Below are 63,342 nucleotides of genomic sequence, written 5' to 3' on the forward strand. Positions count from 1 at the left end.
TTCTCCTTCACCCGTTCACTCAGTCGCTACGGTAGGTATCATCATCATGGTGACTTCTGCTGACCCTTTAATTAAGGCTGTGTAAGCCATCTTTGGAAGCTTCAAGTAGTTGTCTTGACCCAGCTGGAAATCTACCATTACTTTGGGCACCCGTTCTGTAGAGCCTGGTAGGGAGGGGTGGCAAGAACAGATGGTTTCCACAAAGGCTCCTGGGCTCTTGGAGGAGAGTGGAGTAAGAGGGTGGGTAATGGCCATGGCCTGTTGGGGCCTAAGGGTCATATCTCTCCTCTGCCCTAGAGAGCTTGCTCCGTGCTGCCAGCAGCCCGGATAGCCTGCGTTCCCGAGCACCTATGCTTACACCTGACCAGGAGGCAGGCACCAAGCTGTGGCATCTGGTGAAGAACCATGATCATGCTGATCACCGAGAGGGAGACCGTGGCAACAAGATGGTCTCAGAAATATATCTGACAAGGCTGCTGGCCACCAAGGTGTGGGCCTGCCCCAGGCTCCCTTGGTATCTGCATAGACACCCTCTAGCCCAGTCTTAGCCATGAGATGAGCTGGTCTTACCAGGCAGGGACCACACTCTCAGGGCCTTTGCAGTAGGACCTCTAGGCCTGAGGTCAAGAGCAGTTCCATTTTAGGAAGGCTGGCCCTTCAGGAAAGTACTTTACTGAGCTTTTCTTCCCCTGTCTGTCAGATTTGGGGAACTCCTTGACATAGTGGCCTTACTGTCACTCATAGGGCACATTGCAGAAGTTTGTGGATGACCTATTTGAAACTGTGTTCAGTACGGCCCATCGGGGTTCGGCTTTACCCTTGGCTATCAAGTACATGTTTGACTTCCTGGATGAACAGGCCGACCAGCGCCAGATCAGTGACCCTGATGTGCGCCACACCTGGAAAAGCAACTGGTACTTATTAGTTCCTGGATACTGCTGGCCCTTTTGAGGATGGGTGGGAGGAAGAGACTAGTGACTTAGCCAAGGCCCAAGGCCCATGGAGGCAGGTTGACTGGCAGCTGAATAGCCTATCAGACAGTGGCTTGGCCTGGAACTAAATATGAGTATATAGAAGATGGGTACTGCTGGATTGTGTGGATGGAAAATGCTAGTCTAGCACTGGAATTGGCCATTTTCTCCAAGGTCCTGCACAAGGTAGAGATACTGATGACTTGGCATAGGTGGTGGAGACAGTGAAAACTTCAGGGGTGGAGATTGAGGACAGAAAGCCTGAGTCAAGCAGAAAGTTAAAGAAAAAATCATTTTCCTAAATGTGTCCTTGCTCTTACCTCAGGAGTAGTTATGAGCTGGCCAGACAGGAACAAGGTGTAAAGGAAGGTAGTGGGGGGAAAGGGGCCCATACAGCTACTGGGGAGTTTTGACTGTATATCCCTCTGTTCAGCTTACCTCTGCGTTTCTGGGTGAATGTGATCAAGAACCCGCAGTTTGTGTTTGACATCCACAAGAATAGCATCACGGATGCCTGTTTGTCAGTGGTGGCCCAGACCTTCATGGACTCCTGTTCTACATCAGAGCACCGTCTGGGCAAGGACTCCCCTTCCAACAAGCTGCTCTACGCCAAGGATATCCCTAATTACAAGAGCTGGGTAGAGAGGTGGGCCCTGGGAAACTGCTGTGTGTGCCTGGTGGCTGGCTGGAACTGCCTGCCTAAACAGCCTGTCTGAGGCTGGCCAAACACTGATAACACATGAGTTTTGGCTTTTGTGACATGTGCATGATTGACTCACCCAGGGTTTCTTCAGGTACTACCGAGATATCGCAAAGATGGCATCAATCAGTGACCAGGACATGGATGCCTACCTAGTGGAACAATCCCGCCTCCATGCCAATGACTTCAATGTTCTAAGTGCACTCAGTGAGCTCTACTTCTATGTCACCAAGTATCGTCAGGAGGTATGTTGATGCAACTTACAGATCCCCAGTTGGCATGGTTCTGATGATGCAATTAGGGGCAAAGGCAGGGAGGTTGATGGATTGAGGACTGCCAAGGATTTGAGCAAGATGGAACACAGAATCCATCTTGTATCTTGTCCACATTTCATTCCTTGCCTAGGAAAGGAATAGGAATAATTTCCCTAGATGCTGGGATTTAAGGAATACAGGAGAGAAACCACTAGCTGGAGTATAGAATTACCACTGGATAAAAGTTAAAAGGCTGGAGAATCAGAAGGGGTAGGCAAAGAGTTATGGGGTGGGGCCAGAGATAGGTGCATCCAGTTATTAGCAAGGCCTGTGACTTTTGTGGTTGGAGATGTCAGCAGACAGAGGAACACAACAGGGTGTGGAGACCTGGATTCATGTTCTGAGTAGCTGGATGTTGGCCACAAGCTGGAATCAAGGATGACTGCAGGAGTTCTTCAGCCTAAGTAGCTGACAGGATGAAGTTCACCACCATAAACTTAGTAATACTACAAACCGCAGGAAAGACTGTGGATGGAACAGCCTTGTGGGGCCCAGGGAACAAAGTCAAGAATCTTCAGAACCACTCAAGTCGCAGAAATAGCTAACGCCCCGAGGGAACATAGAGCATCATGGGATGGGTAGCAGGATGGAATCAAAGTTGATTGGGTCACACTGGGAAGGTTGAGCCCAGAAACTATTCTCTTGCTAACTAGACTTAAAATGACAAGTATGCAAGGCATAGGAGTCGATAGATTCAGGGGAAGTCTTGGAAGGAAGTACACTTTTGGAAACCATCAATGGAATTTAAAGCCTTGAGGCAGGGCTATGGGGAAAATGGCTCAGTTGATTGAGTACCTGGTATGAAAGCATGAGGACATGAATTTGGATTTAGAGCACCCTTGTATAAATATTGGGTGTGGTGGCATATGTCTATAATCCCAGCACTGGGGAGTGGAGATAGACAAATCCTCATAGCTCCTTGGTCAGTCAGTCTAGCCAATCAATGAATTTTTTTTTTTTTTTTTAGTTTTTCGAGACAGGGTTTCTCTGTAGCTTTGGAGCCTGTCCTGGAACTAGCTCTTGTAGACCAGGCTGGCCTCGAACTCACAGAGATCCGCCTGCCTCTGCCTCCCGAGTGCTGGGATTAAAGGCGTGCGCCACCACTGCCCGGCTCAATGAATGCTTATGTTCCATGAAAGACCATATCTCAAAAAATAAGGTGGATGGGCTGGAGAGATGGCAAAGCAGTTAAGAGCACTTTCTGTTCTTCCAGAGAATCCAAGTCCTAACAGAGCTTCAGTACTAGCACCCATATGGCAACTCACAGTCTCCTAGCTCCAGTTTCAGGGAATCCGGTCTCCTCTGACTTCTGTGGTCACCACATGTGATATACATACATACATGCAAGCAAAACACTCACACGTTTTTAAATAGGTGGAGAATGATAAAGATAAACCAGGTATTGACCTCTTGGACTTCACATCCATGCATATGTACACAGACAAGTAGAGATGTGCATGGACAGACATGGTGACACATACCTATAGTCCCTGCTAAGTGGAGGCAGAGTCAGGCAGATTGCTGTGTTTCAAGGGTAACCTGGTCTACAAAGTGAGTTGCAGGACAGTCAGAGATACATAGTAAGATACTGCCTCAAAAAAAAAGGAGCTCACCAAGGGAGATCAAGGGCTATAGAGGGAGATCTGGCCAAGCACAGCACTCTGATCCCCTCACAGGTCAAAGAGGAAAGAGGGAACTAGCAGAGGACTGGGAGGAACCCAGAGGTGGCTGGTAGAGTCAGCTCTGTATCCTGAGCCAGGCCCCTGCATGGATCAGGGAGGATGGAATGACCAGATTTGCCAAGGAGATGTTGGAGTTTGGGTTAGGCAGAAAAAGGAATTCATAACAGCAGGTATGGCTCACTTTCCAAAAGGTTACACGTGAGCCATGATAGGAGAGAAATCTCTGGAATTGGGAGTGGTATTAGGAGTCAAGGAAAAGTCGGTGGTTTTCCTGAGAAATTAGAGGTTTAGAGCTTGAGCTTGGCACAGGAACTGAAGCCTGTGGGAGGGAAGCACCCATCTAGGAAGCAAAGACTTTGTGCAGAAGTGGTGCCTGCCTTGGAGTTTGCTCCAGTGGATCCTCATCTCCTAGATCCTTACCTCACTGGACCGAGATGCCTCTTGTCGGAAGCACAAGCTTCGACAGAAGCTGGAGCAGATCATCAGCCTGGTGTCCAGCAGCAGCTGAGTGGGGAGATGGTGAGGAGGGGGCTTCCCACTTCTGAGCCATTCTCTGAGGCAGGGGAGTGGCTGGCTCTAGCATGAGTCTCTAGAGATAAGATTCGGATCTGGTGTTGTTGGGGAGGTTACCAGGCCAAGTTGCCTCCATCACACCTGGGCCCCCTTCATTAGTGCCTTGCTTTGGGCCCTGCAGGGGGAGGGGGTGATAGGACCAAGCTCCCCACTACCAGCAGCAGCAATACCCCCACCCTCTTGCCTTGTGTTCCTATGTCAAGAGAGCCCTTGCCCTCCTAGCTCTGTACACCCTACCCACCTATTTATTAACCTAACCCCACCTTAATTTCCATATGTAAATATACATGTCCCATGGGATATTGCCAGCCTCACAGACTGCCTCCTTGGTTGATCTGGGCCTTGCTTCCTGTCCTGGTTCCTTTGTGACATTGCTAGCCTTGGCTCAGCCTCTGGCATCTCACCTTTGCCGTGTCAGGCCCCACTTGTCCTAACAGAGCTTCGGTACCAGCAGCATTTGGGGTTGGATGATACATCTTGAAGCTGCCCTCAAATTGGCTGGGCCTGGCCAGCCATTGTCCCTCTACAGATGTTTCAGGAGTCAGACCACATTTTCATGGGGCCTGTTGTCTCTGAGAAAACTATAACCAGGTTGTGCTTGGGCCTGATGTGGGCCTGGGCCTCTGGGACATTCCTTGTGTCCCTACTGCCAAATTTCCTCAGTGTTGTAGGCACTTGCCCTGAACCTCTTCAGCCTCAACTGCCCCATCATGTGCCCACCCCTAAGGGGCCAAGGTGGCAGTGCCTTACTATTTTGTGTCTCCTGCCTCCTCTGAGGAATCTGACCCTATCTGATGGTTCCTGACCCCTAGTCCACTCTTCTTTTGTTGCATGAGTTTTCCTTTGTTGTTGTAATTTTTCCTAATTAAATGTTGGGAAATGGGGTCAGTGCTCATCTTTGTCTTTGGGGCAAGTGGGTAGACCTGCTGGGCTATGGATGAGCCAGACTGTGGGAGGAAATATAACTCTTTATAGTATTTCTGATGATTTGAGGAAGATCATAGCAATGGATAGTTCATTAGGCAATCCTGGTGGCTCCTACTTCAAGACTGAATAAATCTGCTTCCTTTTCCTTGCATTCACTGTTTCTACTCAGATTTGCCTATTTCCCTGCTTCTACCCTGCCCTTTTAGCACAGTATTAGTTGGAGTTGAAGACAGAGAGATGCTGCAAATAAGAGATATGTCCCCTCGTGTTACAAAAATTCTTTAGTGGGGGCTAGAGAGATGGCGGGGTAGTTAAGAGCATGGGTTGCTTTTCCACGGGATCCAGCTTCAAGTCTCAGCACCCACATAGTGGTTCACAACCATTTGTAACTCCAGTTCCAGGAAATCTGATGCCCTCTTCTGGCCTCTTCAAGCACCAGGCATGCACATGATATACATGCAGGCAAAACATGCACACATAAAACATAAAATCAAACTAATTTAAAAGAAAAACTTTCAATGACTTCACTTGTATCCAAAATTCTGAAGATATGGCAACTCATTAGATTATAATTGCGATGGATCTACCTGTATGTAAATTACCCCATCACTTATTAGATGATGCATATGTGGTGAAGATTTTGTACAATAGAAAAAGGATAGCTTGGGACTGAGGAAATGGTTCAGTGTCACACAAACTTGAGGACTGGAGTTAAGATGGTAATTACAGCACTCAGAAAGCAGAAATGAGGGTAGGTATCCTGGGACAAGCTGGATAGCCTTGCTAGTCATATAGACAAGCTCTGGGTTCAACTGAAAAACCTTGCCTTATAGAATAAGGTGGAGAGTGATAGAAAAAACTCAACATCAACCCCAGGCCTCCACACATGCAACAGGTGTTCCATAGATACTGGATCGTGCATATACATACACATGAGAAAAATCAAATAAAAGCTGGGAGGTGGTGGTTCACGCCTTTAATCCCAGCACTTGGGAAACAGAGGCAGGCCTGGTCTACAGAGTGAGTTCCAGGACAGCTAGGACTGTTACACAGAGAAACCCTGTCTTTGAAAACCAAAATAAATAAATAAATCAGGGTAGCTTGCTCCTAATAGTTTGGAGGTGGCAGCAGGAATTCAAGCACAGCCTCAGCTATACACTAAACTCTAGGCCAGCATGGGCCATATGAACTATCAAAAAACAATATGAAAACCACACCTGGCTTATGGGATTCTTTTTTTTTTCCGCTAAAGGGTTAAAGTCTTGTTTTGCAGCTGAAGTTGCCTCATAAGAACTGTACAAGATCAAGGTAGCCAACAGTATAATATTAAGGGGAAGCAGTTCATGAGCTCCCACCTATAACTGGGGAGCTACTAATAGTGTATGGCTTCTAGGGGAGGGAAAATCAGTTTTCTTTAAGGGTGTGGTTTTTTATAGATCAACCATGCTCCAGTGAATGGTCCCACACCCAGAAATACATGGGCAGCACAAATTGGACTTGATGGTTATATTTAAAAAGAGGACACAGTTGGGGAGGGGGTTAAAGAAGCAGTGATGAATCTGGGAGGAGTTAAGGGAGGGGTGGGGGTAAATGATTACAATACATTGTATGAAATTCTCAAAGAATCAATTAAAAATATTGTAAGTGCCTTGTTTGGGAGACTGAAGAGATGGCCCAGCCACTAAGGGTACACACTGTTGTTTTTCCAGAGGACTTGAGTTTAGTTCCTGGCATCCACAGCAGTGAACTCAGCTGCAGCTCCAGAGGATCTGATGCCTTCTTCTGGTCTCCAGGGGCACATGCACTCACATGCATGAACTCAAACTTAGCACACACACACACAATTATTTTTTAAATTAAATCTTGTATCTTAAACATGGTGTCTTCAGCAATAGGGACTTACATTCATCTCTCCAGTTCCTGTCTCTAAAATAAAGATTAAGAAAAAGAAATAAAGCCGGGCGATGGTGGCGCACGCCTTTAATCCCAGCACTCGGGAGGCAGAGGTAGGCGGATCTCTGTGAGTTCGAGACCAGCCTGGTCTAGAGAGCTAGTTCCAGGACAGGCTCCAAAGCCACAGAGAAACCCTGTCTCGAAAAACCAAAAAAAAAAAAAAAAAGAAAAAGAAATAAAGTCGGGCGGTGGTGGCGCACGCCTTTAATCCCAGCACTCGGGAGGCAGAGGCAGGCGGATCTTGTGAGTTCGAGACCAGCCTGGTCTACAAGAGCTAGTTCCAGGACAGGCTCCAAAACCACAGAGAAACCCTGTCTCGAAAAAACCAAAAAAAAGAAAAGAAAAGAAATAAGAGAGAACACTAATACCAGAGCCCATCAGATCAATAACTGACACCAAGTTTAACAGATGAGACTCCGAATAGGAACTTGGAATGGCTTTTGAATTCAGGGCAGAATAGTGAAGAAAAGGCAAGCAGAGGGACAGAAGCCTAGATGCACCCAGTGGGTTCTAGTTGAATATTACACAGGACACAGTAGCACAGATGTGTGAGGAAAGAGACTGAGACCTGGGAAAATGATCTGCCCCTGTCTTAACTGCCTAGCACTGAAAACAAGACAGGGACTAGTAGCTCCCTCCTCTTTTGTGAGGCAGGGTCAGGGTCAGAAGAGTCATGCCTTAGTAGTGATGAAAACCTACTTCTATACACAGAAAGATTCTGCTCCATGCAGCACACCCTCAAAGTAACATACAAAGACTCAGTTGCTTTCCAAGGGATACAAAAAAGCGGAAAAACTCAACTCAGATAGAAGGAAATAGTCATTCAGAGTAGAAAGGAAGAGGCACAACTGCCTTTATTCTAAGAAACATGATAACCTATAATGAAAATCTCATGGCATCTACAGATGAACCACTAGGCTGAATGTAGCCAAGTTGCAAGACATATGTTTTATAGGGGTTAATGTGTATCCCCAAATGCCAGTTGTCAGGCACTTTTCCTTGATAGGTGGAGAGGCTACAAAACCTAAGCTCTGTTTCTGGGTTATTTATTCTTACATAAACAAAGTTTTTTTTGGGGGGGAGAGTATATTGGTATTTGGTTTAGGAGGGGGAATATCAGCAGTGCTAAGGATTTGGGAAAACAGTATCTGGTGAGTAGAGACTCATTTTCAATTCACTGGGGTATGTCAAGAACATTCAAAGAAATCTTACTGATAGCTCAAAAATTAACCAAGAATAATGATTTGTTCAAACTTTTTTTTGGAGGATGCAGTTCTTTATTGGAATATTTTCAATTGTGTTTGTAAACATTAACACTAGGGGAAAACAAAGTCTTTTTCCATTCTTCCAACTTCAAAGGTGAAAAAGAACAAAGGTAAAAAAGAACAAAGATCATGTCTGGAAACTTAGGCAGGGGTTAAAGATCACTACATCATTCATCTCAGGCTAGACTAGAACTAGAGAGTCCCCTGCCTCTGCCTCCAGAATGTGGGATTACTGATGTGTACTACATTTATTCTAGTTCAACATGTGAGTCACCCTTATAACCTGGTACCCAAATTTTTTTGTTTGTTTGTTTTTCAAGACAGGTTTTTCTCTGTAGTTCTTGCTGTCCTGAAACTTGCTCTGTAAACCAGGCTGGCCTCAAACTCAAGAGATTCTCCTGCCTTTGCCTCCCAAGTGCTAGGATTAAAGGCGTGTACTACCACTGCCCATGAATGAATGAAATGAATTTTTAAGTATTCAACAATTATATTAAATTGCATCATATATGTGCCTTTTCTACAATGCTTAAAATTGTTTTTATGTGCTGGGTAGTGGTGTTTCACATCTTTAATCCCAGCACTAAGGAGGCAGAGGCAGGCAGATCTCTGTGAGTTTGAGGCCAGCCTGGTCTACAAGAGCTAGTTCCAGGACAGGCTCTAAAGCAACAGAGAAACCCTGTCTCGAAAAACAAAACAAAACAAAACAAAAAGCAGCTATGGAGTTTGAGGCCAGCCTAAGCTATGAGACCCTGTCTCAAAAAATAAAAACAACAAATTGACTAGAAAGGGAAAATTCACTTTAGGTGAAAAAATACTTAGGAAGAACTACAATGCTAAACTTGGAAAAAGTTTGCGTTCTATTATTGCTATTCACTTAAAATTATATTTATTTAGTGTGTGTGTGTGTGTGTGTGTGTGTGTGTATGCACATGTGCAAGCTCTCCCCAAAGTCAGAGGACAACTTTTAGGAGTTGGTCCTTTCCTGTTACTTTGTGGTATTCAGGACTTAAATTCATGTTTTCATGTGAGTGATTTAAAAAACTTTTCATTTTATGTGTATAGGCGTTTTGCCTGCTTGTATGTCTGTATACCACATGAATAAAGTGACCACAGAGGCCAGAAGGGATCATTGGATGCTTTGGGACTGGACATAAACAGTTTGAGTCCATGTGCATGCTGCAGATCAAACGGAGGATCTCTGGAAGAAAAGCCAGTGTTCTTAATATTGAGCCATCTTTACAGTCTCAATAAAAATAAATCTTAAAGCCAGGTGGTGGAGGTACACACTTTTAATCCCAGCAAAGGCAGAAAGAGCTCTGTGCATCTGTGTGTAGGCCACCCTGGTCTACAGAGCAAGTCCCAGGACTGCCACTGCTACATAATGATAGTCTGTTTTAAAAAAGTAATTTTTGACAATTTCATATATGTTTATAAAGTATTTTAAGTACATTATATTATCCCCTATTATCCTCTCATCCTCATCGAACCCTTTCTTCCTAACAACTACATCTCTGTTTTTATGTCTGTCTTTAGTGCCCTACTAAGTTTAATTAGGGTTGCTTGCATAGTCATGGGTGTTGGGTTATTTACAGGAGTATGAGCAATTTAACAGTGGTTACACTACTGAAGAAAAACAACTCAGTTTCCCCAGCAGCCATTAACTGCCAATATCTCCTCAGAAGAGGGGCCTCATGATATTGCAATACATTTATTATACTGATAAAATTCTTATACCAAAAGTTTCCCAAAGTGGAGGCACTAGTGAGCCTTGCATGAGAGGGTGCATGTAGTTTTAATTTTCCTTTATTTCTGAAATTGTCTTCATCTACTTTCAGTGTTGGGATTGAATTAAGGACCACATACTTTAGGTGAATATTCCTATCTTGTACTAACAAATACCTGAATTCCAGAGTCTCTCCTCTGACACAAGGAAAAAGTCAAAGAAAATCTAGAGGCTGAAAATAAACTCAAATACAGATTAGAAGCACAGCTTTATTTTCTTCAGCAACAAACATTTAAGCACCAGACTAAACAAGTGGCCGCTAAGTACCTGAAGACCAAGTCAGGCAAAAAATATTAGGCCTCACATTTAAGTAGCAGCTACTGTTTTTGGAATCTCTTGCTTGTACTGCTTAGGAGGGACCAGACATAAGGTCAAACCTGAGCGCCTTCTCCTAGCCAGGCTTAACGAGAAACTGGGGGCCCAAAGCGCTGTATGGTGTTCACCACTAGGGAAAGCTGGTCAAGAAAGTTCATGATGGAAATTCGGAGGAGGCGAGAGTCTTCCGAGATCCAGTGTCTAAGAGGAAAAATAATATTGTTATTAAGTTCAAAATCATAATTCCTATCTTTCCTTTTTTTTTTGGAAAGAGAGAATCTCACAATGTAGCTCTGACTGGTGTGGAATTCATAGAAATCTGCCTCTGCTTCCTTCCCTTTCTTGATCTCCCCTCATATCTTGCAGATAAAGACTGGTCCAGTGCACCAATCCTCTCCTTAGAAATCACCCTAGTGTGCCATCTCTAAAGAAGTGCAGTCTTGGGTGAAGAACAGCCCAGTCACCTACCCAGAGTGCCAGACTATTTCAGCACTTACACTTCCAGCACGCAGCCGCTCACTTTAAGCTCCTTCCCCAACAGTCCTTGGTGCGGTTCGGCATCAGGAGCTAGGGACCCACAGGCGATTTCTGCCTCCAAAGAGGTCGGGAAAGGCACTGTAAGAGCACTGATGGAGAGTCAGGAAAGGCACAATCTTGAATCAATTTTGCCTCCTTGCACCTCTAAAAACATCTCATCCGGTTTAAGCTCCCCAGACTACATCTTTCACATTACTTGAGCAATTCCTGCTCATTTCCCTCCACCCTTTGTTCTCTTCTCATGCCCAGACCGCCCATGGTTAACATACCTCAATCACACCCCCGCCCCGACTACCCCTTTCCCAGCCTCAAGCATCCAGAAGGTGGCCCAGTTGTCTCTGTCGGTAGGATACAATCTGTGATGTCGGATCCCCGGCCTTTGGGTTAAAGGCATGGTGCTTTTGCTCGAACCGGAGACTTCCGGTGCTCGTGCAACAGGGTGAGCTCCACTGGGAATAACTGCCACTGTGCCTGCATCGCCAGGACAGCAGCAGCTAGTCAGTGAATCCGCGCCATGTGCAGTGTGGCCTAACCCTCTTTGTGCTCCCTGCATGTCTACGGCTGCTCCACTTTCCAACCCATCCTGCGCCACCGCTGCAACCCAGAGCCCGCCTTATCCTCCGGAAGCTCCGCCCTCGTTCAGGCCGCCAATCCCCACTTGCACCTGCGCGAATGGCCGGGCGATAAAGTTGCTGAATTGGGTCAGTCCCACCTGGAGACTTCTGCCCGGATCTCTAGGATGTTGATCTGGTCTGCGTCTGCCTCCAAAGTGCCCTACCACGCCTAGCTTTCCTTTCAGTTTCTTTTTTTTTTAATTTATTTATTTATTAAAGATTTCTGTCTCTTCCCCGCCACCGCCTCCCATTTCCCTCCCCCTCCCCCCAATTAAGTCCCCCCCCCAGCCCGAAAAGCAATCAGGGTTCCCTGTCCTGTGGGAAGTCCAAGGAACCCCCACCTCCATCCAGGTCTAGTAAGTTGAGCATCCAAACTGCCTAGGCTCCCACAAAGCCAGTGCGTGCAGTAGGATCCTTTCAGTTTCTTAAAAGCGATCTAAGGAGTTGCACAGTGGTAGCACACGCCTTTAGTCCTAGCCCTGAGAGGCAGTAAGGGGTGGATCTCTGTGAATTTGAGGCCAGCCTAGTCTACAGAGCAAATTCCGGGACAGCCAGGATTACACAGAGAAACCCTATCTCGAAAAACCAATAAAAAAGAAAGAAAGAAAGGAAGGAAGGAAGGAAGGAAGGGAAAGAAGAAAAAAAGGATCTAAGGTGATATTTACCCAAACCAAAACAAAGCAATCAAAAATAGCAATAAAATGCTATAAACCAAAAAAATTGGCCTAGTGGGATGTTGCCTGCCTGAAATTCCAGCATTTAGGATAGCAGCTCTCATCCTGAGTGAGGTAACCCAGACACAGATAGACAGATAAACAAACATGGTCTACACACACTCGTAAGTGGATAAAATAAAATAAAATAAAATAAAGGATAACCAGCCTGCAGGCCACAACCCCAGAGACGACAGGAAACAACGAGAACCGTAAGAGAGACATACATGGATTCCCCCCTGGAAGGGGATGTAGACAAGATCTCTTTGGTAGTGGCAGCGGGGGTGGGAGGTGGGGCGTGGGGAGGTGGGGGGTGTAATAGGGGAGTAGTGAGGTGAGAAGGGGAGCAGGGAGGAGAACATGAATGATCAGAAAGATTGAGTTGGGTGAAGGACACAGAGGGAGAGCAAGGAAAGAGATACATTGAAAGAAGGAGCCATTATGGGGTTAGTGAGAAATCAGGCACTAGGAAAATTCCCAGGAATTCACAAGGATGTTAAAACTTAAAACTTGGTTTTGTCTTCTATGGATTAGGATTATACTCTAGGTCTCAGGACCACAGCTAAAAACTAGAGACTAAAATATTCCTTCTAATCTTCTTGCCTCTACTAATATTGATAAGATGTAACTGATTGGGTAAGCTGTATGTCCAAATTTAACTTATACAACTACTACAACAACAACAAACCCCCAAAACGAAAACCAAAAGAAAACAAAAAGCAAGACAGATAAAACAATTCTGAACAATAAACAAACAAAAACAAAAAAAAAAACTTCTGGAGGTCGCACCATTCCTAATTTCAAGTTGTACTACAAAGCTACAGTATTAAAAGCAGCATGGTATTGGCATGAAAACAGACATATTGGTTAGTGGAATTGAATTGAAGACTCATATAAATCCACATACCTATGGACACCTCTTTTTTGATAAAGAAGCCAGAAATACACACTGGAAAACAAGACAGCATTTTCAACAAATGGTGCTGGTCAAACTGAATGTCTGCATGTAGAAGAATGATAACAGAAACTGAAAAGCTTCTGTAAGGCAAAAGATATCATCATTCGGACAAAGCAGCAGCCTACAGAATGGAAAAAGACTTTTGCCAACTCCACATTCAATAGAGAACTAATATCTAAAATACATAAATAATTAAAGAAACTTGATAACAAAAATCAAATAATATAATTTAAAAATGGGGTATAGGTCTAAACAGAGAATTCTCAATAGAGGAAACTCAAATGGCTGAGAAACACTTAAATGATAAATGCTAAAATATATGAAGGTGATCCTAATAATGAGGGTCTCCAAATAATGAGGGAGATGCAGTCCCAACTGGCCATCTCTTGTCACCAAATGACACTTCTAGTACCACAACTGGGTTACATCCAATTGTGTTGTTGGTCAAGGGGTTCCATGGAAACCCCCAAACAACCCAGGTTGTTGCCAAGATAATAGATTGCTTTCCTCAAAGTAATAGTAAAGTCCCATTGCTCAAGACAAGACCACAGAACTTATTGAACATGGATAGGACAAGCTGGTGCCTACATAGAACCTTCACCCCTATGTTCTAGTGTATTTGGTACAGGAAGGTACTCTACAGGCTCTCAAAAAGAGAAACAGGCCTTTAATGGCATGGTGGCACACGCCTTTAATCCCAACACTCAGGAGGCAGAGGCAGATGGATCTCTGTGAGTTCGAGGTTAACTTTGTCTACAAGAGCTAGTTCCAGGTAAGGCTCCAAAGCCACAGAGAAACCCTGTCTCGAAAAACCAAAGAGAGCCGGGCGGTGGTGGTGCATGCCTTTAATCCCAGCACTCGGGAGGCAAAGGCAGGCGGATCTCTGTGAGTTCGAGACCAGCCTGGTCTACAGAGCTAGTTCCAGGACAGGCTCCAAAACCACAGAGAAACCCTGTCTCGAAAAACCAAAAAAAAAAAAAAAAAAAAGAAAAAAAAAGAAAAACCAAAGAGAGAGAGAGAAACAAAACAACAACCCAGTCACAAACTCTTTTTTTTTTCACATTAAAACTCTTTTTTTTTTTTTTTTTGGTTTTTCGAGACAGGGTTTCTCTGTGGCTTTGGAGCCTGTCCTGGAACTAGCTCTGTAGACCAGGCTGGTCTCGAACTCACAGAGATCCGCCTGCCTCTGCCTCCCGAGTGCTGGGATTAAAGGCGTGCGCCATCATCGCCCGGCTATCTTGTTATATTTTATTTTGTTATGTTTTGTTGTTATCTTTTAGAAGTCTGTTCTTTTCTAATGAGAGATAGAAGGGGGTAGAAGGAAAGGGGAAAGTGTAATCAGGATAAATTATGTGAGAAAATAATCTATTTTCTTCTTCTTTCTTTATTTTTGTGACAGAGTTTCTTTGTTTAGCTTTGGAGCCTGTCCTGGAACTCGCTCTGTAGACCAGGCTGGCCTTGAACTCACAGACATCTGCCTGCCTCTGTCTCCCAAGTGCTGGGATTAAAGGTGTGCGCCACCACTGCCTGGCAAGAATGTATTTTAAATGAAAGGGGGAAAATTAAAAAGAAATTTTAAAAATGAAGATGCTATGATGAAATCAATTACTTTGTAGGGTAACCTAAAAGATTATTTAATTTTTATTTTTTGTTTTTGTTTTTGAGATGGAGTCTCTCAATATATTCTTAGCCGTCCTGGAACTATGTGACCAAATTGGCCTCAAACTCACAGAGAACCACCTATCTCTGCCTCCTGAGTGCTGTGAGTAAAGGCATGCACCATCATGCCTGGCTTTTAACATTTAAAGGGGAGAAAAGCTGAGGATATGTTTTATTGGTTAAATTCTTTCCTAGAATGTACAAGGCTCTGGGATCAATCTGTATTACCCCAAAAATACAAAAATAAGCAGATAAACCAAAACTGGACATGATAGCACTTCTGTGATTCAAGTACTTGAGAAGCTGAAGCAGGAGGATTGCCATGAGTTTGAGGCTAGATTGGGGTATATAGAGAGTACTTGGTAGTCTTCCTGTCTCATGAAACAAGGAAGTAAAAGACAAAAAAGAAAAGAAAAGAAAAAAGCATAGCAGGAATTTAACACACATGCAGGTACACATAATTACTGTGGTAAAATTTTCAGGAAGGCTAAACCAGAAACTACTTAAAATGCTTTTCTATAGGGAATTGAGATAGCTGCTCTCCAGGCTTGTGCAGCAAAGGCTTTTACCTGCTGAGTCACCTTACTGTCTCTTTTACATTTTTTACAAGACAGGATTTCTTTGTGTACCTTTGGAGCCTGTCCTGGAACTCGCTCTATAGACCAGGTTGGCCTCAATCTCAGAGATCCACCTGCTCTGCCTCCTGAGTGCTGGAATTAAAGGTGTGCATCACCATCACCTGGCCCCCTTTTCCATGTTTTAAATATTTTTTTGTAAAGAATCAATTGTTGGTCAATTGGTCTCTGTGTCCTGAACTGAAATGACCTTAGAGTTACTTGAGTAGCTGGGACTACAGGTATGCACCACCACATCCAGCTAAGTCAGTGCCCTTTATATATAATTCTACTACCATACTCTCTTGTGCACAAAGATAACTGGCTTCCTTCTTAGCATATTTAATGTGGATAATGGTCTGGATGAGGTGAGTGTGAAGTTATTTTGGGTATATGTTAAGATAGACTTTATCTGGTAGAACAAATGAGTAAATATATCGATGCTGTCAGAAGCTAGAATTTTCACTGCGGAATGAGGAAGGTGTGAAAGAACTGTGACACAAAACTATGGCTGAAGGTTTCAGCGTGAACTTGTGATTTCTTCTTCTTCTTCTTTTTTTTCTCTGTAGCTTTGGAGCTTGTCCCGGAACTAGCTTTTGTAGACCAGGCTGGCCTCGAACTCACAAAGATCTGCCTGCTTCTGCCTCCCAAGTGCTGGGATTAAAGGCATGGGCCACCACCGCCAGACTCGAACTTGTGATTTCTTAATATATATGGATATATATATATATATATATATATATATATATATTAGTTTTTTGAGACAGAGTTTCTCTGTAGCTTTGGAGCCTGTCCTGGCACTAGCTCTTGTAGACCAAGCTGGCCTCGAACTCACAGAGATCCGCCTGCCTCTGCCTCCCGAGTGCTGGGATTAAAGGCGAGAGCCACCACCGCCTGGCGCGGGTATTTATATTTCTAAGGCTTGTCTATTATAGGAGTCTAGAAATAGTGACCACATCTTTCACACAGATCTTAGTTTCTAAATACCATTCAATAAACAGAGAAACAAATAAATACCATTCTCTAGTAAAAGGCTGATCCTTAGTCAAGGGCAAGAAAGTTTATAAGGTGGGCCTAGAGTATATTGAGTTGCTAGAATAAAGTTATTGTAACAGGAAGGAGGCATGAGGGAATGTCCCAAACTTTCATGGCTCTTTTCTGAAAGGTTCAGTTGGATGAAGGATGCTCAGACTGTTCTAAAATGTGGTTGTTTACCTGTAGAAGAATGAAAATAGATCCATATCTATCACCGTGCACAAAACTCAAGTCCAAATGGATTAAAGGCCTCAATATCAATCCGAACACACTGAACCTGATAGAAGAGAAAGTGGGACGTACTCTACAACACATGGGCACAGGAGACCACTTCCTACGTATAACCCCAGCAGCACAGACATTAAGGGCCTCGTTGAATAAATGGGACCTCCTGAGACTGAGAAGCTTCTGTAAAGCAAAGGACACTGTCACTAAGACAGAAAGGCAACCCACTGACTGGGAGAAGATCTTCACCAACCCCACAATTGACAAAGGTCTGATCTCCAAAATATATAAAGAACTCAAGAAACTAGACCGTAAAAGGTTAATCAACCCAATTATAAAATGGGGCACTGAGCTGAACAGAGAATTCTCAACAGAAGAACTTCAAATGGCCAAAAGACACTTAAGGTCATGCTCAACTTCCTTAGCGATCAGGGAAATGCAAATCAAGACAACTTTAAGATACCATCTTACACCTGTCAGAATGGCTAAATATCAAAAACACCAATGATAGCCTTTGCTGGAGAGGTTGTGGAGAAAGGGGTACACTCATCCATTGCTGGTGGGAATGCAAACTTGTGCAACCACTTTGGAAAGCAGTGTGGCGGTTTCTTAGGAAATTCGGGATCAACCTACCCCTGGACCCAGCAATACCACTCTTGGGAATATAACCAAGAGAGGCCTTATCATACAACAAAAGTATATGCTCTACTATGTTCATAGCAGCATTGTTTGTAATAGCCAGAACCTGGTAACAACCTAGATGCCCTTCAATGGAAGAATAGATGAAGAAAGTATGGAATATATACATATTAGAGTACTACTCAGCAGTAAAAAACAAAGACTTCTTGAATTTTGCATGCAAATGGATGGAAATAGAAAACACTATCCTGAGTGAGGTAAGCCAGACCCAAAAAGAGGAACATGGGATGTACTCACACATATTTGGTTTTTAGCCATAAACAAAGGACATTGAGCCTATAATTATTGATCCTAGAGAAGCTAAATAAGGAGAGCCCAAAGACAAACATATAGGCATCCTCCTGAATATTAACCTTCATCAGGCAATGAAAGGAGACAGAGACAGAGACCCACATTGGAGCACCGGACAGAAATCTCAAGGTCCAAATCAGGAGCAGAAGGAGAGAGAGCACGAGCAAGGAACTCGGGACCGCGAGGGGTGCACCCACACACTGAGAGAATGGGGATGTTCTATCGGGAACTCACCAAGGCCAGCTGGCCTGGGTCTGAAAAAGCGTGGGATAAAACTGGACTCGCTGAACATAGCAGACAATGAGGACTACTGAGAACTCAAGATCAATGGCAGTGGGTTTTTGATCCCACTGCACGTACTGGCTTTGTGGGAGCCTAGGCAGTTTGGATGCTCACCTTACTAGACCTGGATGGAGGTGGGTGGTCCTTGGACTTCCCACAGGGCAGGGAACCCTGATTGCTCTTTGGGCTGAGGAGGGAGGCGGACTTGATTGGGGGAGGGGGAGGGAAATGGGAGGCGGTGGCGGGGAAGAGACAGAAATCTTTAATAAATAAATAAATTAAAAAAAAAAACCAGAAACACAAACTCAAAAAAAAAGGAAACAGCAAAAAAAATAAAATAAAAAAATATAAAATGTGATTGTTTGGCAGCTCTTCTTGTGTTACTTTGCCATGTTCATATAGACATGAAAGAAATCACAAGTTCACACCAAAAACTGTCTCATTAATTAATCTATCCCCTGTGAATATCCAATTCAATGAGGCTCACCATAAAAGCTGAGCTCCTGGGTCTGCCACTCCTGCTGGCCCACCAAATATCTCATCCCAGCTCTCTGAACATTTCTGTCTTTGGGAGACCATCTGAGCCGGGACCTTCATTTCTGCTGCTATCTCTGGTGTGATAGTGATCACATCTCATACCTAGGACCAGGGCCCCAATCTGAGAGTCAGGAAGGATTCTCAGGAACTTGTATTGAGCAGGGAGCAGGGAGCGGATTATTGCCACTTGGGTGTACGTGTGCGGCTCAGCAGGGCACAGAGCCTATGGCTAATGTTTTAATCCCTGATGAGGGCCCCAAGAATTTAGAGTCTGCTGGTACATGGAGGGCCATACCAAATTCAGGGCAAAGAGAAGGTCTGCATCCTGCAGTCACTCTATTTTCACCAAGTTCCCAGCCTCCTCTTATGGCCCCCTTCCTATTGCCTATTCAAGCAGCATTTGTCATCTCTTGTCTTCCCTCCTCTTATCTGACATCCTTGCCCTGACAGAACTCCCCAAGGCTTAACACTGAATGAAAAAAGAAATAAAAGGAAAAGGAAAGGAAATGAACATGACTGCTCCTAGGTGCGGTGGAGGAGAAAGTGTATTGCAGACATGTGGGAGAGCATAGCCAGAGGCAGGAACATCCGGGGGAGTCCAGAGTGGACATGACCCTGACCCATGTGAGGATAGTGTGGAGTGGAAAGGGACCAAGAAGCCAGGAAGGTAAGGGCCAGACAAAAAGGTCAGGCAACCAAAATGGTTGGATTATTTATAGAAGAGCAGCCCAGCCTCCTGGGCTGGAGATGTTGAGCATAGGGGATGGGGAATGCCAGCCAGGAGGATCCTGGAATAGGTAGGGACTGAGAGATATGGGAGAACCTGGTGGCTGTGTCTGCTTTGATATGTTCAGTAGGCATCTCAGCCATTTGTTCTGGATTTGAGACCTAACAAACATTACCTATTTGTCTCCATTCCTTTGTACACACATCTTGTGGAATGAGAGGTTCCTGAGGACTCCTTGGCCTGTCATACAGTGGCAATAACCTACATATTAAGAACTCCAGAGAGAGGCTCCATCTTGTCCCTGTAGTGGCAGCACCGATGGTCTCTCTCTTCTGGAGGCCTGCCCTTGACTTGCACTTGTGACCACTTCCTGTCAATCAATACCTTTACTTTGGGCTCCCTTCTAAACTCCTCTGGTTAGTGAAGCTGGCTCCTTGAATTTGAGACCTCTCCTTTCTTCCTTAGCTCCTTTCTCAGGTCAGCCACCTCAGTCATCCTTCCAGTATCTTAAGATTCTCCGTGTAAAGAAAATTCCTGGCTATAGCAGTATGCTTACATGAGCCCAAAGAATAAAGCTAGACCTGGGTTCAAGTTATTGCTCATCTACTTCCTACATTTGGCAGTCAGAAGAGAATGAAACAGGAAGTGCTCTGCATAGAAATACAATAGTTGACTATCGAAAGGAGTCTTCCTACTTTTCTGGATCAGCTTTTTCATTATAGGGCCCCGAGGGCTCTTCACTTATCTCTATGTCCAATCTTATCTCCTGTCCCTGACTTCCCACATATAGCCATCCCAGCCTTCCAAGGCAATCAGTTGTCAATTGGACCCCTTCCTACACTTGTGAATTTTCTGTTTCAGGCATAGCCTGATTCCCGAAGAACCTATATTTTCTTGCTCTATAGGTAGCTACACAGAAAAACCTGCCAATTGTACTCATCTAAACACCACTGTCTCACTGTCTCATCTCTGGCTAAGGTGACCATTTTAAAGACTTCCAGTGCTCTGAATTGAGGAACACTGGCTCAAGAGACTCATGAACACGTCCATGGTTTGTTTCTACCTTTAGAAACTTGAAGAGTCTTTGGATGCAAGTCTCAGAAAACACTCCTTGTCTTGAGTCCTCATCCCTTCCTCCTTTACTATCTCCAAGGGAGTCAAGCTCTTTCTGGTTTAGTTATTTCTTGTAGTGGACAGTTGCCATCTGCATCCACCAGAATGAGGGACAGCTGGTACAACTCACATGTGCCCAGAAAAGTAGACCAAGACCGGCTGAGTAGCTGTTAACAGATAATCAACAGCTCCTTTTCCCATATGCCCAGCCCAAGTAATTACACAGGATTCAGTTCTGACCAATAAGAGACAGCATTTATTTGCTGGGGCATCTGAGACAGAAGCTATGCTACAGAGAGAAAGTGCTCCTCACTGGCAGAGAATGAAGGGTTTCGATGAAGCTGCAGGCAGCCACCCTTTGATCCTTGGAAATAGTGGTAAGGATGAAGTAGATCCTGGAGAATTCAGAGGGAGGCAGGAAAAAAGCTGGTGAAATTGTTCATCCACTGCCAGCACTCCTGGGCTTTTTCAGTTTTATAAGCCAACATGTTTCCTGTGTTGTTAAATCAATTATTGGAAACCAAAAGCAGCCTAGTTTATTAATAGAGTTCATTTTGGTGAAAAGTCTCACCTTTAGTGTTATTTAATTTTCCAAACACGTTCCCTGACTCAAAGTGAACAAGGACATTGGTAAGCTTATTATCTGAGCTGCCAGTCCATACATGTGCTCACAAGCAGGTCCCTGGTGTGATATCCCAAGTCTTAGGGAGGACCAGGATCTGTCAGCTGCTCATCCCCTCAGGCCTCACTTTAGTTTATCATTCCATTATGGGGACTCAAGATTTGTCCCAGGAGGCCCTTGGGCAAGAAAGGCAAGTGTAGCCCCGACAACATTCAGAGTGGCTTCCTTGGCAAGAGTGGAGGGGCAGGAGTCGTGTCCTGAAGGTGGCTATCTTCCAGCCTCAACTGCTCCCAAGGGGTCCTCCTCAAAGGAGCTAGTACTTACATGACCTTTAGCACCCAAGCATAGGTACACTGAAAAGAAGAATCACTGTCTTCAGCTTACATCTCTATTTCCTCCTCAGCACCCTGAGTTTCTTCTTAAGCAATGAAGGTGTGCAAAGTAAAAGCCCCTGTACACAGGTGGCAGAGGAAGCATCCGTCTCATGTTGTGAGTGAGCGCTGGGTGAGGAGACCAAGGCAGAGTCCTAGTTGTGACAATGCCTTGCTGAGTCACCTGCTGTCCCTCATGGATGAGACCCACTTCCAGGAGGAGCCAAGCAGATAGGGTGGCCCCAAGAAGAGCTATGTCACGGAGGCCCAGGATACTCCATCTGTGGCCCATGCTTGGCTTCAGTTTGCTTACTGAACACAAGGTGGAACTGCAGGTGATGAGAGCAGAGACTCCCACCATGAGCTGGCAAAGGGGGAAGGAAACTTATTCAGGTCAGATGAGTGGCCATCATTGAACAGATTCAATGGTTGGGGACCAAAGTGGCATGGAAACTTGACTCAAGTCATACACTGGAGCTGGGGTATCTTTCTGATCCTCCAGCCCCTGTGTCATACATCAAGAGCACACTGGCTGCTGCTGCAGAGGGGCCCTGGATGGCTACCACTTGGCTTCCTATGGAGATTTGCCAAGGGCTATGCCAGATACACTAGAGGGCAAATGACAGGGACTAGCGGCTTCCTGAGGGAGTTGAGGGTGTATGCTGAGTGGGCTAAATGGGAATGGTAAGGCCCATCCCTCAAAACAGCACACTCTTTCTCCTACAGAGGCACTTCTAAGACTGGCTAGACTTGGACTCTGGCTGTCCCAAGCCATTGCTAGGTGTCTCTACAGTGCAACCTCAACTGTCCTGTGGGAGGCAGAAGAGAATTCAGGCCAAGTACTTTGAGTAGTGCCTAGCACCTAGCAAGAGCTGGGTACATACCAGCTATTATTATCACTATGAGCCAAACTGCGACATGAGAACACATTTAATGCAACATGCAGCTGTGGCCTGACCTAGAATTTCTCCCCCCAATCCCAGAATGCTATTTGGAGAACCCTTTTTCCATAGCCTCAGTTACTTCAGGGTGTAGAAAGCGGCTGGCCAAACGTTCGATGTCATCCAGTGTTAGGCGGCTCAGGGACCTGTCATAATCCTGAGGAGAGAAGAGCAGGTGGGTTCAGGGAGTGCCAGTTGCAAGGAGTATGCTAGAACAGGAGGGGCTGGGGCTAGAAGCATTAAGATTGGAGGTCCAGCATTACTCTCCTCACCCTCTGTAGTTGTTCCAGGACCCTGCTGGCATCTGCTACACTGAAGTGACCGGCCAGGACTTTGGAGATCAGCTGCCAGAGGGGTAGGGGTGGGGAGTCGACCAGTCTGTGGGCAGACCCTTCTTCTAGTAGCACCTTCTCCAAAGGTTTAACGACTAGGTTGAGCTGAGAATTGGGCCCGATGTTGTAATCTGACAGTCGTTTCTCATCTGCCAAAGAGAGATTGGTGGGGTTCCTTCCTCACTGCTGTGGGGGTGGCCAGAGAGCAATCTTGCCACAGCCAGCCAGAGTGAAGCACTGCAGCATCTGGCTATGGGGTGGTGGGGTGGTGGTGGCTCAATTACTTTTCTGAGGTCCAATGGCAGCCAGTGCCCTAATTCATTACACTGGCATGTACATCCCGTCCCCCCTGTTTCCAACTTCCTGCGGCGGTCCCTGGATGGTTTCTTTCCCTAGTTACCTGCTAGGGCCTTGCCCTTGAACAGCAGACGTTGCTGGCGCACAGGGACGTTCAGCTTATCCGAGACCAGGTGCTTCAGTGTAGACACTAGCTCGTCCTCCGGCACCTGACCGGGCCGAGGTGGAGAGGCAAGGGTTTAGCCCGAATTCCCTGGGTGACGAAGCCCTTGTGCCCCCTCCTGGGGTCAGCTCTCCCGACCTCCCCCGCCCGCCATTGGCCCCCAGCGGCAAGAGTATGTGAGTGCAGCAGCCTGCAGGGGTGACCTTACCTGTAGGCTGCACTCCCGGCCCTGGAGCGCCTTCACGGTCAGCTGCATGGTGTCCACAGCCGCGTCCACTAGGGCCAATGCAAACCCCAACGGTTCCCTGCCGTGCGCGCGCCGCTGCCCCGGGCGCGCGCAGGAACCGCCCGCCGGAAGCCGTGAAAGGGGCGCGCCCGCCGCGTGGCTCCCGCCCATGTTCTTCAGTCCCGCCTCCGGGCCTTCGCGCCTGCCAGAGCCTGGGGTAGAGTCTGCCTCCCTGCCCCCCACCTCGGCCTACAAGCCTTCAGTGGCTTTGGTGCGGGGAAGTGGGGGTATCCCGCCCCCTAGGACCGAAGCGAGGAACCTGTGGGGTCAGGCTTGCTTCACTTGGAAGCTGTAAGTAGAAGGACCAGGATATCAGCTTCTGGCAAGGCCTGACCTGCGCTAATTCCTACGCTGCTGGTGGACCAAATCAGTGCAGACTAGTGATGTCTCTCAGATACAGAAATGATCCAGTCCTACCTGCCATAGCCCGAGGCTTTCTACTTCTTCCTTTTTAGTCTGGCTGTAAAAATATCCTGACTGAGGCCCTGAAGTATTGAACCCAGGCCTTTTATCTCCTCACTCATTATAGAACAGAGAGGTCTGCCCCGTTGGGGAGAGCTGATAGAGAAAAGCTTTTGTAGGTCTGGGGATACAGCTCAAAGGTATAACACTTGCCTACCATGTGCAAAACAGGGAGCCAGGAGAGAGTAGGCTCTGCAGGATCACCAAGCCTGTTCACCATTCTGGCCCATACCAGCCCAGACACACTTCCTATCCCCATTCATAGGCTCCAAGGGACAAAGACTGTAATGGACCCAAGCTTGCTTTTGTCTTTTATTGAAATATATTTCTAACTCAGCATTGGCCTCTTTGGCACTGAAAGCTGAAAAAAAAGTAACAAAAAATAAGCCTGGATTTGTATGAATGCATAGTGCATGAGAACTTAAAGGCCTTTGGTACACAAGAACTGTGGGGAGAGTGGATGGAGTATGGGGACTGGGGTTAGAAAACTTCAGCCAGGGTCCTCAGGGAACAGGAAACAAGCTGCTGTAGATGAACTGGCCAATAACCAAAGCCAGCATCTCGGAGGTACCACTCAGTGCCACAATGAAGGGGGCCTGAGAAGCATAGTCTGCTTGAAGGCGGCGAAGAGACAGCTGCAGCATGGCTAAGGCTAGCAGGCTGTTTTGCACCCCTACCTCAATGCTGACTGTCCGCCTCTGGGCCACCGGCAGCTTCAGGCACATGGCCAGGCTGTAGCCCACCAAGAGGCCAACCAGAGGCACTGTGAAGCCCACCAGTACAATGGGTAACCTGACTCCCACTAAGATGAAGACCCCCATGTGGTAGGCCAGGAACAGGCCACCTAGGAGAAGTACAAAGCTGAAGGGCTTGATGACCTGTAGCAGCAGCTCTGAGAACTTGGGGAGCTTAGACTTGATCACCACACCTGCTGCTATGGGGATGGCGATGAACAGCAGAGTCCCCAGTATCTTGGAGATGGGCACGTGGAGTGTTTCATGGATGCTGAGAAGACGGCTGTAGAGAGCTGATGAGAGTGGCAGGAAACCCGTAGCAGCTACTGTTGAGATGAAAGTCATGGAGATGGCCAGGGTGACATCTCCTCCAAGGAGGAGACTGAAAAGATAGCTCCCCCCACCGCCAGGTGATGAGCAGGTAATGATGAGGCCCAGAGCCAAGGCCTTGGGTAGCATGAAGACTTTGGCCATCAGGAAAGCATAGAAGGGCATGACCAGAAACTGGCCCAAGAGACCCAACAGCATGGGTTGGGGGCTCTGTAGAAGCTCCTTCAAAACTTCAAGTTCCACTTTACACCCAAATGAACACTTGTTGACAAAGATAAGAGGCAGGAGCAGGTACAGAATTGGGTTCTCTGAGAAGTGGCCCAAGTTGGGGTTGAGGGTAGAAGGGATATCTTCAGCAGGTGACACCCTGATGCAGAAATCTTTTCGTTCTTCAATCAGCAAGGGTGGGGCCTCATGGAAGTCCATGAGCTGGAGGTGGAGTGGGGCCAGCCCAGCCAGACCTGAGTGGATGCTCACCACAAAGCCACCCCCACTGCCCCAGGTTATGGCACTCACATTCTTGATGGTTAGTACCTCTGTGTCCAGGGATATAACCCTCAGTGTGGGGCTGACTCCTGTCCCATTGGCCTGTCCCGAGTATTGGCTAGAGATCACAATGATACCCTCACTCTTTTCAGGGAACTCAAACTCTGTCACTGAGCCATCCCCAATGCTCAAATAGTGACCACCGGTCAGTGGCACAGTGTGGCCCAGAGCAGTGCTGAGGTTGGCACTGGCCATCACTTGGGCCCCCCATGGCAGGCTGATGAGCAGCAGGGTAGCTCTGAGCATACCTAGGAGACTTGTACAACCACCCTGTCCCAGGCTAGGCAACTGTTGGGAGCTACCTCTGCTTCTCCTGACCACCATGGCTCTTCTCAAAGGATCGTGGCTCCTTTTGTCTTAGAGGAACACCATTGCTTGTGCTATTGGAATATCCTGAGAAGGGTCCATGGGAAGGTCCTGGTCCTGTGTGGTCTTCTTTGATATCACGGCTTCCTCTGAAAAGAGAAGGGGCAAAAAAATGGCATATGAGAGGAGAAACTGCAAGCTCAGGAGCATGGGGCTCTCAGAGAACCTTTTACTTCTAGTTTGGGGATAGTACTGATCCTTGCAACCATTTCCTCCAGTACAGCTGCCTCAAGCTTCTCATTCAAGAGAGGTCACCCACATATAGGAAAGCCCACTCAGTCTGCCAATTCTCTGGACTTGCTTACTACGGTGACCTCTCTAAACATCTAAGCATCTCTAAAAAGAGATATTCTAGTACTGAGGGTTTTAGGAGAGCAATCTCTACCCCTGCCACCACTAGTCTACTCCACACTATCAAGATGCCCTAATAGCACTGTAGGAATGAACGAAACTGCTTCCTAAAGGGGCTAGGTATTGTGGCTCACTGCTGTCATCCTAGCACTTGGGAAGTGGAGGCAAGACAATCAGTTCAAGATCACCCTTCAGTTACATAGCCAGTTCCACGGCAGCTTGGAGGACTTGATACTCCGTTTCCAAACAAAGCAAATCAAATAAAAAAAAATAGCTTCCTGGGGAAGACAAGGAGACTAGTCAGAGAACAAAATGTGCCAATGGGAGATGGTGGCGCACACCTTTAATCCCAGCACTCAGGAGGCAGAGGCAGGCAGATCTCTGTAAATTTGAGGCCAGTCTAGACTACAACCGAGTCTCAGGAATACACAGAGAAACCCTGTCTTCAAAAATGAAGAAAAAAAGAGTGCTGATGGGAACATTGCCTTGTACCAGATCCAGGTTCTAAAACAGAATAGGGGAATCTGAATGCCATTTGCCAGCTACAGAGTGGTGACAAAGTGACATGGGCAGTATGTGACTTACTGAACCAGTGTCTGCAGGGGGTGATGTTTGCTACTGACATGGAGTTGGGTAAACCATTGTTGTGGCTACATGTCCTGTCCTACCTACCCTCCTATACTAATGAGATCGGAGTCTTTGTGAGAAGCACATCCCTACTTCTCAAGGAAGTTACAGTAGTACTGGGTTAGATATTCACAAGGTAACCTCTTGTTAAAGCTCCCCAGATTCAGAATTTGAACTCTCATAGTTCCTTCTATATCCGAAAACCTCTGCTCAGAGACTTCTGGCATACATTCCCCTTCCAGGGTCTCTATATGTAGTCCTGGTTGGCCTGCAATTCACTATGTACACAAGGCTGGCCTTAAACACACAGAGATCTGCTTGTCTCTGTCTCTAAGTGCTGGAATTAAAAGGAGTAGGTTACCACATTCAGCCCTACCAGAGACTTTTTGTTGTTGAGAAAGGGCCTCAGCTGGCTTGGAATTAATTCACCATGTAGAGTGGGCTGGAAGTCAAAGATCTACCTGCCTCTGCCTCCCAAAATGATGTATGCTAGGAATATGTCTTATTACCATTGATTAATAAACTACTTTGGCCTATGGCAGGGCAGAATATAGCCAGGCTGGGAGAATATAGAGAGTATAGTTTCTATGTGATTATTTGGGTCTGAGTGGCTGGGAAAAGAAAAGAGCAGTCTCTGATTTCACCCAAATGTTGGGATAAAAGTGTGAGCCACCTACTAGAAATTTAAACTTACAGTGGAACCTGAGTATTTCTAAAGGTGGAGTAACTTGGGGTGAAAGGAGGGGTCTGCCTCTTTCCATGTCTCAACTAGATAGTTATCACCCTAGTATTACCTGCTAGAACTGGGGCAACTAGATGGCAGTGGACACAGCAGGTTTTACATTATGGCTTGCCAGGTGCCTTTAAGTTCTCTGGATCCTGATCAGTCTCTGGCCCCAGACCTCCATCTATATGGCCTTTGCTGAGTATGGATCACTTACCCTGGGGACCCTGGTTCAGCCCTTTGTCTTACCGATGAAGAGGGAGGCAAAAAACCAGAGTAGGGTAACAAGTCAAGTGGAGAGGAAAAGATGTACGCATCAGAGTGGTGTGAACCAGTTAAGGGAGAGGTTAAGGGCCATCCACCCATACCCCATCCTTCCAGTAGGAATGGTGGACCTGAGTCACTGCAAGAGGGATTTGGCCCCTATCCTAGACCTCTGCTGATGGAGGGGATGGATGAGTTACGGTAAATACACTCCAAAGCTGAGGAAGCAATCCTGTCGGGAAGCTTTTCCCACAGCAGCCAAGTGTTGGGGGTTAGGATATCTGGCAGTGATGACCAGGCCTCCTCCGCACCTGGGAGTCCGAGGGTTGTCAGGTGGTTGGAGAAGTTTGGAAGGGCTCACAACCCCTCAGTCAGTCTTGGGTTCAGGAGAGCCTTCACGGCACTCCGGCGCCCGCAAGGCCTCACGCTGGGCCTGGCCCGAGCGGGTGATCATGGACTGAGGTCGGAGCCATAAGCCACCTCCCGTCATCCCCTTCCCGGTAGAAGTCTCTCACCTGCTTCCGCAGCCACAGAGCTCCGCACAAGCGGCGTCTGGGCCAGCAGACGCGGGCGAGCTCGTCCCGCCCGGACCTCGTCCCGCCCGGACCTCGTCCCGCCCCCACAGGCTCCGCCCCACAGAGGCTCCACCCGCGTGCTAGGACTCCGCCCTCTTACAGAGGCCCTCACCTCCGGAAGGCGCAGGTCGGGTTCCCACAGGATGTGACGTTTCTGGGAGCGACGAACAGGCCCTACCACGTGAGACCTGACTTCCTGAGTCCGCGCTGCTCGGCGTGCCGTGAAATAGTTACATTGTGTAGTTACGTTCTGGGGGGGGGGGAGAAGTGGGTGGTGTGGTAAGGTGTAGAAAGGATGTCAGAAGATAGTAAACAAATATTGAATTAAAGGTGATGTGGGGGTTGAAGCAATGGCACGGTGGTTAGGAGCACTTACAACTTTTGATTCTCCATCACCCACTTAGCTCACAACCACCTGTAACTACAGTTCCGGGGGATTTGATACCCTCTTCTGGCCTCTGCCCATCAATCATGCAGGTAAACAAAATTCATACACATATAAAAATAAAATCTTAAAAAAAAAGTGATTTGTATACAGGTGGTTCTGTTAACTGCCGTCCCAGCAAGAGCAGTACATGCGCTTAACCATTGAATCATCTCTCTCCAGCTGCCAGATAAATGTATATTTAATACTATTATTATCATTATGGTTTCTTTTTTTTTTTTGTTTTTCGAGACAGGGTTTCTCTGTGGTTTTGGAGCCTGTCCTGGAACTAGCTCTTGTAGACCAGGCTGGCCTCGAACTCACAGAGATCCGCCTGCCTCTGCCTCCCGAGTGCTGGGATTAAAGGCGTGCGCCACCACCGCCCGGCTTCATTATGGTTTCTGAGAAAGGGTTTTTCTGTGTAATCCTGGCTGTCATGAAACACTGTAGGTCAGGTTGGCCTCAAACTCACAGAGAGATTCACCTGCCTCTGCTTCCCAAGTGCTTCTTTATTTTGTACGCTTCTGTTTTCCAAGAGTACAAAATAAACTTTATTTTATTATTATTATTATTACTATTTTTTTTAAAGTGAGACTTGCCAGGTGCGGTGATGCATGCCTTTAATCCCATCACTTGGGAGGCAGAGGCAGGCGATCTCTGTGAGTTTGAAGCCAGCCTGATGTATAGTGTTCCATGACAGCCAGGATTACACAGAAAAACCCTGTCTCAAAAACCATAATAATAATAATAGTATTAAATATACATTTATCTTGCAGCTAGAGAGAAATGGTTAAGAGCATGTACTGTTCTTGAAGAGGACTTCAGTTTGGTTCCAGTACCCACACGTGGCATGTAACTCCAGCTGCAGGAAATCTGATACCCTCGTCTGGACTTTGAAATCACCTGCAATCATGTGCACATACCCCTACAAAGACACACACATATAATTTAAAAATAGTAAATCTGATACCATAAATACATTTAAATTCTATTCTCAGTTACATTTATTTAATGGATAGTTTTAGATTCAGAAATCTCTCTTCATAGATGTTTGATCTTGGTGCAAAGCTTTGGTCTCTAAGCTTGTACATAAAGCCTCATTCCATCAATAATATGATTTTTCCATTGTAGAGTGTATTCTGAAGTTCTTGTGAAGAAAACAACCCAGTTTGTGGGGATAGTATACGTCTTTAATACCAGCACTCAAGGGGGACAGAGGCAGGCAGATCTCTGTGAGTTCGAGGCTAGCCTGGTCTACTGAGTGAGTTTTAGCACAGCCAAGGCCACACAAAGAAACCCTGTCTCAGGGGAATAAAAGGAAAACTGAACCCAACTCATAACTCTATGAAAGCCAGCCTCTCTGTCAAAGGTACTTTAGTGTATGGACAAGTTGAGCAAACCTTTCTTAGCTCACTTGATGCTACCATCTGAAGAATTTTTTTCTGATAAAAAAAGCAATAAGCTAACTGCCACTTGTATGCAGTTCCATAGAATCACTGCTGGGGCAGCCATGTTTAGACTTTAAGAAAAATAGACTTGATTTACTTCATTTTTATTGTATAAAAACCATTATACACAGAGAAACCCTGTCTCTAAACAACAAAACAACAACAAACATCAACAACAAAAACCCTTATGTGGTGGTCATAGCTGGAGCATAGGTCCTCTGTACAGAGACTCTTGTGCAGTTCACAAGATGGTCAGTGAATTCCTGATAAGGAGACTTGGTGAACATAGTCTCTTTCTAGAGGGTAGGGTCAGGTAGCTGTAGGTTATGGAGATGGCATCAAAGGTGCCTTTGGCAAAGTTGCCCAGGGTGTCAGTGCAGTTCCTGGCTGATGTGTAGCAGTCATCAATACTGGCCATCAGCAACAGCTTCTTGGGCACAGAAGCAGAGACTATACCAGTGCCTCTGGGTGAAGGGATGAGATGCACCAACACAGAGCCAAGCAGCCTGTCAACCAAACCTTGCATGTAAGAGTGTGGGGCTTGCCAATCTTATTCCCCCAGTAGCTTTTCTGCACAAGGACAATGGAAAGCTTGGCCAAGATAATGGCCCCTCGGATGGCAGTGGCTACCTCTTGGAGATCTTACCACCAAGACCAACATAACCATTGTAGTCCATAATAGTGACACAAGCCTTGAAACTGATCCACTGGCTAGCCAGAGTCTTTCTGCACTGGGATGACCTTTATTTTATTTTTCCTCTATTGATCTCCACTCTTTTTTCTCTTCTGTTTCTTTTTTATTTATTTATTTTATTTTTTTTTAAATTTATTTATTATGTATACATATTCTGTCTGCGTGTATGTCTGCAGGCCAGAAGAGGGCACCAGACCTCATTACAGATGGTTGTGAGCCACCATGTGGTTGCTGGGAATTGAACTCAGGACCTTTGGAAGAGCAGGCAATGCTCTTAACCACTGAGCCATCTCTCCAGCCCTCTTTTTTATTTATTTATTAAAGATTTCTGCCTCCTCCCCACCACCGCCTCCCATTTGGGATGACCTTTAGACCTTCATCCTTTAGGGATGCACCCAAGAAAAAGTCAATAATCTCAGATTACTTAATGGGGCAGGGAGAACAGGTAGATTTATCTCTTCCATGGTCTTGATCTTCATATCCTTGACCAGAAGGTCCAGCTTACTGATGGGGAAACACTCTTCATCTTTGGCTTTACCTTCACAAGTGCTGACCACGGCCATCGCCTCAACCATGACCATGGTGCCTAAAACCACTGCCAAATACTCTATGGAAGCCAATGTAGCTTCCTAAACCTGGAGCCCTACGTCCCTGGGCACTCTTACTGCACCAGTGTCATCTGCCATTTGGTATTTTCCCTAAAAAGAAGCAGCTAGACTAATTTATTTATTTGTTTGTTTGTTTATGAGACAGAATCTCAGAGCTGACCTCAAATTCCTAAGATAGCTGAGATGACCTTGAACTTTGAATCTTTCTGCTTGCATCATCACAACACCAAAACCAATTTATATGGTTCTGAGAATCAAATTCAGTGCCTTGTTCATGCCAACTGACCTACATCCACAGCTATGAAAATGATGGTAAAACAATTTTGAAGTGTATCTTTAAAAATATTTTTATGTATGTTTGTGTGTGCGCTTGCATAAGTTTATGTGTACCATGTGTGCGCAGGAATGCTTGGAGGTCAGAGGGAGTTGGATCTCCTAGAATTTGAGTTATTTGTTTTCAGCTGCCACAGGGATGCTGGGAACTGAAACCAGGTCCTCTGGAAGAGCAGTAGGCACTCTTACTATTTCTACAGTCCCATATTGTGTGTTTTATAAAATTTAAATTAGTATATATATATATATATATATATATTACATACAAGTATGTATATATGTTAGGGGGTAAACATGCTCTATCTAAGGCAGCGATTCTCAACCTGTAGGTTGCAAACCCTTTGGGGGTCAAATGACCCTTTCACAGGGGTCACCTAAGATCATCTGCATATCAGATATTTATTTACATAACAGCAACAAAAATACAGTTATGAAGTAGCAATAACTATGGTTGAGAGTCGCCATGACATGAGGAATTGTATTAAGAGGTTGCATGCCTTGAATTCCAGCACTTGGGAGACAGAGACAGGTGGATCTCTTTGAGTTCTAAGCCAGCCTGCTCTACGGAGTGAGATCCAGGACAGTCAGGGCTACACAGAGAAACACTGTCTCAGAAAAAAAAGAGGTTGCAGCATTAGGAAGATTGAGAACCACTACTCTAAGAGTTTGATATGTGAATGATTACAAACAGTTGCAGCTGGGAATGGGCGCTCACACTTGTAATTCTAGCACGGACAGAGGGGCTGAGGTATGGAGGATCAGCTTGAGGTCAGCTTAAAAAATAGTGAGCTAGGCCATTATGGTTGTAGAGTGAGACCTTGTCTCAAAAAACTGGAGGCTAGTGAGATGGTTCAGTGGGTAGGAGCACTTTCTATATAGTCAGGACATAAATTTGAATCCCAGTACTCTTGTAAAAATCCAAATTGCTGCATGTGCTTTTAATCCCAGTGTTGCTGTGGGTGGAGACAGATGGGTTCCAGGAGCTTGCTGGCCAGCCAGCTTAGCTAAAACAGTAAACTTTAGATTCAGTGAGAGGCCTGAATCTGAATATGAAAATGTCTTAAAGGAATAATGCAGAGACCTCATGTTCCCCCTACCTTTCTCGCCTTAATATGGCATGCACACATGGGCATGTAACACACACACACACACACACACACACACACACACACACACACACGGCACATGGCTGAGGTACCTATTTAACACATCAAAGCATAAGTGGCTCACAGGTTCTCTCTGCATCTCCCAGTCCCTGCCTGTTACAGGGCCCTCCTGGCTGGCATAAACCAACCCCTACCCTGAACTTCTCCAGCCTAGGGGGCTAGGCTGCTCTTCACTATATAATCCAACCATTTTGGTTGCCAGTTCTCTTTGCACATAAGGGCCTCCTAGCTGCTGCACCTGGTCCCTTCCCCTTTCTCTTCCCCTCCCCCTCTCTCCACATGGCACAATTCAGTCTGGACATCTGGACTCTCCCAGATGTCCCTGTTCCTACTTCTGAGATACCAAATATACACACAGTGGTGTGCTTACTGATCCTCTGAGGATAAACAACCTAGCATTAGGGCTTCAAAAATATGACTGCTCCTAAGTATGGTAGAGGATAAGCTTTATTATTTTTTTAATCTCTCTCTCTCTCTCTCTCTCTCTCTCTCTCTCTCTCTCTCACACACACACACACACACAAATAAAAAAAAAACAAAATAAAACTAATATTTTGAAGCCTTAATGCTAGGTTGTTTATCCTCAGAGGATCAGTAAGCACACCACTGTGTGTATATTTGGTATCTCAGAATGTTGATACTGTCTGTCTCAAGTGGGTTTGAGAGGTACTGCTGGAAGAAGTCAGTTTAAAGTCAGGACATGTGAGAGGGATGGGTTTGTCATACTCTTGGGCTGAAGATCCAGTTTGGAAAGGGCAATGTGTCCATCTGAAGAATAAGTAAGTAGGCCACAGAGAGAGATGGATCAGCTGAAAGAAGTCGGGACAGAAATTTTAAGAGTTGTGTCCTTGGTGGAAATCATGTTGTTGAGTGGAACTCACTTGGGCCTGGCCACCTGAAAGCCACCAATTACTGCTATGTGCTGGAATCAGGGGAGAAAATTTGGTAAGAAGACTGGTCAGAAGATTTCTCCTTGTTATCATTAGCCATTTCAGCCTTCTCTGAAAAGCCAGAGGGAGTGTTGGGAAGTCTAACATGAAGAATTTGGCAGCCTTGTTTGCAGGAAAGGGGGCAGAGAGGCAAGAAAATATTTGAAATTTGCTATGGGAATTAATAATTTACCTCAGAAGAGAATAAGGAAGAGCTATTTATATTAGATAAAAACATCAAGTTCCAAAAGAGAAGTCATCTGGATCAGAGAAAAAACAATAGTAAGAGTTGGGACAAGCCGGGCGGTGGTGGCGCACGCCTTTAATCTCAGCACTCGGGAGGCAGAGGCAGGCGGATCTCTGTGAGTTCGAGACCAGCCTGGTCTACAAGAGCTAGTTCCAGGACAGGCTCCAAAACCACAGGGAAACCCTGTCTCGAAAAAACCAAAAAAAAAAAAAAAAAAAGAGTTGGGACAACATCAGATGGGAGACCTTCTGAAATGTGCAACAGGACCACAGTAGTGACCCTGAGAGGCAGCTTATATTCCATTCTCCAGTCAGATAAGGAAGGCATCTACACAGATATGTGCAAGGTGCATCCAATACTTGTATGAAATATAATAACAACAGTTGTTTTGTTCAGCTAGATTAGCTTGCAACACCTTGTTTTATCTGCATCAACTGTCCCACCAACACTCTTGGAACACATGGGAGACCCTAATACAGACTTCTAGGGTAGGTACATGCTCTGATGTACATAGCCAGTTAGGTTGGTGGTAGGACAAACCTATAACCCAATCTCAACTAAGGAGAGTTAGCCTTCAAAGTTGTCCTGAAACTTTTGGGAGTAATTTACACAGTGCTCCCCACTATCAGCTTCCTAGCCTGTATTGGGTCAAATGGGAGATAAGTTGTGTTGCCCTATCTGTGGCTCTCTTCCTATTGTGCAGCAGTGACTGCTGAACACAGGCACTTAGTTAATATTTATAAAACAACTGGACAGAGTTGATAAAACGCTTGCAAGCATGAGGACCTAAATTCAATCTACAAAACATGGTGGTAATGCTTGTAATTCCAATGCTGGGGAGGTAAAGACAGAAGGATCCCTGTGGCTCATTGGCAAGCCAGTCTAGCTTACTTGGTGAGTTGCAGGCCAATGAGAGACTGTCTTAAAAAACAAGGTGGAGACCAGTGGGGTGGCTCAGTGAATAAAGTCACTAAGCCTGATGACCTGAGCTTGATCCCTGGGAGGACCCACATGGTGGAAGGACAGAACTCATTTTCACAAGTTGTTCTCTTGCCAATAAATACCTTCACACACGGTGACAGACACACAGACTCACAGATAAACACATACAAACAAAAAGACAATTGTCCAATTGTCTGGGAGGCACAGGAAAGTCTCTGTCCTACCAGCATCATAGTAAGCACATTCAGTGAGATTCTGCTCCACCTGGGAGTAAGCTGCTAACCTAGGGAGCCCACTCATCTGGTTCCTAACCTCTAGGTGACCTTTATCTTTTTTGTAATTGACATTATTGACCAGACTTCCTAGTGTTGTGTGAGCCATGTAAGTTAGTTGCTTAAAACTATTTTTTTAATTTCTTTTTTTTTGGAGATGAGGTTTCTCTGTATCTTTGGCTGTCCTGGAACTCCCTCTGTAGACCAGGCTGGTCTTGAACCTACAGAGAGCCACCTGCCTCTGCCTCCTCAGCATTGGGATTAAAGGCGAGCACCTACACTGCTCAGCTTTAAAACTAAAATCTTGAATGAATAAGCTGAAACTTTCTTGATCTCCGCTGGAAGCCTTTTAAGTGTAGCTGAGGCAATACTGGCTACATTGTGGAAGCAAGTGAAAGGTGTACTGGATTTATATTATTCTCTATTCTTTGAGATTTTTGAAACTTTCCATAATAGAAGATTCAAGAGACAAATATTTTGGTGTGGGGGCGGTACTGGGGAGGCGGATATAGGTGGATAAATGGAGCTTACTGGCTAGTCTGCCATACCTAATTCTGAGTTCCAGGCCACTTGAACAAACCAACAAATAAAAGCAGTGGAATGTGGTGGCACATGCCTTTCATCCCAGGACTTGGGGGACAGAAACAAGCAGATCATTGTGAGATCATTGCCAGGGCCACATAGTGAGACCCTTCTCAAAACAACAAAACAAGTAACTAATGCTGGGCCTGGTGGCTTCTGCTTTCAATCTCAACAGAGAAACAGAGACAGAGACAGAGTTTGGTACAGACTTAGGGGCTGGGTGTTAACTGTTATCATCACTATATCTGAGATAAGGAGCTGAGCCCTGCTGACTTTCTTGCTTGCCCCCTTTAGTCTTGGATACACAACTCTCTCTTTCCTGGCATGCCTCTCCTCCTTGGCACTCCACACTTCTAAACTAGCATATGTCTGCTACTGAATACTTCCATTCCTTTTCCTTTATCTCTCTTCACATTTACTTATTTAGTGTATGTGCATGTATGTGCCTATACATGGTTGAGGACAACTTGCAGGAGTTGGTTCTCTCCTTCTACCATGGGTTCTGGGGATCATCAGATTTGGCAGCAAGTGCCTTTATCTAATTGAGTTCCTCCAGCCCCCACCCCCTTTTTGGATACAGCACCTCATACATGTAACCCAGGCTGTCCTGGAATTTGCTAAGTAGCCATGGTTTAATTTTAACTTTTGAACCTCCTACCGCATTCCAGTTCCTAAGTTTTAGAATAGATGCATACTACTATACCCAGCCCTACTCTCCTTTCTTAAGGCCTGTCTGCTCTTACCATTTTTCTTGAGACACAGTACTTAACACTGATGGGCTGAAGGCTTGGAAAGCAGGTTGCCACAGTAGGACTTCTAAGTTTGTCACCTCTGGCATGGCCACCTCAGGGATTCCTTATGGGCTCCTCAAATTACTATGCCTTGATGTCTCCCATCTAGGAAGTCTAAGTTGTGTTTTCTCCATTTTGGAACCAGGTTGCTTCTGCACTCCTGGAGTTGATATTTTAGTGCCTGTACCAGTTTTAATTCCCATCTGTCTCCCTATAGGCTCACACTGGGCTAGTGAGAGTTGGTGAGTTTCCTTGGTTTCCAGAGTACAGAACCATCTCTCTAATCAAGGCAATGGGTGATGCCATTCTGCCTCCTATTTGAGTCACTTCTGAGCTGCAGGGCCTGTTGACAAAGGCTGTCTGTTCAAGCTCCAAGAGCAATATGTTGGTTGATCCTCTGGGACTCATCTGTCCCCTCCATACACAAAGGACAACACCATCTTTGACTCTCTACTGAGGACAACATCTGAATGCATTTTATTCCACTGAAATTGATTAGTTTATTAACAAACAGGTTGCTTAGAAGGTGAGCTCTCTGACAATCTGCATATTACCATATACTTTATGAGGAACTTTGATTGGACTCCAGCTACTTGGGCACCAAAGGCCAGTCCTCCATTCAGGTTTGATCTGATTAAACTCTGATATGGCTTACTTAAAAAGGATCACACTGAAAACAGGGTTGGATGGCAGGGCAGTGACTCTGGGAGGGAGATGTTCTGGAAGATGTCCTAACCTACCCATTGGCTGCTCCAGTGAAAGGAGCAAGCACTGAAGACCCTTGCCTCTGGGGGCACTCAAGAAATAGAAGATGACACAGGAGAGGCAGAGGAAGGGGCTGGGTGGAACTGACTGTGGGATCAGCTTTAGGAAAACAAGGACACAGCTACCTAAGCTCCGTGACAAAGTGAAATGCCCCAGCCCTGCAGCTCTCATCACCTTGAAGTCACATTCGAACCCTGATGTGTTGGGGCAGGGGAGCCTCATGCCTGGGCATGGGGCAAGGCCTCCACCCTATACTGGTGCCATGCTGCCTCCTTCAGTCTGGTCCCAGGGCTCTGCTGTGCTAGCCCGCCATGCTCCTTCGAGGGATACAGCCTTCCATCTCCAGGGCTTCTGGCCAGCCCTCTTATTTGTTGGTGTGCTTACTGTTCTTCACATGCTGTAGGGGTTAACAGGAAGTTATGATCTAGCCCTCAGGGGCCAATCACCAGGGTACTCTTCAATCTTGTGCCCTTCCCTTCATGCAGGGAAAATGGGATGGCTGCAGTGGTTTATTCTCTCACAAGTGAACTGGGGATGGACCATGGGCCTGATATACACCAGGACTGTGAGCCTTGTGGACTGGAGGAAGTCCATGTGGCCCTGGCTTCAGGGAAATGCTGGAAGCTGCTGCTGAGTTTGGGGTGAAGGGTCTTGGAGGGCATGAGCTTGAAGTTTTTTTTTTGTCTTTTGTTTCTGTCAGCCACAGCTATGGAGAAATTTGTATTTGTTGAGAGCAGGACTTGGGGGCCTACCTAAGACTTTTTGCTGCGAATCTTCTTAGGTAACGATGATACCAGGGACCCTCCCCTCTTTAGCAGCCCCTAGCACAACATATGACTGGTGTAGCCTAAGAGGGAACCCATGGAAGACTGAGAAAGAAGGGTGTAGTATAAATTGGGAAACCAGGTTGTGACAAAGCTAGGATGGTAATGAACATCTTTTTTTTTCCTTTAAATCTGAGACAGTATTTCATGTACCTCATGCTGGCCTCAAATTCATATATGACCAAGGATAATCTTGAACTTCTGATTTTTTTTGCATTTACACAGTGCTGGTATTACAGGTGTGTCCCCATGCCCAGTTTTATACAATGCTAAGTACTGAATGCAGGGCCTCATGTATGCTGTTCAAACACCTACCATAAATGAGCTATATCCCTGAACTAAGCATCCTGAAAATGTCTGTGAAAAAGATTTCTTAGTTATATTCAATGGGCATTCTGACTTTTAAAGACTCTTTAGGTTGAAATATATATTCAGGGAAGCTTTGGTGTAAAGAGAAGGGGTGGCAAGGTTACCAGGGATAGGGGGCAGAAGTGCCAGGTTATCTGCTGTACCTGCTCAAAGGGGCTCTTGTTTTGTACACCTTTGGCTCCCACAAACACCCAGCTGTCACGGAAGGCTAGCTCCTTGGCGTTCCTGCTGCCCAGTTCAGAAAAAAGTTTCCTGGTCTCTTCATTCATCCTGTCACACAGTAAGAAGAAAGAAGAAATATGAACTTGGGATTGTAACTGCACTGGGACAACACTGAAGCTAAACTTGATAGTTACTTACTTGGTAGCTGGATCATCATAGGATGCCACAAACACTAGGGTACCTTCATGCAATGGCCGGATGAACTTCAAGAGATCATTGACATCTGTTGGTGATGGGCCCACAGGCAATGGAACTTTAGGTTCCACTGAGCAGCCCTTCCCTACCAAACAATATTCTTCTAATGAGGAAAACAATGTAGGGACTGGGCAAGGGCTATTCCACCTTAAGGGCTACCAGTATGAGCACAGACAAACTGGTAAAGAAGCTACGGCCATCTGGTCATAAAACATAGACTCCAGACAGAGATCCCCTATCTCCTATATTTTGTGAACCCAAAGCTATAAGAACACAAAGATACAGAGGGCAGGGCTTTAGGGAGAAAATATATAATAGGATGCTGTGGTGGCTACTCACCTCCAGCCCACATGTCGAAGGCTCTGGCTTCCAGGAGCTCACCACTGACCCCTGTTGCAAGAAGAGGAAGACCTGCTAAGCAAACTGTCTGGGACATGCTACCTTAATGCTTCAGCTCCTCGCCCAGGCTCAAACATGGAAGGTGGTAGCTCTTCCAGAAGCTTCAAACATGCCCTGTCATCCTTTCATTCACAGAGCTACAGCCCATGGAGCCTCTGGCATGAGGCGCTATGCATCCACCACTACTGGTTATTCACTGGGTAACTTCCTTTGTAGAGCTTTTGGGTGGCATAGATTTTTTTCCCCACAAGCCTCCCTGGGAGTACCCAGAAGCCACCTGCACCTGCATAGGGAGTGATGGAGTGGAGGGGGCAACCATAGCATGAATCTGCTTCTATGGTCTGAACGCTGACCCTACAACATGGGGGACTTACCATTCACCAGGGCAATGTTCAGCCCACGGCCCACATTGTCCTTGACGCTGCTCATGAGCCTAGCAGGGGGGCAGAAGATCTCTTGTGGTCATATCAGATATCTCTTCCTCATATAGCCCTTAGCCCTTGGCCCTTGCAGACTTGGCCTCAAGTTCCCCTCCCACTTCCCAGCCCATATGCTCACATCTTGTCCTCGAGGCAGATCTTGGGCCCGATGACATTGGCAGCCCCGCTGACTATGCGAAAGGCCAGGTGCTCCTCAGGACATGGCTGGGGCAGGCCGCACTTGTACTTCCTGGCCCTTGGTTCTGAGTAATGATAGCAGATGTGACCCATGTGCCTGGCCCTGGTATCACCTAAGATCTGAGGGTGGAGGTCAGGACAAGCCATAGGGCTGAAGGAGCAGTCATAGTGCATGGAACTGGGGAAGGAGGTGGGTGGGGCTCATACCCAACGCTGGGGATGCTTTCAAGTAGTAAGTTGGCAAGGGTGTAGGGACACCAAGAATAAGACCAGTAGCTTTTTTGCTACTGATAGGAAAAGTGAATGGGGGTTGAGAGTTGGCTTGGAACCCTTATACAACCAGAAAAAAGCAGAGGTCCAGAAAGTCAGGGTGGAAGTTCCATGGATGAGGTACACAGTCAGACCAAAGTAGATGAACTGAGGTAGGTGGGTGGAGCATGGGGGCTCTGCTAGCTTCTGGATTTCTTCAGGATGAGGGTGGGGATGATCTCTATAATGGCTTGAATTATGACCCTATAAAATATTCTGGAGTCTGAATTTCTAGTTACTCAGAATGTTGTCTTGCTTGGAAACAGTCTTTAAGACAAGTAAGTTATGTTCAAGTCATACTGGATTATGTTGAGCCCTTAATGCAGTGTGCCTGGTGTCCTTAGAAGAGATAAAACCAAACAGAAGGAAATGCTGTGAGATAGTACAGGCAAAAGTCAGAGTGACGCAGCTACAAGATGAGGTACATAGAAGGCTTCTAGGATCTGCAGAGGCACAGAAAGACCCTTACCTGGAGCTTTTAGTGGGAGCACAGCACTCCTGATACTTTCATTCCTACTCTTGGCTTCCAGAATTGTAACAAAGTAAATTTGGTTTGTTTAAGGCACTACTTTTCTTAGGGAAGCTTCAGGAAGCTAATATACGTTTTGGTGCCAGGAATTGGGGGGTTTATATAAACAAATAACACAAATACCTAAGAATGTGGAAATGAATTTGCCACTGGGTTGAGTGGACAAAGGATGAAGAGTTTTGAGGTATATAATAGAAAGAGTCTATACTGCTTTAAAAAAAGAAAACAACCTGCTAATAGGAATACAGAGTGAAGCCAGATATGCTACTGCATATCTTTAATCCCACCACTGGGAAAGCTGAGGTAGGAGAATCATGATTTCAAGGCTATTCTGAGCTACCTAGTAAGTCTTTGTATTAAAACAGATTTAGCAAAATGGATAGTAAACACAGTTTTGGTGCAAGCTCAGAAAAATGAGCAATAGAGAAAGATTCTTCTGTTGAATCTTTCACTTGCATCATCCTAAACAAGTGTTGATAGGAACATGAATATTACAGGTCTTTTGGTGAGATCTTAGAAGGAAGTTGAAGAAGCCATTAACTGGGCGTGGGAGGAAAGGTCATCCTTGTTATAAAGTGTCAATTGTTCTGTAGATTTAGCAGAGGAGACTCTCAAACAATGGTAAAGGTATTATCTCTATAATGGGGATTTTTTTTTTGCTTGCTGCTGTTCATTGTAAAATGTGAGCAGACAGAGCAGCTGGGGAAAGAACTATCGATCATGAAGGAGCTAGAACATGAAGATTGAAAACAAATCCTAGCACTTGGGAGATGGAGGCAGAAGGATCAAGAGTTTAAGGTTACTCTTGGCTATATAGTGAATTTAATGACAGTCTGGGATTCATTAAACCCTGTCACAAAAAAAGAAGGGAAGAAAGAAAATGTTAGCCTAATTATAGTATAAAAACCGAGAAAGCAGTCCAAACCTGTAACTCCAGCATTTGATAGGGTAACACAGGAGGATCACTGACAGTTTGAGAGCTACATAGGTAAGTTCAAGGCCAATCTGTGCTATAGAGTGAAACTCTATCCAAAAAAAAAAATCTGAAATATTTTATGGGCTAGGAAAATAGCTCAGTGTAGAGTTCAATTTCCAGCATTATATATTTTTTAAAAAGCATCCTTTAGAGAGAACACAAAGAGGATGGCTAGCTTAGGATTTGCTAAGGAAATGAAGTGTGTAATTGTGGATGTGCTCCCGCCTCTCAGAAGCCTGGATTTGAAATGGGAGGATTCTCTTGTCTTATATAACCTGGGCCCTCATGAATCCCATGAGAGGCCAGCAAACTTTGTTAGAAGTTTATACAAACAGAAACACTATCAGTCTATGAAAAGGACAGAGACAAGAAGAATATAAGGATGGAAGCAAGAAAGGAAGGAAACATGGAAGGAAAGAAACAGGGAAGGGAGGGAGGGAGGAAAGAAAGAAGGAAGGAAGATTCTGAATATAGAGCCAGGAATGAAGAGGCCAAAGAGGGTCCAAGCTCAGAGGGTGACACTATCTCCCATTCCAGAGGATGGGGTCACTTTAGTGGGTCTAGAAGCAGAGTATCTGAACATAGACATTTCTTTTTAGAACTTGGAATTTAGAAAAATTGCCTTGCCCTGCTATGTTTGGGATTTGCTTAGAACTATGAGTGCCCTACTTCCTTTCTCCAGTGTCTCCCATTTAGAATGGGAGTGTTCTTTTTTTCTTTTTTACTATGCCTGCTTCTCTAGCCTTCTGATGGTGGATACCTTATTTACTAGGTTCACAGAACAGAAAGCTATGACAGCTAGTGGCTAGAGGGTCAGATGGACAACAGAAGTCCTGGTGGGCAGGCTGGAGCAGGCAGGGGTGTCACAAAAGGCGGTATGATATGCAGGCACAGGAGGGGACAGGGGAGGGACAGGCAGCTTACCTGCTGTCACTGAGTTCTCTGGGCCTGTGGATACAGAGGGTTGTTTCTGTTAGCATGGAGGCCTCCAGGAGCCTATATAGCAGAGCAGACAGGATCACAGACTTGGGGCCAAATCAGGCTACACTTGGTATGTTCCCCACTCAAGTCTCAATGATGCCCTGATGTAAAACTGCCTGCTCCAGGAAAAGGATGAATTGGAATTATAAGTAGTGCTTAGGTGACTTGGTACTAAGATGCAGAATCCCTTGTGTATGTCAGAGCCCAGCAGAAAGTCCAAGATGATCAATGTTTAGTGGAGGGCTTTCCACTCCTTACTCTTACTCTATCAATTTCTACTCAATATTGGATTGCAGTTAGGGGGTGTTACTCTCTAGGTCAGTTGGTAGGGACAACAAGGCTGCATTTGTGTTAGAAGATAGGCTAAGGGCAGCAAAAAGAAGCTATTCAAGAAGGGGAGGGACAACCCAACCATCACACCCCATATTTTAACCTGTTAGTGAAGCAAGAAGGTCCCCACACTCACTGGTGAAGAACTGCTGAATTCGAGGAAGGCCACCACCAGGACCACCCAGGAGGATGGTGACTAGGATCCAGGTGAGACCCATAGTGATGATTAGGGCCACGATGCGCAGGGGGCCTGTAGGCAGGGTAGACACAGGGCAGGCCCATCTCAGATACCAGTGAACAAATGCAGCAATGACCCACTGCCTTACACGACCAGATCTCCCCTTCTACTTGGGAATGAGTTATGGAAGGATTAGAAGGTGGAGAACCCATTGCTACCCACCAGTCCCAAGAAGGAGACTTGAACTCCCTCCCTCCTTGTGGAGGGAAGAAAGTGAGTTCAAACGCTGAGGTTGCTCTGTTTGGTTCTCCCCAGCAGGCTGGGAGGAACCTTTTAGAACTCAAGCTCTGAATAGGTTCCATATCACCAAGTTCAGCATCTTGCCTCTGAAACTGTCTGTATTTACAACTCAACCATCTGCCTCTCCTTTCCTCTTGTTCTGATGGAGGATCTATATTCCTTTTAAAGACCAGTTCTCAGGGCTGGAAAGATAGCTCAGCAGTAAAAGCACTTGACTGCTCTTCCAGAGGTTCTGAGTTCAAATCCCAGCAACCACATGGTGGCTCACAACCACCTGTAATGAGATCTGGTGCCCTCTTCTGGCCTGCAGGCATACATGCAGGCAGAACACTATACATCATAAATAAATAAATATTAAAAAAATAAAGACCAGTTCTCCTACTTGCTTCAAGATCCATCAAGTTCTCTCCTGTCTTAGGTATGCTGTGCTAAGGCTCCTTCCTTCTTTCTACCTCACTTTCAGATTATTAAAAGGTCCTAACTTAGTAAGATAAAGATGAAATAGAACTCCTGCAAGAAAAATCTCATTTTCTGACTCCTCACCTTCCACTTCCCCACCAAATTCTTTAAAACTTTATACTCTGTGGTAGAGCTTTTGTCCAGTATGCATGTGACCCTGGGTTCCACCCCCAGCATACACATAAAAAGTCATCTACAGGGCTGGAGAGATGGCTCAGTGGTTAAGAGCATTGCCTGCTCTTCCAAAGGTCCTGAGTTCAATTCCCAGCAACCACATGGTGGCTCACAACCATCTGTAATGGGGTCTGGTGCCCTCTTCTGGCCTTCGGCATACACACAGATAGACTATTGTATACATAATAAATAATAAATAAATATTTAAAAAAAGTCATCTACATTGTGATTTCTATCATCTTACCCCTCACTCTCTCCCAAAATTCTACCAATCTAGTCTTGCCACCACAACAGCAAACAAATGACCTTCCAAACCAGACCATCCATGACTTTCATGTCACATTTCTGACTGCCTGTCTGCTCTTTTTGGACATCTTGGTGGGCTGCCCTAGCCATCCTGATGCAAACACTTCACTGCTAGCTTCTTGGACACCACAGTTTCTTGACCCGATTCTTTGGGACTTCTTTTTTTGGTTAGGCCATCTTTGATTACTCTCTCCTTAAAAGCTATTCTTTTTCAGACTGCCTTCTCTTGTCTGCATATTCTGTTTATGGGAGATTTCATCTACCACAGTTATCAAGTTAAACACCATGTGACAATGACACATTAATTTCTGGCTCTAGTCTTGATCTGTCTTGAACCCACATCCTCCCAGTCAGTTCCTTACTACCCTTACCAGGATTTATCCATGAAATTGCTACCTTACCAGTTCGCAAATTCTACTCTTACCGCAATCAGTCCCCTCCAAAAACCATTTTCATTCCCACAAGGCATCTTCATCTTAGTTTTCCAGCTGACAGCAAGGCGGCCACTTGGATCATATCCAACCTCACAGTCACCTACATCAATTCTCTTCTTAGTCCACATCTCTTTGCTTCTACTCTCCACCCCTCCCGACCCAGTCACTAGATTCTCTGGAACCCTTTCCTCACAAGTCATTTTCCAAAAAGCATCTGGCCTGTTATTTGAGTTGGGCCAATTGACTATCAATCCTTGACTTATAGTTTGGGAAGCTGAAATCCTTAGAGGTGAAAGAATTTGCTCATAAAATAAGTGCTTGTGCACAGTCACCCATTAGTAACAAACCAGTGACTACCCGAGCCAGTCCTGACACAGCCACTAGGACACCTGGACTCTCTTCCGTTCGCTGTGGAAGCCACCCACCTGCCAACCTCATGTCCACTTCTCCCGCTGGGTTGGGACCTCCGGCTGGTGCACTGTTTAGGGACCGTGGGATCTGGGAGGAATGAAGCAGGAGAGTAGGTTTGGGTGGTGGGGAAAGGGAAAATCTGTGCTGGGCGCGATCGGTGCTACAACTTGTTCCTCCAGACACCAGATTAGGCTCAGTTCCTCATGAGCGCTGGGAGAAGCACCACTGCCTAGCCAGCAGGGCCTTGAGAACCCGTCAGGGCTCACAGTCTGGCTAACAGAAGCCTCCAGGACTGGAACGTAGCAATTATTCTCCCAGACCCGGGCCCCTCCCGTGCTAGGCCCGGGGCTTGGGTCCGTCCTCTCGAGGCTGGTGACAGAGACCCGGCGGCCAAGGACGTTGCCTGGGTGTAGCGAGACGCAGACCGGATCAGGGAATTTCCCAGTGGTCTCGTTCGGCCGGCGAGGTGAAGCAAATGAGTCACGTAGACAAGCTTGACAGGCGCGACAATGGCGGCCCAGGGAGGGCGGCGCCGCTCCGCCATAGGCCCATAGGCTGCGCTGTGGGGCCTCAGGTCCTCACGTATGCTCCACCTCCAGACCCGCCTCCTCCCTCTTCACCAGAGGCTAGGTGGGAGGTGCCTGGAGAAGCTGTTTCTCTGCTGCTTGAGCTCAAGCTCAGCCTCCTAGCTTCCTAGAAAGAGCCTGAGTCATTGCTGCCAGATGAATCTCCTTCTACACTTTTTTTAAAAATTGGGACCATACCCTATAGTTCATGCTGGGGTTATAGGCGCAAACCACCATATCCAGCTCCCCCGCTGCCTCCACACATTCTCTTCAGTGGGAGAGCTTCCATTTCTACATTTGGTGAGCTGAAACTCTGCTTGTGTCTTGAGATTGGAGCTCTCATGGCTGGTAAGATGGATCTGGGGATACAGATAACGACATAAGGTTGACATGTGTTCTTTAAAAACATGGGAAGTCCAGAAAGCACATATGGAGGTAAAACAAAGCCTGAGTCCTAGAGCTGTTGGTTGCTGTCTTTCTGCTTTGTGTTTACGTGTGTATTTTTTCCCAGAGAGTGTTCTTTCTGATTTATGTATCACTCAGTGAGGGGCTGTCTGGAACGTTACCATCCATCTTCATGCTTGATCTTTTTGTCTCTACCACCTAGAGTGCCAGGGCAGCTGAGATGGTCCTTTCAGCTGGATTAATCTGTCTTCTCAGGCAGCAGCTGGACAGAAGTAAAACAACATTCCTGTCGTTTGACCCAATGATTTACAGGAACTCTACCCCACTTAGGTAATGCTCCAAAATATAGAAAAAGTTTACAGAAGCACTTAAACATAACATTTTCAGCTTGGGTACTGTAATCTCAGCACTTGGGAGGTGGAGACAGGAGGATCAAGAGTTTAAGGCATTCTCAGCCATTTATCAAGTTTGAGGTCAGCCTGAACTTCATTAGGCCTTGTCTCAAAAAAAAATGATGGGAATGGAGCTCACACCTTTAATCCCAGCATTTGGAAAGTACAGGGATGAAGATCAGGAATTCAAGGACAGTATCAGCTAGGACTTTGTAGTCAGCCTGAACTGCATGAAAACCTATCTTCAAAAAAAATTGTTGGGTGGTGGTGGTGCACGCCTTTAATCCCAGTAATAGGGAGGCAGAGGCAGTCGGACCTCTGTGAATTCGAGGCCAGATTGATTTATAGAGCTAGTTCCAGGACAGCCAGGGCTATACGGAGAAACCCTGTCTTGAACCCCCACTCCAAAAAAAAAAATGAGTCAGTGGTTAAGACTATTTTGTTGCTTTTTTCAGAGGACTCAGGTTTATTTTTACAGTACCCACATAACCATCTGTAACTTCAGTCCCAGGGGATCTGATGACTTAATTTGGCCTCCTCAGGCATTAGGTTTGCATGTGGTGCACAGATGGCTCAGTGGTTAAGAGCACATATACAGAATAATGTTACAGAATACCAGAGTTTGATTCTCAACACTCACATCAGGCTGCTCACAACTGCCTGTAACTCCAGCTTCAGGGGATCTGACAGTTCTCTGACTTCCTCCTACACACACACATACACACACAATAATTACAATTTTTAAAAGAAAACATTTAGTAAAGAAAAAAAGATAAAATAGTAATAACAAAATGAATATAAAACAAACCAAAAAAGAATCTAGAAAGAATATAGTAGTTTCTATATTGGCTGACAATCCTTCATAGGCACTCTCCTTACCATGGTCAAGGCCATCTGTTTTAGCAGCCTTCTGCTGTAGTCAGGGGGTTGTGTTTGTGTTTTGTCACCGAGTTTGGTGACCTCATGTACTTCTGGCATCAACTTTGGGCACAATGCCCTCCTCAGTAGGGCTCAGTAGAAGCTGCCAGCTACTAATATCCTCAAACTGATAGGTCACCCAAGTATCTGCCAGATTAGTGGTGCTTAGAAAACAAGGCTTGTACCTTGCTTAGAGCACGCAGAGGAAGTTTAAATCTCCTTGTAGGTCTAGGGTCAATTTCCTACTCTGCAGAGTCACACAAGAATGAGCCTGTCCTGGAACTCACTCTATAGACCAGGCTGGCCTCAAACTCACAGAGATCTGCCTGCCTCTGCCTCCTGAGTGCTGGGACTAAAGGTGTCACCTTTAGTCCCAGCACTCGGGACTACAAGAGCACTGATCTACAGAGCTAGTTCCAGGACAGGCTCCAAAGCTACAGAGAAATCCTGTCTTGAAAAAAAAAACAGAAAAAGAGGGACAGGGCTTCTCTGTGTAACAGTCCTGGCTGTCCTGACTGTCCTGGAACTAGCTCTGTAGACCAGACTGGCCTCGAACTCACTGAGATCCACCTGCCTCTGCCTCCCGAGTGCTGGGATTAAAGGCGTGTGCCACCACAGCTCCATTTTGTTTTTTAAGATAGGATCTTACTGTGTAGTCCTGGCTGGCCTGGAACCTGCTTTGTATTCTAAACTGGCTTTTAATCATATAGATCCACCTGTCTGTCTCTGCCTCTAAAGTGCTAGGAGTAAAGGTGAGTTCCATCAGATTGGCTTCAAGGATGCTCTTTTTATTTGTTTAATCTTTGAGGCAAGGCTTATGTGTGGAGGGTTACAAACCTCCAGGGTATTCTTGAACTGCTGATTCTCCTGCTCTACGTTCCATGTCTTGGAATTAAATCCATGACAACATGCCCTGTAAGATTTTTAAATTTATTATAATGTCCTAATTCTTTTTTATTGTGTGTATGTATGTGTGTGTGTCCATGTTCTTTTTTTAATATTTATTTATTTATTATGTATACAATATTCTGTCTGCGTGTATGCCTGCAGGCCAGAAGAGGGCACCAGACCTCATTACAGATGGTTGTGAGCCACTATGTGGTTGCTGGGAATTAAACTCAGGACCTTTGGAAGAGGAGGCAATGCTCTTAACCGCTGAGCCATCTCTCCAGCCTTGTGTCCATGTTCTTATATGTTGAGTGTAGACATATATGTACCAGTGCACATGTGTAGAGATCAAAGGACAACCTTGGGTGTTGGTCCTCACCTTCCCCTTTGTTTGAGACAGTCTCACTTTTTATTGCTGTGTATGCCTCCCTAGAAGGCACAAGAGCTTCTAGTCTCTGTCTCCCATCTCCCCACTGGAGTGCTGGAATTACAGGCAGGTGCTACTCTGTCCTGCTTCACATGGATTCTGGGGATAAGAACAGCATAGGAGTCCTGCAGAGGCAGAGGCAGGTGGATCTCTGTGAGTTCAAGTCCACTCTGTTCTACATAGTGAGTTCCAGGACAGCCAGAGCTACATAGAGAAACCCTATCTCAAACAAAACAAAACAAAAACCTAACAAACTAACAACCCCTCCTCCCCCTCAAAGAATGTAAGTCCTCCTGTTTGCATGACAAGTATTTTAGTCACTAAACCATCTCCCTGACCCTCTTTCTCTTCTTTTTTTTTTTTTAAAAAGACAGGATTTTACTACATAGCCCAAGCTGGTCTTGAACTTGCTGCATGCCAAGGATGATTTTTAACTTTTGATCTTTCTGCCTTTACCTCCCAAGTGCTGGTATTTCAGGTCTGTACCACCATGCCTGACTTATGTAGTACTCAGTGGGGATGGAATATAGGGCATCATGCATTCCAGGTAAGCACTCTACCATCTGATCTATTTAAACTGAGGTTTCTCTGCCCCTCCACATCCTGAAGCTGCTTCTAAATAATCACTCACAGGCTCAATATTAATTACAAACTGTTTGGTCTATAGTTCAGGCTTATTACTAACTAGTTCTTACATTTAAATTAACCCATTTCTACTAATCTATGTATTGCTACATGGCTATGGGTTACTGGTTCTCTGACATCTTGTTTCTTGGGTGGCTGGCTTACAACTCCCTCAGCTCTGCCCTTCTTTCTCCCTGTATTCAGTCTGGCTTTCCTGCCTAGCTATATTCTATCTTACTATAAGCCAAAGCAGCTTTTATTATGAGCCAATGAGAGCAGCATATATTCATAGGATACAGAATGTTTATTTCACATCAGAACTACATCTCTAGTCTAAATTTTACAAATTTTAAAAGTAGACTTTATTTTTTTAAACAACTGTCCTGTCTCATTTTGTTGCCCACTTGACACACCTGGGAAGAAGAAACATCAATTGGTGAATTGTCTGGGTGGGATTCACATGTGAGAATGTCTGTGGGGGTATTTTCTTGATTGCTGGTTGATGTAGAAATACTGAGCCTATTGTTGGCAGTTAGACCTGGTTGAGCTATAGAAAAAAGGTACCTGAATGTGAGCCTGAAAACAAACTGGCAAATATCATTCCTCCATGTCCTCTGCTTCAGTTTCTGCCTTCAGATTCCTGCTTTAAGTTCCTGCCCTGACTTCTCCTCAGTGATGAATTATGATCTGGGAATTATAAAATGAAATAAGCTCTTTTATTCCCTAAGTTGCTTTTGATCATAATGTTTATCAAGGTAATAGAAAATCAAACTAGAATAAGAACAATTGTAGGTTAACAGCAAATTTGAGCAATAATATATGTGATTTCCCCTGCATACACATGGCCATGCATTTTTATGTCATGAATGTGCCATATATTTTCTATTGCAATCAAGATACAAAGAGGAATCTAGTGATGTAGATTTTATGAGTGCCACCTATTTAGTGGTAGGACTTTTCCATGATGCAGCTGTCTGAGGATCAACCATGTTTCTGTAATAGGCACAAAAGTCATTTGGGGCAAAAAAAGATGGTAGGAAGAATATAGAATGATCCCAGGTAGGCACTGAGGGGCTCAGTGGTAGAGTACAAGCTAAGGCCATCTGAAAGGAGGGAGCTTCAATTAAGAAAATTTCCTCCATAAGATTGGCCTGGATTCACAGTGATACCCCCTGTCTCAGCCTCCTGAGTTCTGGATCTATAAGCTTGACTCACCACACTGGCCTCTGGTGGTTAAAACAGATTGTCAATGTATTTGGAGTTAAAAAAAACACCTAGGAGATTATGCTGAGTGTGGTGCTGCACACACCTTTAAGTCCTATAAAGCATTTTCTTAAATACTTTGATGTCTGAGGGCCTGCCTAGCCCATTGTGGGTGGTTCCATCCCTGGGCTGGTGTCCCTGGTTTCTATAAGAAAGCAGGCTGAGCAAGCCAGTCAGCAGCACTCTTCTGTGACCTCTGCATCATTTCCTGCCTTGCTTGTGTTCCTGTTCTGACTTCCTTTGACGATGGACTATGATGTGGAGGTGTAAGCCAAATAAGCCCTTCTCTCTCCAATTTGCTTTTTGGTCATGGTGTTTCACTGCAGTAACAGAAACCCTAAGATACTGGGCTATAGTTGCAACATTTCACAAATAAAAACTTAAAACAAAAAGATTAACTGTCAAAGGTTCCCTTAAACCTTATTTACAAAACAGGCATAGTTTGCTTTATACTTTTCTATACTGATATTCATTTATTTTAGTTTCTTTGAGTTATTGAACTCAGTGCCTTGCGCATGCTAGACAAGTATTCTACCATTGAGTATTGCTGCAGTCTCATTGGTGGATTTTATTTGTAGACAATACCACTGAGCTTCATCCTCACTCCTCTTTTTACTTTTTATTTTGAGACAGTTTTACTAAGTTGTCCAGACTCTATAGCCTAGGCTGGTATTGAATTTGTAGTCATCCTCCTTAGGATTGAAGGCATCTGTCACTGTGCCAAGATTCATTTAGATTTAGTCATATATTTACCATACTATTTTTTCCACAGGTATAAATTTTATTCTATGCAATATATGTATTTAAAAACTTATATTAAGCTGGGTGTGGTGGTACTCGCTTTTAATCCCAGCACTCTAGAGGCAGATGCAGTTGGACCTCTGTGTGTTTGGGGCTGACCTGGTCTACAAAATAAGTACCAGGACAGCCAGGGATGTTACACAGAATAACCCTGTCTCAAACCCCTGCAAAAGCCCCAACAATCCCCCCAAATAATATTAATTTGGTTGTGTAAACATGCCCATAAGATATGCAAGGAGGTCAAAGGACAACTTTCAAGAGTTCTTTTCTTCCATTATGTGGGTACAGTGGATCAAACCCAGGTTATTAAGTAGCTTTGTTGTGAAATAATCTTTTTGTGCACTGTGAAAATGTGTCACTATGATTGATTTAATAAAAAGCTGAATGGCCAATAGCAAGGCAAGATTTTCAGGGCAGAGAATGCTAGGAAGAAGTCAGAGATGCCATTAGACACAGAGTGAACAGGATGGGCACTATGGAGATGAGGTAATAAAGCCATGAGTCAGAAAGTAAATTAATAGAAATGGGTTAATTTAAGTTGTAAGAGCTAGTTAGAAACAAGCCTAAGCTATCAGTTGGGCTTTGATAATTATTTTTTATTTATTTATTTTTATTTTATTTATTTATTTATTTATTTATTTAATTTTTTTGGTTTTTCGAGACAGGGTTTCTCTGTGGTTTTGGAGCCTGTCCTGGAACTAGCTCTTGTAGACCAGGCTGGTCTCGAACTCACAGAGATCCGCCTGCCTCTGCCTCCCGAGTGCTGGGATTAAAGGCGTGCGCCACCACTGCCCGGCGGGCTTTGATAATTAATAAGAAGTTTCCATGTCATTACTGGGGAATCAACAGTCCTGACAAAGAGTTTGATTACACACCTTTACACACTACGCCATATATATTTTTTTAATATTTTGAGACAGCGTTTCTCTGTGTAACAGCCCTGTCTGTTTTGGAACTCACTCTGTAGACCAGGCTGGCCTTGAACTCACAGAGATCTACCTGCCTCTGCCTTCTGAATTCTGGGGTTAAAGGTGTGTGCCACCATCACCAGGAGACACTAAGCCATCTTGCTGGCCACAAAATGCATTTTTTTTGTTGACATGCATGTAGGAAAATTGCTATCTTTATTTTCACTATACTCCAGGTTTGAAAGATATTTTAAGAGTCCTGGAAAGTTGTCTCAGTGGTTAAGAGCACTTGATGTTCTTCCTGAGGACCCCAGTTTAGTTTCTAGTTTCCACATGATAGCTTACAACCATCTATAACTCCTGTTCTAGAGGATCCAATGCTGCCTTCTTCCCCTGTGGTCACAGGTATGAACATGTACATATAAAATAAAAATAGGTAATATCTTTAGGAAAAGAAAGATATTTTAAAGATGGGTGTGGGCCTACGAACACCTGATTTTTGACAAAGAAGCAAAAAATATAAAATGGTAAAATGAAAGCATATTTAACAAATGGTGCTGGCATAACTGGATAACATGTAGAAGAATGAAAATAGATCCATATCTTTTACCATACATAAAACTCAAGTCCAAATGGATTAAAGACAACATAGAACCAACCACACTGAACCTCAAAAACGATAAAGTGGGAAATACACTTGAACGCATTGGTACAGACACTGAAACAATTAATAAATGGGACCTCTTGAAATTGAGAGGCTCTGTAAAGCAAATGACATGGTCAATAAGACAAAATGACAGCCTATAGAATGGGAAAAGATATTTACCAACCCCATATTGGACAGAGGTCTGATCTCCAAAATATACAAAGAACTCAAGAAATTGGTCATCAAAAGAACAAATAATCAGTTCATAGCAGCTTTGTTTGTCATAGCCAGAACCGGGAAACAACCTACATGCCCCTCAACTGAAGAATGGATAAGGAAAATGTGGTACACTTACACAATGGAGTACTACACAGTAGAAAAAAATAATGACATCTTGAAATTTGCAGGAAAATTGCATGGAGCTAGAGAACATCATATTGAGTGAGGCAACCCAGACCCAGAAAGATAATTATCATATGTACTCACTCAGAAGTGGCTTTTAGACATAGAGCAAAGAAAACCAGCCTATAATTCACAATCCCAGAGAACCTAGACAACAATGAGGACCCTAAGAGAGACATACATGGATCTAATCTACATGGGACGTAGAAAAAGACAAGATCTACTGAGTAAATTGGGAGCATGGGGACCTTGGGAGACTGTTGAAGGGGAGGGGGAGAGGAAGGGAAGGGAACAAAGAAAAATATATAGCTCAATAAAATAATTAAAAAGTAAAAAAAGTGAAAAAAAACTCTAACCATAAAGATGTGATCCTTCTCCCATGGAATGACATAATTGTTATGAGGACTCATTACTCCCCAATGTAATCCACACATTTAATGTAACTCTGTTCAAATTTCAGTGGGAATTTTGGGAGGCTCAAGTATTTCACCTCAAATTTATAATAAAAATGACAAAAAAGAATATCCTGCTTCACAGAAAAGTCTGTTGGATATGCTAGATCTGTAGGCCAAAGATGGTTGCCCCAGCTTTGCAGATGAACCTTGGGTGACTCTCCAGGCAGCCAGCTGTTTCTCTCATTTCCCACATTTTTAGGAGTCATTTGTTTGCAATTCCTGATTACTCAGTAAATACTAATTTCTTCTTGGTTCTCTGAAGTAGTTGAAAACTAGATAGTTATAGTTTTCCTTATTTACAAGACTCAAAGAAATTCACTTAAGAAATCTAAAGTATATAAAGTTGATAGACATAAAAAGATAAATTAGAATAGAAAGTGAATTAGGTACAAGACTTTGGACTCACCAATATAGGATACATAATGGAGTATTTTCTCTGAATTTGTCAAATGCAAATGAACTAGACATTGTGGTGTATTTATTACCTGTATATATTGTATATAGTTACTATGCTTACTGTATATAATTTTTTTAGTATTACTTATAGCCTTTTTTTATTTTAGAAAAAAAAGGGAAATGTACGGATGTTTTATTTGTGTTTTAAGAAATAAAGTTTGTCTGAAGATCAGAGTGCATAGCTAAGCCACTAGAGGCCATGCAGTGGTGGCTCACACCTTTAATCCTAATACTTGAGAGTCACATGCCTTTAATCCCAAGGGAGGTGGAGACAGGAAGGGATATGACTGGGCAGAGATATGAATCTAAATTGGGAGGAGACAGGCACTCTGATGCAGTCTGAGGTTATGTGGAGACAGTTGCAGTCCAAGGATGCCGTCTGAGGTGCAGTCTGAAGCAGTCTGAGTAGGCAGTCTGAGGACAGGATCACTCCTTTGGGCTGAGCATTGGTAGAGGTAAAATGGATGCTCTGCTTCTCTGATCTCTCAGCTTTCACCCCCTAATATCTGACTCTGGGTTTTTATTATTAAGACCAATTAGAATTCATGCTACATGGAACCCTGTGTAACTCTCCTGCCTAGGTTTCCCTAATGCTGTGATTATAAGATTTAACATGAAGGCATTGCTTGTTTTTCTTTTTAGATTTTTTAAAAATTTTGTGTGTATATATGAGTGCCTACATATATGTGTGCCACATGCATGCCTAGTTCCTTAGAACATCATAAGAGGAAATTAGATCCCTGGAACTGGAATTATGAGTGATTATGGGCTACATGTATATGCAAGGAACCAAACCCTAGTCCTCTGAAATATCAGTATGTGCTCTTATCCCCTGGTTCTTGTCTCCAGCCCTCTGATTAGTTTTGGAGTCATGATCTTCCTATGTATCTCAGGCTGCTGGCATGGGACTTATGTTACTCTATACCTCAGGAGGGCCTCAGACTTGCAACCTTCCTCCTACCTTAGCCTCCCAAGTGCACATAAACTACACCTACGTTGTACTATCAGCTTAAAACGGTCCCAAACTAAGAACCATTACAGCCTTTTAGAACAATACACAGAGCATATTTACAAGATTCCAAATACAATATTTAGGTCTAAGGATGTAGTTCAGTTGGGAGAGTGTTTGCCTAGCATTCATGGATCCCTAGATTATAAAACTAAATGTAGTGGCACATGACAGTTGGGGAATATTACTTTAACTAGGCAAAGATGTGTTACATTTGTTTAATTATGTAAACATATGTAGATGCTTTACCTTGCCTGCCTAAGGTACCTGATTAACCTAATAAAAAGCTGAATGGCCAATAGCTAGGTAGTAGAGACATAGGTGTGTCTGGGCTGGCAGGCAGAGAGAATAAGTAGGAGGTGGAATCTAGGCTGGAGAGAGAAGAGAAAACGAGGGAAAAAGAGAGATAGATACTAGGAACCAGCCAGTTAGGCAGCTGCCAGCCACCAGCAAGCCAGACATGGAGTAGGACATTCAGAATGAAAGAAAGATAAAAAGCTCTGAGGCAAAACATAAAGAGAAGCAGGTTAAGTTAAGTTATAAGAGCTAGTGGGACAAGCAAGATAAGGCCAAGCATTCATAACTAATAAGTAGTCTCTGTTATGATTTGAGGGCTGAGAAAGCCTGATACACATGACTGTGACCCCAGCATGTGTAAGGTAGAGGCAGAATATTCAAAAGTTCAAAGAAAAGTGGAAGAGGAGACGTAGGAAGGAAGAAGAAAGCTAGCTACAGGTTTTCAATGTTCCTTACAAAACATATGCACACACAAAAATTCTATTCAAATTGTTTTTAATGCTACAAACATGAAATCTTATTTTGACAAAGATGATTTTTTTTAAATGTCAATGCTATATAATACTACAGCACTAACTTTCCTATATCCCACCCTGTTCACTCTGGACAACATACAGCAGTTTTCTAAACCCATATGCAGAACCTCACACACACATTTTTGTTTCCCCAGCCAACATCTCAACAAAAGTGAAATATTTAGAGGTTGGGTCTAGAGAGATGGCTCGATGGATAAGAGCACTAACTACTCTTCCAGAGGACCCAGGCTCAGTTCCTAGCACCCACATGGCAGCTCACAATTTTAAGTCCAGTTCCAGGGAATCTGTGGTGGTTCGAATAGGTATAGCCCTCAAACTCATGTGTTTGAATGATTGCCTATAAGGTGTGACACTATTTGGAAGGATGGCCTTGTTTGAGGAAGTGTGTCACTGTGTAGGTGGTCTTTGAGGTGCCATATACTCAAGCTAAGACCAGTGTGGGGGATAGTTCACTTCCTGTTTCCTCCGTAACAAGATGTAGAACTCTCACCAGGCATGGTGGTGCACACCTTTAATCCCAGCCTTCAGGAGACAGATGCAGGCAGATCTCTGGGAGTTCGAGGCCAGTCTGGTCTACAGAGCGAGTTCCAGAAGAGCCAGAGCTGTTACACAGAGAACACTGTCTCACAAAACCCCAAAACAAACAAACAAAAAGCTGGGGTGGCCGGGCGACGGTGGCGCACGCCTTTAATCCCAGCACTCGGGAGGCAGAGGCAGGCGGATCTCTGTGAGTTCGAGACCAGCCTGGTCTACAGAGCTAGTTCCAGGACAGGCTCCAAAGCTACAGAGAAACCCTGTCTCGAAAAACAAACAAAAAAAAAAGCTGGGGTGGGGTGTAAGAGCCAAAGAGCTCCCTCAGTTAATAAAGTGCTTGTCACACAAACATGAAAACATGACTTGAGTGTCCAGCACCCATGCACAAGGCAGGATAGTGACCACGTGTAATCCAAGTGCTAGGGATGTAAAGATAGGAGGATCCCTATAGCTCACTGACCAGCCAACCTAAGCAAACTGGCAAATCTCAGATTCAGTGAGAGACCTCATCTCAAAATATAAAATGGAGAGCTAGCAAGGTTTCTCGGCAGGTAAGAACCCAAGAATCCACATAAAGGTTGAGAGAATTGGTTCTTCAAAGCTCTCTGTCTTCTACAAATACACACATACACAAAGTTTCTTAAATTAAAATAGAGAGTGATTGAGAAAGCTACTCAAGAATTCAAAGGTCGTTAGTGCAATTTTTGTTTGTTTTATTTTTGTTTGTTTTAAGACAGGGTCTCCTGTAACCCAAGGTCTAAAACTTGTTGTGTAGCCAAGGCAAACCTTGAACTTGCAATCCTCCTAACTCAGTTTCTCAAGTTCTGGGATTACAAAGGTATACCCCACATCCATCTTTTTTTGATACTTTTATTATTTTTTAAAAAATTGTTTTTATTGAGGTATATATTTTTCTCCACTCCCCTCCCTTCCTCTCTCGTCCCTTTCTCCCCTCTCCCATGGTCTCTTATGCTCCCAATTTACTCAGGAGATCTTGTCTTTTTTCTACTTCCCATGTAAATTAGATCCATGTATGTCTCTCTTAGGTTCCTCATTGTTGTCTATGGAGTAATTATAGGCTGGTCTTTTTTTTTGCTTTATGTCTAAAAGCCATTTATGAGTGAGTACATAGATTTATCTTTCTGGGTCTGGGTTACCTCATTCAATATGTTGTTCTCTAGATCCATCCACTTGCCTGCAAATTTCAAGATGTCATTATTTTTCTGCTGTGTAGTACTCCATTGTGTAAATGTACCACATTTTCCTTATCAATTCTTCAGCTGAGGGGAATATAGGTTGTTTCCTGGTTCTGGCTATGACAAATAATGCTGCTATAAGCATAGTTGAGCACATGTGCTTGTGACAAGGTTGAACATCTTTTGGATATATATCCAAAGGTGTTATTGCTTTTGAGGAAGGTTGTTTCCTAATTTTCTGTGAAATCACCATACTGATATCCAAAGGGGCTGGACCAGCTTGCACTCTCATCAGCAATTGGAGGTGTGTTCCTTTACCCCACATCATCTCCAGCATAAGCTGTCATCATTGTTTTCGATCTTGGCCATTCTCTTATAGGTATGAGATGGGATCTCAGAGTTGTTTTGATTTGCGTTTCTCTGATGGCTAAGGATGTTGAACATTTCCTTAAATGCCTTTCAGTCATTTTAGAATCCTCTGTTATGAGTTTTCTGTTTAAGTCTGTACCCCATTTTTATTGGATTATTTGTTCTTTTGATGACTGGTTTCTTGAGTTCTTTGTATATTTTGTAGTTCAGCCCTCTGTCCTATATGGGGTTGGTGAAGATCTTTTCCCATTCTATAGGCTGCCATTTTGTCTTGTTGACTACGCCCTTTGCTTTACAGAAGCTTCTCAATTTCAGGAGGTCCCATTTATTAATTGTTTCTCTCAGTGTCTGTGCTACTGAGGTTATATTTAGGAAGTGGTCTCCTGTGCCAATGTGTTCAAGTGTACTTCCTATTTCTCTTAATGAGGTTCAGTGTGCTTGGTTCTATGTTGATGTCTTTTTTTAAATTAATTAATTAATTAATTTATTATGTATACAATATTCTGTCTGTGTGTATGTCTGCAGGCCAGAAGAGGGCACCAGACCTCATTACAGATGGTTGTGAGCCACCATGTGGTTGCCGGGAATTGAACTCAGGACCTTTGGAAGAGCAGACAATGCTCTTAACCACTGAGCCATCTCTCCAGCCCCTATGTTGATGTCTTTGATCCATCTGGACTTGAGTTTTATGCATGGTGAAAGATATGGATCTATTTTCATTCTTCTACATGTTGATATCCAGTTATGCCAGCATCATTTGTTGAATATGCTTTTTTTTCCACTTTATATTTTTTCCTTCTTTGTCAGGTGTTTGTAGGTGTGTGGATTAACATCCAGGTCTTCAGTTAGGTTCCTTTGGTCCTCCTGTCTGTTTTTGTGCCAATATCAGGCTGTTTCAGTACTGTAGCTTTGTAGTAGAATTTGAAGTCAGGGATTGTGATGCCTCCAGATGTTTCTTTATTGTATAGGATTGTTTTGGCTATCCTGGGTTTTTTGCTTTTCCATATGAAGTTGAGTATTGTTCTCTCTAGAGATGTGAAGAATTTTGCTGGATGTTGCATTGAATCTTTAGATTGCTTTTGATAAGTTTGCCATTTTTACTATGTTACTTCTACCTACCCAAGAGCATGGGGGAATCCTTCCATTTTCTGGTGTCTTCTTCAATTTCTTTCTTTAAAGTTCTTGCTATCCATGTCTTCCACTTGTTTGGTTAGAGTTATTACAATATATTTTAGAATCAGGATTCTGAAGGGCTATCCTAGCTTGTCTTGGGAAAGTTTGATATTCACTTTCTTTTCTGTCCTGTTTGTCCAATTAGGACAGTATACTGTTAGCAGTCAAGACAAGAGGATTTTCTTGCCCAGTGGATACCTTTTTTTCCACAAAGAAAGTAAACTCCATATGGAGTTTTTTTGATGCCCATCTTCTTCTCTGAAGTAGACTGATGTTGCCAGGAGCATTGTTATAAAAAAGAAAAGAGCCTATGTGATTAAAACATCTTAAATGCCATATTCTATAGATCTGGGAAGTATGTGAAGACAACCTGTCTATTATAGGTGTAACATGGAGGGGCCAGGCCTGCTTGTTTGTTGTTGTGGTTTTTGTCCTGCCCAGTTCCCCAGCTGTTTATCCCCAAAGAAAATCACACATAGGTCTCCATAAATTATAAGCTGATTGGCCCATTAGCTCTAGCCTCTCACTGGCTAACTCTCACATCTTGATTAACCCATTTTTCTGATCTATGTTAGCCATGTGGTTCAGTACCTTTTTTCAATGGGGCATATCACATTCTGCTGCTTCGGTGGTCTGGGCAGGAGTGGGAGGAATCAACTTCCTCCTTCCCAGAATTCTCCTGTTCTCATTACATCATTTCTGCCTCCTGTCTGGTTTTCCTGCCTGTATTTCCTGCCTGGCCAATCAGCATTTATTTATAACATTATTGACAGAATACAGACAATTCTCCTGCACCACTTCCCTCTCTTTTTAAAAAAAAAAAAAACAAAGGAAAATATCCATAGTCCATTTTTTGGGAATATGAGCGTGGTATTCCAGGCTACTTCCAGCTGGTTGGGGGCACTGATAATCTTATGGGGACCTAAAGAAAATTTAGAGTTATGATCAAGTCCTGACTGAAGTATCCTGTGAGTCTTGATCATCTCACGCAGCAGTCTTGAACCTGTTCTGGATGAAGAACTCAGACATCTGGGCCATCTCTTCCTGCCAGAGATTTCTCAGGTGATCTTCCTCGATCAAAGCTGTTTTCTCTTAACTCTGAATAAATCCACAGCCTCTCATTTTCTGTGGAAACAAAAGCAAAATTTCTTCTCTTTCTTTTTTTGAGAACTTTAATCTTTAGCCTGTATATATTTTTAACACAGTGTAAACCATTTAGAAGTTTTATTACTCTTTGAATCTCTCTTTACTGTATATCTCTCTTTTTCTGACCACATGGGTCTTTAATTTGGTAAGGAATATGGAGAAGTTTTTTTTTTGCCACAACTCTATGGCATTTTAACATCCTTGCCAGGAAGCAAGCTGCAACAGTGTGTAAACAACACTGAAAAGCTCCTATGGCATTTCAAGGTCCTTGCCAGGAAGCAAGCTGCAACATTGTGTCCATAGCTCCATAGTCTGGACTGCCTGCTTGAAAGAGAGTTTTCCCTGGCAGGACAGCTCAGAAAGCCTGCATTTTAAAACACTTCAGCTTTTTTCATGCTACAGATGAAAACCAAAATGCTTTACTCTAGTCTTTCCCAAGCTTTCTCAGGCTTTATGTGGATGCAATTATCCATGTGAGCGCCATTCTGTAACAAGCAGGCTGCTTGTTTGTTGGGGTTTCTGTCCCACCTGGTACCCCACAACTGTTTAGCCCCAAAGAAAATCACACATAGGTCTCCATAAATTATAAACTGATTGGCCCATTAGCTCTGGCCTTTCACTGGCTAACTCTCACATCTTGATTAACCCATTTTTCTGATCTATGTTAGCCATGTGGCTCAGTACCTTTTTTCAGTGAGGCAGATCACATCAGTGCTGCTTCGGTGGTCTGGGCAGGAGTGGGAGGAATCAACTTCCTCCTTCCCAGAATTCTCCTGTTCTCATTACATCATTTCTGCTTCCTGTCTGGTTTTCCTGCCTATATTTCCTGCCTGGCCAATCAGCATTTATTTATAACATGATTGACAGAATACAGACAATTCTCCCACACCAGCTCACAACCATCTGTAATGAGGTCTGGTGCCCTCTTCTGGCCTGTAGGCATACACACAGACAGAATATTGTGTACATAATAAATAAATAAATATTTAAAAAAAGAGAAAAATTTGGGTTGTCAAGCCCTGGGAGAGGTAGCTGTGTCATTTGTTGTCCCGTCTCTGTGTAATGGGAAAGTACAGGGCTTGTCTCAAGTCCTAGCTAGAGTAGTCTGCAAGGCTGGATCATCTCAGCTAGCCAAGTTGAAATTTTCCTGAGCAGTTTGTAGTCCAAAGCTGATCATTAGATGGTGCTTTTCAGTTTAGCGGTGTTATCTTTGTCCTGATGAAAATGTTGTTGTGCTGCCCCATTCTCCTTTTGGAGACTTCACAGGTCATTGTTAGGCGTGGTCATGGTTCACTGTAGAAAACAATAGGCTTGTTGGAGGAAGGCTGCTTGTTGGTTCCTAGCTGCTCAGTCCCAAAATAATCACACAGAAACTATATTATTTAAATCACTGCTTGGCCCATCAGCTCTAGCTTCTTATTTGCTAACTCTTACATATTAATTAAACCCATCTCCATTAATCTGTGCATCACTATGAGGTTGTGGCCTACCAGCAAAGTTTCAGCGTGTCTCTCTCTGGCAGAGGCTCCATGGCTTCTCTCTACTCCTCCTTCTCCCAGCATTCAGTTTTGTTTTCTCACTTACCTAAGTTCTGCCATATCAACAGGCCAAGGAAGTTTCTTGGTGTAGGAGGTCCTTCTTTCTATGTGTTGCTTGTATTGGTTAATGAATAAAGAAACTGCCTTGGCCTAATAGGGCAGAACTTAGGTAGGCAGAGAAGACAGAACTGAATTCTGGGAGGAAGAAAGCAGAGTCAGGAGAGACGCCATGGATCCTCTGCCTGAGATGGACGTCAGTTAGAACTTTACCTGGTAAACCATTGCTACATGGTGATACACAGATTACTAGAAATGGGTTAAATCAAGATATGAGAGTTAGACAATAAGAGGCTAGAGCTCATGGGCCAAGCAGTGATTTAATTAATACAATTTCTGTGTGGTTATTTTGGATGTAAGGTAGCCAGGTGGTAGGGACAAGCTAGCAGGAACTACCACCCCCTACAACAGTTTATTTATTCATCAATGGTATTCATAGCATACAGAGGGGAATACCACATCATAAGCCAGTTTACTCTTGGCAGTTTTTTTTCTGGATGACTTGTCCTTTTTCTTCATGTCCAGTGGTCTTCAGATTATTTAGCTGGGTGCTATTTATTCTCCTGAAAAGACAGAAGCAAAACCCTTCCCCAACCCTAATTTTGGGGAGATTCCCTTTGGCAAGTTATATCTGATCAAATGAA

The 63,342-nt window shown here is 44.4% G+C and overlaps 5 protein-coding genes and 1 pseudogene across 7 annotated transcripts in view; 1 reads left to right on the top strand and 5 right to left on the bottom strand.

The window, feature by feature from the left end:
- Nucleotides 1-4,202, top strand: part of LOC121437129 (plexin-A3-like) — a 15,196-nt gene extending 10,994 nt beyond the window's left edge. Inside the window, exons 28-33 of the mRNA XM_041636967.1 lie at nucleotides 1-31; nucleotides 298-488; nucleotides 745-914; nucleotides 1,405-1,617; nucleotides 1,766-1,916; nucleotides 4,080-4,202. The exon at nucleotides 1-31 is cut by the window's left edge and continues 66 nt beyond it. Coding sequence (XP_041492901.1) covers nucleotides 1-31; nucleotides 298-488; nucleotides 745-914; nucleotides 1,405-1,617; nucleotides 1,766-1,916; nucleotides 4,080-4,175 — 852 coding nt within the window. The 3' untranslated portion in view covers nucleotides 4,176-4,202. The remainder of the gene's footprint in view (nucleotides 32-297; nucleotides 489-744; nucleotides 915-1,404; nucleotides 1,618-1,765; nucleotides 1,917-4,079) is intronic.
- Nucleotides 4,203-10,536: 6,334 nt separating this feature from the next.
- On the bottom strand, nucleotides 10,537-11,573 carry LOC121437239 (EKC/KEOPS complex subunit Lage3-like). Its single transcript, XM_041637108.1, has 3 exons — nucleotides 11,374-11,573; nucleotides 10,981-11,109; nucleotides 10,537-10,684 (listed from the first exon to the last, which is right to left on the bottom strand). The coding sequence occupies exons 1-3, from the start codon at nucleotides 11,571-11,573 to the stop codon at nucleotides 10,570-10,572; spliced, it is 444 nt and encodes a 147-aa protein (XP_041493042.1). The 3' UTR covers nucleotides 10,537-10,569.
- Nucleotides 11,574-22,392: 10,819 nt separating this feature from the next.
- LOC121437145 (ubiquitin-like protein 4A) lies at nucleotides 22,393-23,525 on the bottom strand. The gene is made up of 4 exons (XM_041636992.1): nucleotides 23,422-23,525; nucleotides 23,154-23,259; nucleotides 22,694-22,902; nucleotides 22,393-22,578 (listed from the first exon to the last, which is right to left on the bottom strand). The coding sequence occupies exons 1-4, from the start codon at nucleotides 23,467-23,469 to the stop codon at nucleotides 22,468-22,470; spliced, it is 474 nt and encodes a 157-aa protein (XP_041492926.1). The 5' UTR covers nucleotides 23,470-23,525; the 3' UTR covers nucleotides 22,393-22,467.
- A 618-nt stretch (nucleotides 23,526-24,143) lies between these two features.
- On the bottom strand, nucleotides 24,144-28,474 carry Slc10a3 (solute carrier family 10 member 3). 2 transcript variants are annotated; one of them, XM_041637075.1, is made up of 2 exons: nucleotides 28,419-28,474; nucleotides 24,144-26,026 (listed from the first exon to the last, which is right to left on the bottom strand). In XM_041637075.1, exon 2 carries the CDS (start codon nucleotides 25,893-25,895, stop codon nucleotides 24,465-24,467), a length of 1,431 nt encoding a protein of 476 aa, XP_041493009.1. In that variant the 5' UTR covers nucleotides 25,896-26,026; nucleotides 28,419-28,474; the 3' UTR covers nucleotides 24,144-24,464. The 2 variants fall into 2 exon arrangements, with proteins under 2 accessions (XP_041493009.1, XP_041493010.1); XM_041637076.1 differs by lacking the exon at nucleotides 28,419-28,474 and adding an exon at nucleotides 28,215-28,336.
- Nucleotides 28,475-30,495: 2,021 nt separating this feature from the next.
- LOC121437072 lies at nucleotides 30,496-31,625 on the bottom strand (annotated as a pseudogene).
- A 6,418-nt stretch (nucleotides 31,626-38,043) lies between these two features.
- Nucleotides 38,044-46,155, bottom strand: LOC121437217 (protein FAM3A-like). 2 transcript variants are annotated; one of them, XM_041637078.1, is made up of 9 exons: nucleotides 45,707-46,155; nucleotides 43,567-43,680; nucleotides 43,044-43,067; nucleotides 40,247-40,370; nucleotides 40,063-40,121; nucleotides 39,629-39,679; nucleotides 39,233-39,317; nucleotides 39,016-39,142; nucleotides 38,044-38,076 (listed from the first exon to the last, which is right to left on the bottom strand). In XM_041637078.1, exons 1-9 carry the CDS (start codon nucleotides 45,717-45,719, stop codon nucleotides 38,044-38,046), a joined length of 630 nt encoding a protein of 209 aa, XP_041493012.1. In that variant the 5' UTR covers nucleotides 45,720-46,155. The 2 variants fall into 2 exon arrangements, with proteins under 2 accessions (XP_041493012.1, XP_041493011.1); XM_041637077.1 differs by having other exon boundaries at nucleotides 39,233-39,374.
- Nucleotides 46,156-63,342: the final 17,187 nt, after the last annotated feature.

The sequence above is a fragment of the Microtus oregoni genome, unplaced genomic scaffold (genome assembly GCF_018167655.1).
Source record: "Microtus oregoni isolate MIOR12 unplaced genomic scaffold, Mior012 000050F_ref0000143, whole genome shotgun sequence".
Lineage (NCBI taxonomy): Eukaryota > Metazoa > Chordata > Mammalia > Rodentia > Cricetidae > Microtus > Microtus oregoni.

What these genes read in the sequence shown, in the direction of transcription:
- LOC121437239 (XM_041637108.1), bottom strand. Translation starts at nt 11,573, where the DNA reads ATGCAGGGAGCACAAAGAGGGTTAGGCCACACTGCACATGGCGCGGAT. An exon ending in GGGATCCGACATCACAGATT is followed by an intron (nt 11,110 to 11,373) that starts GTATCCTACCGA and finishes ACTCTCCATCAG; the next exon opens with TGCTCTTACAGTGCCTTTCC. An exon ending in AGCGGCTGCGTGCTGGAAGT is followed by an intron (nt 10,685 to 10,980) that starts GTAAGTGCTGAA and finishes TTTTCCTCTTAG; the next exon opens with ACACTGGATCTCGGAAGACT.
- LOC121437145 (XM_041636992.1), bottom strand. Translation starts at nt 23,469, where the DNA reads ATGCAGCTGACCGTGAAGGCGCTCCAGGGCCGGGAGTGCAGCCTACAG. An exon ending in GCCGGGAGTGCAGCCTACAG is followed by an intron (nt 23,260 to 23,421) that starts GTAAGGTCACCC and finishes CGGCCCGGTCAG; the next exon opens with GTGCCGGAGGACGAGCTAGT. An exon ending in CAAGGGCAAGGCCCTAGCAG is followed by an intron (nt 22,903 to 23,153) that starts GTAACTAGGGAA and finishes TCTCTTTGGCAG; the next exon opens with ATGAGAAACGACTGTCAGAT.
- Slc10a3 (XM_041637075.1), bottom strand. Translation starts at nt 25,895, where the DNA reads ATGGTGGTCAGGAGAAGCAGAGGTAGCTCCCAACAGTTGCCTAGCCTG.
- LOC121437217 (XM_041637077.1), bottom strand. An exon ending in AATTCAGCAGTTCTTCACCA is followed by an intron (nt 43,068 to 43,566) that starts GTGAGTGTGGGG and finishes CTGTATCCACAG; the next exon opens with GCCCAGAGAACTCAGTGACA. An exon ending in ACAAGAGCCCCTTTGAGCAG is followed by an intron (nt 38,077 to 39,015) that starts GTACAGCAGATA and finishes TAACCCCTACAG; the next exon opens with CATGTGAAGAACAGTAAGCA.